The sequence below is a fragment of the Stegostoma tigrinum genome, chromosome 38 (genome assembly GCF_030684315.1).
Source record: "Stegostoma tigrinum isolate sSteTig4 chromosome 38, sSteTig4.hap1, whole genome shotgun sequence".
Classification (NCBI taxonomy): Eukaryota; Metazoa; Chordata; class Chondrichthyes; order Orectolobiformes; family Stegostomatidae; genus Stegostoma; species Stegostoma tigrinum.
The window spans coordinates 20286199-20353168 of NC_081391.1; the positions used below are offsets into that span (position 1 = coordinate 20286199).

At 44.9% G+C, this 66970-nt stretch overlaps 7 protein-coding genes across 7 annotated transcripts; all 7 read right to left on the reverse strand.

Moving 5' to 3' along the window:
- Nucleotides 1-2729: 2729 nt before the first annotated feature.
- LOC132206580 (ferritin, heavy subunit-like) lies at nt 2730-5053 on the reverse strand. Its single transcript, XM_059640818.1, has 4 exons — nt 4949-5053; nt 3922-4068; nt 3298-3423; nt 2730-2876 (listed from the first exon to the last, which is right to left on the reverse strand). The coding sequence occupies exons 1-4, from the start codon at nt 5048-5050 to the stop codon at nt 2730-2732; spliced, it is 522 nt and encodes a 173-aa protein (XP_059496801.1). The 5' UTR covers nt 5051-5053.
- Nucleotides 5054-14224: 9171 nt separating this feature from the next.
- LOC132206573 (ferritin, middle subunit-like) lies at nt 14225-16458 on the reverse strand. The gene is made up of 4 exons (XM_059640806.1): nt 16357-16458; nt 15397-15543; nt 14789-14914; nt 14225-14371 (listed from the first exon to the last, which is right to left on the reverse strand). Exons 1-4 carry the CDS (start codon nt 16456-16458, stop codon nt 14225-14227), a joined length of 522 nt encoding a protein of 173 aa, XP_059496789.1.
- Nucleotides 16459-19202: 2744 nt separating this feature from the next.
- Nucleotides 19203-21330, reverse strand: LOC132206451 (ferritin, heavy subunit-like). Its single transcript, XM_059640629.1, has 4 exons — nt 21229-21330; nt 20184-20330; nt 19596-19721; nt 19203-19349 (listed from the first exon to the last, which is right to left on the reverse strand). Exons 1-4 carry the CDS (start codon nt 21328-21330, stop codon nt 19203-19205), a joined length of 522 nt encoding a protein of 173 aa, XP_059496612.1.
- A 2685-nt stretch (nt 21331-24015) lies between these two features.
- LOC132206527 (ferritin, heavy subunit-like) lies at nt 24016-28777 on the reverse strand. Its single transcript, XM_059640717.1, has 3 exons — nt 28624-28777; nt 27479-27642; nt 24016-24084 (listed from the first exon to the last, which is right to left on the reverse strand). The coding sequence occupies exons 1-3, from the start codon at nt 28775-28777 to the stop codon at nt 24016-24018; spliced, it is 387 nt and encodes a 128-aa protein (XP_059496700.1).
- Nucleotides 28778-33359: 4582 nt separating this feature from the next.
- On the reverse strand, nt 33360-36472 carry LOC132206450 (ferritin, heavy subunit-like). Its single transcript, XM_059640628.1, has 4 exons — nt 36371-36472; nt 34873-35019; nt 34576-34701; nt 33360-33506 (listed from the first exon to the last, which is right to left on the reverse strand). The coding sequence occupies exons 1-4, from the start codon at nt 36470-36472 to the stop codon at nt 33360-33362; spliced, it is 522 nt and encodes a 173-aa protein (XP_059496611.1).
- Nucleotides 36473-40511: 4039 nt separating this feature from the next.
- Nucleotides 40512-47909, reverse strand: LOC132206000 (ferritin, middle subunit-like). Its single transcript, XM_059640719.1, has 6 exons — nt 47878-47909; nt 45872-45954; nt 42564-42673; nt 41708-41854; nt 40800-40925; nt 40512-40658 (listed from the first exon to the last, which is right to left on the reverse strand). The coding sequence occupies exons 1-6, from the start codon at nt 47907-47909 to the stop codon at nt 40512-40514; spliced, it is 645 nt and encodes a 214-aa protein (XP_059496702.1).
- Nucleotides 47910-58013: 10104 nt separating this feature from the next.
- Nucleotides 58014-60257, reverse strand: LOC132206528 (ferritin, middle subunit-like). The gene is made up of 4 exons (XM_059640720.1): nt 60156-60257; nt 59197-59343; nt 58580-58705; nt 58014-58160 (listed from the first exon to the last, which is right to left on the reverse strand). Exons 1-4 carry the CDS (start codon nt 60255-60257, stop codon nt 58014-58016), a joined length of 522 nt encoding a protein of 173 aa, XP_059496703.1.
- Between the last annotated feature and the right edge of the window lie 6713 nt (nt 60258-66970).

Genomic DNA, 66970 nt, shown 5'->3' on the forward strand with positions numbered 1-66970 from the left:
GGAGGGGAACCTGCAGGGGGTGGTGTTCCCACGTATCTACTGCCCTTGTCTGAGCAGATGGAAGTGGATGTGGCTTTGGAAGGAGCTGTCAAAATACCTGAATTTCATCTTCAATGCAAATTGCCTTCATTGTTTAACCCTTTCGACCTGTTGTCATCCTGTGCTGCATTCCCTCACAGACTCATAGATCGAGACCTGAATACAGTATCATAGATATGCACTCACTGGCATTTAATAAATGGTAGCAGAACTGTCCGATCAATAACATGGGGGCATCATTTTAAGGTGAAGAGCAGTAGGTTTAGAGGGGATTTGCCAAAAACATTTTTCACCCAGATGGTGTGATGGGAATCTGGAATGCACTGTGTGGGAGGGTAGTAGAGATGGGAAACATCACAACTTTTGAAACGTACATGGATGGGCACTTGAAGTGTCATTACACTCAAGGCTATAGGTGAAGTGCTAGAAAGTGAGATGAGTGTAGACAGGTCAGCACAGACCTGATGTCTATGGCCCGAATGTCGATCTCTTTGTAATCCAGACAATTCTGTGCCTGTCCACCAGCTCTTGCAATTTCTGCAGATGGATCCCATAACCTTATGGTCACCACCAATTCTGTTCCCCGAATGTCACAGTTTAGCTAATTTCTCTTTCTTGTTCCGAAGTGCATGGCCTCACTCTTCCTCACATTGAGGCCTGCCTGCTGTTGTTTGCTCATTCATTTCAACAATGGCTTGTTGCAAACTTTCAGGTCCCATCCACACCATCCACTTTGTCGCTTAACTTTGTTTTGTCAGGAAATTTGGACATATATCTCTCGAGTCCTTCATCTACGTCAATCTGTCAATGTGAAACTGAAGCCCAAGTGGAGATCCCTGGGAGTGAGAGTCAAATTTTGTCAATCAAAGTTGGCAGCCATTCTGTCAGCCACCTTCCCCCTTCCCAATTCCCACCCCATGTCCAACAGTAACTTCCTATTGTACGCGCATGCATTTTTCCTAATTATGTCATGGATACTCGTCATTGTTGGAATTGATTTTAGTTGCTTTGACTGTTCTCAAACTGATAGCATCAGTCCTCCAGGTCAGAGCTCCCCAATTCACCTTAGGGTTTGACGAGTTTGTAAATGAATATTTCTCCCTGTACATGATGTCGAATTAAATGACATCTGAAGGTTTGAAGCATCTCTCATCTGGTCCAGAAGAGGTCAGGGACACTGACACTGATCACAGCAGTTGAGGATATTACCCTGCACGAGATAGCCTGCAGCAAATCTGCAAATCAACCAGTCCCACTGGGAAAACAGAGATAATGGGAACTGCAGATGCTGGAGAATCCAGGATAACAAAGTGTGGAGCTGGATGAACACAGCAGGCCCAGCAACATCTCAGGAGCACAACACTGGGGGAAACAGACAGGATGCCTCTATCGGAATCCTATCACTCCCATTGCTGTTAAGTTTCATGTAAAGCTTTATCCGATCAAGCTCAGGAGCTCTATCATCCATTCCTTCTTCTGTAAGGAAGTTGTCTGTTGGATTTCTCTCAGATTTGAGAAAAAAAATATGAAAAGCAGTATTAATCTCAGGACGAGAATCAATTCTTTTGGTATTTCCTGACACCAGAAAATATAGTCCTTTCAATTTAGAGTGCAGGAAATTGTTGAACAAATTGCAGCACGAGAATCTATGTCCAGTACCAGATTTAAGTCCTGCTTGATAATGTCTCACTTCTGCACCCCTGCCCTCCTCAGGACTGACTCTGAGCACTGCAGTATATGGAAAATGACTATTCAGTTAGTTTGCGACATCCAGGGTAAGCACCAGGATTCCTTACTCATTTAATTGCATGCTTGTGACAAAAAAAAATGGGAGCCAGCGTCCACGTGGCGGACTCCCAGTGCAATGGCCACCTACCTCTGTACAACAGAGACTCTATCACTGGTGTGTCTCGCAAGCCAGCCGGCAAGCAGGCTGTTGTTTGGATAATGAGTGCTTTCCTGAAGTTTGGCAGTGGGCACTGTTGTTTGTCATAAACTCAGCTGTGTTAGCTGTTAATTGCCAGTGCCGAGGGCAGAAAGTAAAAGGAAGCATCAGCCCACCCACTATTAAACTTGGGGAAAAAAAAAAAGAAGAGTTTTCTAACCACGTGCCAGCAGAATGTATTTCACATGTGCACCAACTACATTGCTGAGATACTCGAGTCACACGTAGGCCAGATCAGGTAATGGTAGCAGATTTCACTCCTCAAGAAAGATGAGTCAAACAGAAGAATGGTAGATATGCAAAACTGTCAGATAGTAAACTGCCCTGATACACCGGCTGTCTCTTTAGGTCTTTAAGGATTCTGCAAGCTCTCAGCTCACATTTGGAAGAAAGTTGAGCACTGGCTGCCAAACCTCAGTAAAGTAAGGAACTGCAAAAGCATGTTTAAGAGAAGTGTTGTGTAGTGACAGCATCGCTAGACCAGGGTGGTCAGATTTGAGCCCCACCTGAGAGGTGATTAACATCCAAAAATGAATTGATTAGCAGAGGGTTCAACTGTGTCAAAAGGTGACAGAAGCACCTGCCATACAACCTAGATATGATGGATCTGAACAAAAATCAGTTATTCAATTTCACTAAAAGTGTTTCTTCATTATGGAGATTTTATTTTCCAATTCAACAAGGGTAGATAAAGTTTCTAAAAGACTAATCCATTGACAGCACTGATGGGATTCTAAAATCCCACTCAGCTGAGTGTGAGCCTGTCAAACAGGTACTCTCCCATGCCATTGTCAGGGGCTCCCAGTCTCTTCAGGTTGGTGATGTGATCTCCCAGCTTCTTGATCATCTTCACTTGCTCATCCAAGTAGTGCCTCTCCAGGAAGTCACACAGCTGGAACAAACAGCCAGAATGTAAAGTTAGAGCAGACATAAACATCAAGAATCACACCATTGCATTTTTGAAGTGATTATAGGTGTGTACAAGTGCATTTATTAGCGAGCAGCTTGCTCTCCAGAAACAATGAATAGACTGGAATAGCTTTATTGGCAACTATGCTATTTTAGAAGTGGTAATAGAAAGCCCGGTTTGCCCACAGGGGTCAAACTGTCATTTCACTGAATTGGGTGGAAGTTTGTAAATACATGAACCTCACACCAAGTCAGCAGGGCACCTATCAGTGCCTGACATCTATGGTCACGATGGCTGCTGCTCGAGTACTGGAGAACAGCAAGCCTATGCTAATAGAAGAGCAAGAGCAGATTCCCATGTCACCTTCAGCTCCCTCGAAACATTCATCCCATCAGGAACACACATGAGGGTCTGTGTTGCCAGAGGTGAGTTTGTGCAGATCCAGCAGACTCTGGTTCACATCCTTCTCCATCTGCAGAGCTGTCTGCATTGCCTCCAGACCACTGCCCCACTCATCCTGCTCTGGCTTCTGGAGGGAGAAAGCTAGTCATTTGTGTGGTTTGAAGGTCCAAGACTCATATGAGAGCAAGGAAATGGAGACATATGGAAATCTGTGCTAAATCCAAACAAAGCATGAAAATCAATTCAAAATTCAGATAAGGTCATGGAGACCATTATCAGACATTTGATCCATCATGAAGAACTGCTGACAGATCAGGATTTAAAAACTGGCTGAAACAGTTGGACAACATTACCTGTATTCAGGCAAGTCTACAGTAATGTGTCATAGTCTAAACTGACATTTGGGCCAGGTCAGTGCTAAAACCCTTTCATTCTGAGCATTCAGATTTGTTGCTTTTTAAGAAAGGCGAGAATTAGCAAAACCAACTCATAACAAGCTGAGACTTTCTATCAAGACGCTTCACTCATCTCAACAAGAGATGTACAGGGGAGTCTAGAACAGCAAGGCCATTGTACAAGCAGGAAACTACACAATTTGCATTTACTCTACAAGACAGAATCCAACCTTGATGTCCTGCAGGAGGACACGGCCTCCACGTTTATTCTGGAATGCCAGAAGTTTCTCAGCATGTTCCCATTCCTCATGGGACTGCTCCTTGAAGAAATCAGCAAAGTGACGCAGGGCAACATCATCCTGGTCAAAGTGAGAGAACTGTGTAAAAAGAAACAAAGTGGGAAAGTTGCTCAGTCACCGAAGTGACCATCCATCAGAAAGTAACCCAGTCACCATCATGAATCATCAGAGTTAGGTGAGGGAATGGAGGAATGTTGGCAGGACAAAAGCAGAGAAATCATCCCCGTGGATTAATGCCCAAATAGCAGGCATTAGGTTTAGTTTTCCATGAGGGAAGTAAAAGCCAACTGCAACCACTGGCCTGACAGTGCCCTATGAAGTCAGTTAGTCACAGCCATGAGGCATCCCTATTGCTCAGCACTGGAAGCTGGTCCGGACATGACCAACTGAGGCAGGATGTTGGCTTGTCGACTAACAGAGCCAGAAGTCTGTCAGCTCCCTCATCAACAAATCTAGTTTCGAGTCTATTCGGCATGGATGCCCAAGTAGAAAATCATACTTGGCATGCAGATTTTCAATCAAAATCAAATAGCAACACTTCATCCTCATATTCAGTAGCTAGTAGTCTTTTGCTCCTCAAAAGACCAGGGGCCAGGTTAATTTGGCAACTTAAAAGGTAGAAGTTGATTGGAGAAAGTTTCAACAAGCAGAGTGATTTTTATAAGTTCTTCAGCCAATAAAATAGGGTTAAAGTTAGCAGCAAAGCCAGCTTACCCCTCTGTAGCACCAGCCATACACTGTCCAGAAGAACAATAAGGGCAGGGGACCCTCAAGGGTGAGTTTCAATTTAAGAAACACCTACATTTAAGTGTTCAGTATTAAGTGTGTTAGCTGGATTCAGTCAGGGAAGCAGGAGACTCCAGATACATTCTGCAGGTAGTTCATTGAACCAGAAAACACCAAAAGCCTCATCACAAATATAATCACAGCCTTAAGTCTTGAAGCAATCAAGCCTCACCATGGAGAGGTAAACATAGGAGGAATAGAGCTCCAGGTTGATCTGCTTGTTAACAGCATCCTCACAGTCCTTGTGGTAGTTCTGACACACTTGGGAGGCCATTGTCACTATTCCTGCTCACTATCACCGAGACAGCTCTCATATCAAGTCTTTGTACCACAAGCTCCAGTATTTATACTCCTGGGACATCCTATGTTCAACGAGGGAATGACATCACCAATGATGACTGACATTCCCTGAAAGCCAATTAGGAATCTCCCATGAATTTAGCCCCGCCTCTGCCCTCCCACCAATTAGAGAGAGGGTGTGGGTGTATGAGGCAGAGCTGATCAGAGGTGCAGATTGTTGTCAAGTCTGGATGGTTATTCTGTGATTGGATCAGCAGTCGGTCATTTAGAATCTCCAATCTGCTGGAACTCTCTATCGGGTCATGGTTAGTTTGAACAGAAAACTAGATTTGGATTTGGAAAGCTTTTCTTTTTAAACTAAGCTTGTTGTGACCAACTGCAGGAGGTGCTCAATGAAGGAGAATCAGTTTCTGCTGGGATCTTGGAGAGAAAGGTCGGAGATTGGTGGTAGTTCCTAGAAATTTGTAACAGAAACAAACAGGACAAAGACAGGAAGGATGTTTCTGGTGACCAATGCGCCCAGAACCAAGGGTCACTGTCTCAGGATACAGAGTAGTCTGTTTGGGATTGAGATGAGGAGAAATGTCTTCAGCCATACAGTGGGGAGTCTGTTGTATTGTCTGGGACAGGAAACAGTTGAGGCCAAAAGACTGAAGGTTTTGAAGAGTTAGATGTAGCTGATCGGGCTATGGGGATCAAAGGGTATGGAGAGAGAGTGTGAAGATGGTACGGAGTTAAGGGATTACCCATCATCATATGGAATGTCAGAGCAGGCTGGAAGGGCTGTATCAAAATGGTTCATAATTTTGAACATTTCAATCAGGTCATCTTTTAATCGTCTCTGCTCCAAGGAGATAAGGCCAATTTTTAAAATCTTTCCTGGTATCATTCCAGCAAATCTCCTTTGCACCATGTCCAGGGCTTTAATGCCCTCCCTTTGAAACAGTGCCCAGAATTGAACACAATACTCTAATGCGGTCTGACCAATGGTGTGTAGTGGTGTAGCGTTACTACCTTGGTTTTATACTCCATGGCTCTCCTTAAAAACACAAGATTCCTATAAGCCTTCTTCATGACTGTTTCATCTTGCCTGGCCACCTTCAGGGAATTGTAGTTTTAAATCCTGAGGGCTCCCTGCTCCTGTACTCACCTTGACGTTGTTCCATTGTACCTGTATTATCTCTTCATGTCTCCATGTTTCTTCGACCAAAATGCATTTCTTGCATTTTTTTGTGTTGAAATTATAAAGTGATTGCCAACATCAAATCTTACCCAATAAAAATCAAGAGATGCTAATTTTGAAGTCTTCAACTGACACCGGACATGTGTGTGTGTCCACTACCCACTATCCTTTCTGTGAAGAGGCTGTTTCTGACATTATCCTGGGCAGTTTAGCACTAATTTGAAGATTCTATATCCGTTCCATACCTTAAGTCCTAGAAGACCCATTGAGAAGAAACAATTCCTCTGAATCTACCCTGTCAAGTCCATTAATGGTCTTAAAACTTTCAAGTACTGCCATCTCTTAACCTTCCATACTGAGGGACTCGGGCAAGCTGCCATCATCATTTAACCAGCTCTTTATCTCTGAGTTGATTCTGGAAATTCTCTGCTGCACCATCTTCAGGCCCAACCTGCCGAAAATGAGATCTCCAGGGATGGTTGAACCAGAACTTGACAATTTCATAAAAAACTCCACCCAGAGGTGTGCAAATCCCTTAGAGATCAGGACTGACATTGAATTAATTTCTTTGTTCAGTGTTTTTATATCTCGTCTCTAGTTTCAATACATTTCTGTCCACTTGTCTCAGTTTCATTTTGATCATTAGTTTTGACAACCCAGCAGAAGATGTCCCCATTTCTAAAACACTCTGGCTCACCTTTCTTGGTCAGGAGTGGATAACTTCGCACTTCCCCTTATTGAACTGTATCAGCCAGTCTTCCCCACTCCATGGAAGTTTGAAACATTCCACTGTCATGATAAAGTGCCACTTGATGTAATGCCATCAGCAAATATTTGAATTGTGGCTGTCCATTTCTTCATCTCGAACACTTATAATCCAAGGAAAATTTAAGGCCCCAGTTTCTCTCCTTGGGGAAAGTAATCACATCTTGCTTTTTCTTTTATTACCTCATGGGATGAAGGTGTTGTTGGCTGGCCCAGCATTTATTGTACTTCCCTAATTATTATTGTCTTCTTGAATTGCTGTTGTCCATTTGGTGCAGGGAGATCCATAATGCCATTTTGGACAGAATTCCAGGATTCAGATGGTATGACTGTAGATTGAGTTTTGCCTCATGAGCTTCATTGAGTATTTTGAAGATTTGATGTAGAGCAATGATGAGGGCAGAGTGGTGGGCGTGATCTACATGGACTGCAATGAAGCGTTTGACAATGTTGCTCATAGTAAGCTGTTTAGCAAAGTGAGATCACATGGAATCCAGGGAGAATTATCCATTTGGATACAGAAATGGCTCAAAAGTGGAAGGCACAGGGTGCCGGTAGAGGCAACAAAGTGTGGAGCCGGAGGAACACAGCAGGCCAGGCAGCATCAGAGGAGCAGAAAAGCTGATGTTTCGGGTCGAGACCCTTGAGAAATTGGGAGGGGGAGGGGAAGCTCAGAAATAAGGAGGAGGGGTGGGACTGGGGATGGTAGGTGGGATGGTGATGGGTGAGTGCAGATAGGGAGTGGTCAGTGAGGTGGGAGAGAAGGCCAAGGAGGTGGGGATTGGTCATGGGATGAGGACACTTTGAAGTTAATAAGGTTAATAAGGTCCACATTTAGTGTCTTGGGCTATAAGCTCCCAAGGCAGAATATGAGGTGCTACTCCTCTAGTTTGAGGATGACATTGGTGTGATACTGGAGGATGCCCAAGATGGACAGGTCAGCCATGGAGTGGGAGGGGGGGGTGGAAGTTAAAACATTTTGTGATTGGAAAGTGTTGTTGTTTGTTGCTCATTGAGCGCAGATGCTCCAGAGAAACTGTCTCCCTCATGGTGGCTACATTGGGTGCAGCCGATACAATAGACCAACTTGAAACAGGTGCAGGTGATCTGTGTCTGATGCCGAAGGTTTGTTAGTTTTTATTTTGAATGGAGACACGGGGTGGATGTGGTGGTGGGGCGAGGGGGTCAGGGAATGGTGTAGCTGTTCCTGCAGTTGCAGGGAACAGGGCTGGGGTTAATGGGGAGTACAGAGTGGATGAGTGAGTGGCAGGGACACCAGCGTAGAGGTACTGTGGTGTCCACAGTAAGAGGGGCTATGCCTGCTTCTGTCGGATATGTGGAACAGTCCCTCTTCTGCTGCTCCACTGGCACTATCCCCTACCTTTTCCTTACTCAAAGATTGAAAGTAAATAGCCAGCTACATTGCTGTGTGGGTGGTGAGTCAGCTGTCGGCCAACTGCTTTCCTTCCCTGAAAGGGTTAGAAAAGTTTAGAACTGCTGAGAGTTGGTCTTTCTGCAAATTAAGTGAAGTGTCTCTTCTACTCTGACCCGCCCCAACCGAAGCCGAGATGCTATGAAGGGAACTCTGCAGATAAAGAAGGTGAACCAGAGTCTCCCGGATCCCCTTGTCTACAAATGTAGCTTTAATTGCACCAGCTGTCCTCAGCAGTTGATTGCTGGAGCAAGAACAGGGACTATGCCACGTTTGTCCCACACGCGACAAGGTGGGCATTGAGGATAGGAGACACTGTTACAGGAGAGAGCAGATTCCTCACTCAGTCTCCTACAGTGGAGACTTGTTAGAAAATCCAATTCCTTAGCTTGGGAAACGAGAACAGTGGTGTATTGCTTGCCCAAAGAAGCATGGAGAAAAAGCAACTTGCATGCCAGATGCTATTGCTGTTACAGTCTTATTAAGGAATATTTTGAATGCTTAGATTCTACCAGTAAAGTTAACAGAATATTACTGGCAAAACTGAGGCCTGGCAGCACCTGGAGACAGACTTCAGTTGTGGAGTCACCAGGCTCAACCATTAACTGGTTTAATCAACACACATCCAGAGTTTCACCTGCACCTACCCCGCCACCCCGCAAACCCCAGCAATTTCTATTTTGTTTGATCCCAGCTTTTAGGAAAGTTGGAGCATTGCTCGGGACAGGGCACCAGTTAAGTGGCTAACAGTTAGATAGAGTGGAGCAATTTTGGTGAAGCTATTCACGAGAGACTACTCTTACAGAATTGTCACAGTGAGGACAAGACAGATAGTGAGCATTGCGAACAAGCCAAAAGCTTAACAGTTGTGATTTCCGCAACAATTACTCACTTCAAAAATTCTCCTGGCTCTGGATTCAGAAACTGAACAAAAATTGCCAGGGCAAGCATCGATTCAATGCAGAGAGCAAAAAGCCGAAGGGACTGAATAATCAGATAATAAACAGCCAAATAAATGAAGCAGTCACTCAAAGTCGTCAGATACATGGGCAATGTTTTCATTGACTTTTTTGTGCACTCTGCACTTGCACTAGAACACCAGTGTGCAACAGATGGAGTTGTTGAATCCCCATTCAGCTCAGGCTGAGCCTCTCAAACAGATACTCTCCTTTGCCCTTCTGAGGGGCTCCCAGTCTCTTCAGGTTGGTGATGTGATCTCCCAGCTTCTTGATCATCTTCACTTGCTCATCCAAGTAGTGCCTCTCCAGGAAGTCACAGCTGGAAGACAAGACAAGTTAGTTGAGTCCATTGAAGACATTTGGAAGTGACCCTCAATTCAGATCTAACAAATCACTGCCAAGTTGAGGGAGAGGGGCACTCTGGTGATTCATTTGGACTGTTGTAGATTTAACAGTCTGCAGGAGGCAGTTATGAGACAATTGTATTCCCCCTCCCCCCAGGATTAGACAAACAGATCACTTTCAGGTTAGAAACATTCATCTTTCCTGTAATTTGAAAGTCATCCTGGTAGTTTGTTGCTCTGAAGGCCATCAGCCCTACATGCTGAATTTAGCAGTGGATGGCAAGGAAGCAAACAACCAGCCCAGCTCTTCCCCTCCCCCCACTGCACCACACAACCAGTCCAACCTGTCTCTGCCTCCCTAACCTGTTCTTCCTCTCACCCATCCCTTCCTCCCACCCCAAGCCACACCTCCATCTCCTACCTACCAACCTCATCCCACCTCCTTGACCTGTCCATCTACCCTGGACTGACCTATCCCCTTCCCCACATCCCCACCTGTACTCTCCTCTCCACCTATCACCTTTTCTCTCCATCTTCGGTCCGCCTCCCCCTCTCTCCCTATTTATTCCAGAACCCTCCCCCCATCCCCCTCTCTGATGAAGGGTCCAGGCCCGAAACGTCAGCTTTTGTGCTCCTGAGATGCTGCTGGGCCTGCTGTGTTCATCCAGCCTCACATTTTATTATCTTGGATTCTGCAGCATCTGCAGTTCCCATTATCACTGTTTTGTTGTCCAGCCGGCTTGGGGGGAAACTGAGCACGTTCTGGCCTTTTTAATTCGGCTTTCATATCTGCCCACTGCCACACGGTTATTACGGTGCTGATGGTGACCATTCGGCCCATCGTATCCACCACCAACTCGCTGAGCGTTTCACCTCTTGCCATTCTCCTGCACTGTCCCTGTAATCTCCATGTTATTCCCTTTCAGATATCAGTCCTATTCCCTTTTGAATGCGTGAATTGAACCTGCCTCCAACACACTCTCGGACTATACATTTCACACCCTATCCACTCGCTGTGTTGGAAGGTTTTTATTTTCGCAGATCACTTCAGCTTCTTTTGCCAATTTTAAACCTGTGCCTTCTTGCTCCTGACCCTTTCACAAATGGGAACATCGTGCCACTGTTTGTTCTTTCTGGATCCGTATTTGAGCCATTTGCTTTCCAGAGAGAAGAGTTCCAGCTTCTCCAATATATCCTCACACCTGAAATTCCTCATTCCTGGAGCCATTCCAGGAAGCCTCCTCTGCACTGTCTCCAGTACGTCCACACTTTCCTTCAGTGTGATGTGCAGAATGAGACACAGTGTTCCTGTTGGAGTCAAACTTAAGCAGGTTCAGCATAATCACCTTGCTCTTGTACACTTGCCCCTACTAATAAAGCTCAGGGCACTGCGAGCTTTGTAAACGATTCTCTTAAACAGTCCTCAGAGATAATGGGAACTGCAGGTGCTGGAGAATCTGAGATAACAAAGTGTAGAGCTGGATGAACACAGCAGGTCATGCAGCATTTGGGCCTAGACCCTTCATCAGAAAAGGGAGATGGGGAGAGAATTCTGAAATAAATAGGGAGAGGGGTAGGCGGACTGAAGAAGAATAGAGGAGAAGGTAGGTGGAGAGGAAAGTATGGGTGGGGAGGTAGGGAGGGGATAGGTCAGTCCGGGGAGGATGGACAGGTCAAAGGGGCCAGGTGAGGTTAGTAGGTAGGAAATGGAGGTGTGGCTTGAGGTAGGAGGAGGGGCTAGGTGAGAGGAAGAACAGGTTATGGAGGCTGGGACGAGCTGGGCTGGTTTTGGGATGCAGTGGGAGGAGGGGAGATTTTGAAGCTGGTCAAATCCACATTGATACCATTGGGCTGCAGAGTTCCCAAGCGGAATATGAGTTGCTGTTCCTGCAACCTATGGGTGGCATCATTATGGCACTGCAGGAGGACCAGGATGGACATGTTGTCTCAGGAATGGGAGGGGGGAGTTGAAATGGTGCACGACTGGGAGGTGCAGTTGTTTACTGCGATCTGAGCGTAGGTGTTCTGCAAAGTGGTCCCAAGCCTCTGCTGCATTTCCCAAATGTAGCGGAAGCTACACCGTGTACAGCAGATGCAGTATACCACATTGGCGGATGTGCAGGTGAACATCTCTTTGGTGTGGAAAGTCATCTTGGGGCCTGGGATCGGGGTAAGGGAGGAGGTGTGGGGGCAGGTGCAGCACTTCCTGCGGTTGTAGCAGAAAGTGCTGGGTGTGGTGGGTTTGGACGGGAGTGTGGAGCAGACAAGGACGTCGCAGAGAGAATGGTCTCTCCGAAAGCAGACAATGGTGGGGATAGAAAAATGTCTTTGGTAGTGGAGTTAGATTGTAGATGGCAGAAGTTTCGGAGGACGATGCGTTATATCCAGAGGTTAGTGGTGTGGTATGTGAGGACTAGGGGATCCTCTCGGGGAAGTTATTGCGAGGGAGGTGTGTGAGGGATGAGTTGTGGGAAATGCGGGAGACACGATTGTGGACATTCTCGCCCACTGCAAGGGGGAAGTGGCGGTCCTGTAAGAACGAGGACATCTGGGATGTGCAGGAGTGGTATGCCTCTCCTTGGAGGAGATGGGGCAGAGGCAAAGGAATTGGGAATAGGGGATGGAGTTTTTGCAGGAAGGTGGGTCGGTTGAGGCGTATTACAGGTAGCTGTGGGAGTCGGTGGGCTCGAAATGGACATCGGTTTGTAGGTGGTTGCCTGCGATGGAGACAGAAAGTCCAGGAAGGTGAGGGATGTGTTGGAGATGGTCCTTCCACCTTCAATGATGTAATGCAAATACACCATACAGTTCACTCACTCCTGCACCCTCTTTAGAAATGCACCTTTTATTTTGTATTGTCTCTACATGCTTTTCCCACTTTGAACTTCATCTGCCACTCGCTTGCCGATTCCACCAATATGTCTGTGCCCTTTTGAGGTTCGACACCATGGTCCTCACTTGAAGTTTCTTATCATGTACAAACTCTGAAATTGCATCCTTTATACCAGGCTATATGTCATTAGCTAAGTTTAGAAAAGCCTGGCTCCTCCCCATAACCCATGGAACTCCACTACAAACCACCCTCTCGTCCAAAGAGCATCCATTGGCATCACTTATGTTTCCAGTAATGCAGCCAACTCCATATCCCTGTCACTGCGCTGCCGTTCATTACAGGGGCTTGAACATTGTGTGGCACTGTATTATATGTCTTTCGGAAGCCCACGTAGACCACACGAACAACAGCCCTCTCGCCTATCTCCTCAAAATACTTGTGCTAGATAGTTGAAAGTGATTTTCCTTTTGAGGAGATCTCGCATGGATCTCAAAAAAGATTCATATTCATCCATGTATCTATTACGCAATTTTCAACTCATCTCCATTACTTCCTATCTTCCACTCCCCAGCATCACTCATGGAAATGCCAGGCATCTACTCCATCACTTATCCCATTTGGAAACTGAATGAAAAGCTGATGCAAAAGGACATTGCATCTAGAAGTTCTTGCCTCTTCTCAGTGTTCATAATTTATTGCAGCTACTAATTTCCAATTTCAAAACAATTTCTCACACAGATTTAAAAGATCCACTCCCCACCCAAGTCCCCTAACCTGCCATTTCCACATACATGCTGTATAGGTTGCTTGCCTTCTATTGATGGAGAGCTTAACAATGTTGGAGCTGAAAGAGTTTGCAAATAAGACCTCTCCTCCTCAGCAATTTCTGTACCCTATTCCCCTGCTGAGAGCTTCACTTCAGACAAACAAGAGGAAAAGAAGTGACCCAACCAATGATTGGCTGCTGCATACATGAAGCTATTGGGAGGTATGGAAGGGTAGGAGGAAATAAGAAGTAATGAGAAATCAGGGGGAAAGAGGGGGGTGGTGTTGAAGAAGAAAGAAGGAAGACAAAAAAATGCTTTGAATCCTACTCTGCTTCCTTTAAATCATTCATCTGCTAACCCTCAGTCCCCAAAAGAAACAAAACAAGTCCACAAGCTGCAGATGGGGGCAGCCTTTGCAGTCGGCAAACTTCGAAAGAGTTCACTTGACCCTTGCTGCTGTTGGAAGAAGGGCAGAGGAGGACAGAGGAAGCACCTAGTGTCTAATGTCGTCCGGAGAATAAAGTCATGTCACTAAGTGGTACACACCTGGAAGGCTAATGTAACGCTAAAAGGAAAGGGGAAATGCCTCATTTACAAATTTGCCATGAATAAAATGTACGTTCCATATGTGCATGAAATTTATGCTACCTTTAGAGGAAGATATAGAAGTGTGTGAAATTTCTATTGTGGATTTTTTCTGTCAAGTTACCTGGTTAGCTGTTGGTAATTTAGGTCGTTTAAAAAACAAAGATCCAAAATCCAGTTCCACAAAGACTTGTATTTCCATTTGGAATGGCAGACAGAAAAAGGTAAAGTGGGCATCGGAATTAAGTCACAAATGGACCAATTTCTTCTATGACCCCACTCAGCTCAGTGAGAGGCTGTCAAACAGGTACTCTCCCATGCCATTGTCAGGGTCTCCCAGTCTCTTCAGGTTGGTGATGTGATCTCCCAGCTTCTTGATCATCTTCACTTGCTCATCCAGGTAGTGCCTCTCCAGGAAGTCACACAGCTGGAACAAGGAGCCAGAATGTAATGTTAGAGCAGACACATCAACAATCACACCATTGCGCTTTTGCAGTGATAAGTGTGAACAAGTGCTGGTATTTGAGAGCAGCTTGCTCTCCAGAAACAATGAACAGACTGGAATAGCTTTATTTGCAACTTTGCAAATGCAGAAATGGTGACAGAAACCTGAGTTTACCCACCAGGGATCAAACTGCCATTTCACAGAATTGGGTGGAAGTTCTAAACACTTACGCCTCTCACCAAGTCAGCAAAGCACATATCAGTGACTGACATCTATGTTCAGGATGGCTGCTGCTCTCAAACACTGGGACAATAGCAAGCCTATGCTTGTAGAACAGGAATAGCAGATTCCCATGTCACCTTGAGCTCCCTCGAGACATGCATCCCATCAGGAACTCACATGAGGGTCCGTGTGGCCAGAGGCGAGTTTGTGCAGATCCAGCAGACTCTGGTTCACATCCTTCTCCATCCGCAGAGCTCTCTGCATTGCCTCCAGACCATTGCCCCACTCATCCTGCTCTGGCTTCTGGAGGGAGAAAACACAGTCATTAATGAGGTTAGAAGGTCCAAGACTCGTACAAAGGCAAGAAAAAGACGACATATGGTAATCTGTGCCAAATCCAAACCAAGGATTAATAACAATTCACAATTCACAGGTGGTCATGGAGACCATTATCAGACATTTGATCCATCATTAAGAACTGCTGACAGATCAGGGCTAAAGACTGAAACATTGGGATGAAGTTACCTGTATTCAGGCTAGTCTACAGTAATGTATCAGTCTAAACTGTCATTGGGGCAAGTTCAGTGCTAAAACCCTTTCATTCTGATTTGTTGATCTTTCAGAAAAGGAAAGAATTAGCAAAACCAACTCACATCAAGCAGAGACTTTCTATCAAGACACCTCACTCATCTCAACACAAGATGTACAGGGGAGTCTGGAACACCAAGGCCATTGCACAAGCAAGAAACAACAATTTGCATTTACTACAAGAGATAGACCCCAACCTTGATGTCCTGCAGGAGAACACGGCCACCACGTTTATTCTGGAATGCCATCAGTTTCTCAGCATGTTCCTGTTCCTCATGGGACTGCTCCTTGAAGAACTCTGCAAAGTGACGGAGGGCAACATCATCCCGGTCAAAGTAAGAGAACTGTAAGCAGAAGGGAACAGAAGGCAAGACTAAAATTTCATCACCAGCTAAAAGGTAAAATAGTAAGCTACTTAACAACTGACTGTATCACAAGTCACTTAACAAATAAACAGGTGACAATTGATCACAGCATTGATGTTACACATCATCTCCAGACAAACATTCCTCTCCTCCTTCCCCCACCACCCTACTCAAGTCAGCAACACTAGCTCCTCCCCAAAAGGAACCCAATAATTAGAGACTATAATCTAATCTAATACTGTAATTGCTTCATGGAAACATCCAGTATTAAACATGGACATGAACATGAGACTTTTCCTGACACCATACACTTCAGAACATAAAAGACAGAGGAGGATGCTAACCAATTGTGCAGTAAGGCTCAGCAGTTAGCACTACTGCCACACAGTGCCAGGGACCAGGGTCTGATTAAAACTGTGCATGTGAAGTTCACACATGCTCTCCAAAGATGTGGGTTTCCTTTCACTGCCCATATATGGGCAGATGATGTTGACCAGCTATGCTAAATTGCCCATAGTGGCCAGGGCAGGGGGGTTAGCCATGGGAAGTGCAGGGTCACAAGGGGACAGTAGGTGGGAGTGCTCTTGAGATGGACTCAATTGGACAAGTGACCTATATCTACATTATGCAGATGCTAATGATGATTATGATACCCAGCCAAAGAGAACCACTCTCAGAAGGAGTAATTTAGATTTCAACACTCTGCTTATTAAAGAGGAGAACTTCTAGGTATTATCAGATTTACATTTAAATGCATTGTCTCATTTTACAATGCAGACAATCAAGCCTCACCATGGAGAGGTAAACATAAGAGGAATAGAGCTCCAGGTTGATCTGCTTGTTAACAGCATCCTCACAGTCCTTGTGATAGTTCTGACACACTTGGGAAGCCATCTTCACTACTCCTGCTCACTATCACCTCAACACCTCCAGAACTGAACTCCTTTCCTACGAACTCTTTTCTTTATACTCCTGGGTCATCCTGCAATCAACCAGGGAATGACACCACCAATGATGACAGCCAATGAGGAATTGGCATGCATCCAGGCACCAATGAGGGGAATGGGGTGGAGTGAGATACTCAGAGCCAATCAGTTTTGAAATGGCAGCAAATCTGTGATTGGTCCCAGGAGCTGAAGGAAGCCTGAAGGTGACTGGGGGCCAAAAGCAATGTGTTGACTTTTATCTTGCTTCTGGAATGGGGTCAGGCCACTCGGCCTAACAGCAATTATGAATGGATATCAGTGGTTGGCATCATTAGCAACAGCCATATTCTATGAAATGACTGAAACAAAACTCACTCCAGGGCCAAAATCAGAGTAATATACTCCACATATAGTATATTCTGTACTGCATACAATATTGACATAGCCTGTACATTCTAGTCCTCTCCCTCCATCGAGATGATGACTAAACTGCTGTGAGCCTTTTCAGTTCAATTTTGCTGCAGACTGTGAGTTTTTAAGTCATTTCTACACATGGTTTCCTAACTCTGTGCTTTTCTTCAGTTCCTAGCTCTGTTGCTTTGAAAAAACTCTCATTTATCTTGGTGCAAGTTTGCTTTTCCTCACATGTTATTGATGTTGTTGATAATATTCTGCCTGTTTATGGTACTATCGTGCCAACTAATAGAATGCCATCAGGAAGCGTGAGAGAGATCTCTATTCTTTTGTCAATGTCACATGGAAATATATGGACGTCAGAGGACCCTGTGGGGAAGAGACAGAAACATCGAAACCTAGAACACAAGGGCAGGCGGAGGCCATTCAGCCGTTTGAGCCTGCTCCACCATTCTATATGATCATGGCTGATCCCAGCAAACCCAACAGTGTGTTCCTGCTTTCCCTCCATATCGTTCGATCCCTTTAGCCCCAAGCACTAGATCCAACAATTTGAAATCAATGCTTTGGTCTCAACTGTGTACCGTGGTTGCAGATTCCACAGGCTCTCCCACTGTCTTGGTGAAGAAATGTAATAGCCCATCCATGACACCAGGTTACACACAAATTGCCGATCGACAGTCAGATACCGACCTGTTTCGGAGAGTCCACAGTCAGTGTGTATCAGTTTGCTGTTTGGGATGATAAGTATTTTGACTAAGTAACACATGCATTTCTGCATTGACTGGAGATTAATGAAGCTTAGGGCTTGACGAGTAAAGTTGCCAGCAGCAAGGAATCAGATGTCGCCCTGGCCAAAGATGTTTCACAGTTAGTGTCTGCGAAATGATTAGAACTTTTGGCAATCCTGGTGGGTTGATGCCAATCTTATATGTAAACACCTGACTTACACACTGTCCCCCACGCCCTTGCAGAGTGAGCCTGAAGCAGATTTGTCCCAGACCCTGAATGCGGTAACAAGGTCCTTCCTGATCTGTTACTACTTAACATTGCAGCTGACAGAGACAGATGGGGATCAAGAGCAGAGGAAACATTCAACTGTGTTCTGAAGCGTCACCGTACTTGAAATGCTTACTCGGTGTCTCTCTCTCTCTCATTGGATGCTAGCGGACTAGCTGAGTTTCTCCTATAATCTGTTTTGTCTCCAGGTTGTCAACATCCACAAATCTTCAGTCCCACTTGCAACGCTTGGAAATGCCCGACAGATCCGAACAAAGACTGTAGTCACAAGCGAATGACATTATCATTAAATGGTGAATGCAGAAAGTCACCTATGAATTATACTGCAACTTTGCATTCATTTCAGCTACTTTGGAACTAGTCTAACGATGACCACAAAGCTGTTGTCGGAGAAAGCCCACCTTATCGACTCATGTCCTTGACCGATAGAGTGAGGATATGGAGTTAGGCCAGTAAAAGGAAGCAGCTTGTATTCTACAAGAGAAACCCAGTACAAGAGAAACCTGGGTCCCCTCAGGCATGAATTGAGCAAAGCTCCGATTGAGATATTAAGCATTTCCCTTTGCTTTTATTACCAAAGGATCAGAGTGTGGAGGCTGATACAGCGGCAAGAGTATCGCACACTGTGCCCCTAAGAATAACGTAATCCAAACTCTCCTGAGAGTAAGCTGGAATTTTTTTAAAATGAAAAATAAAGGCACTCTTTCATCTCCCTCATTTAAACTCTTACTTGCTAAGGTTTCAGAAGGATGTGCGTAGCTCTGATTGTTGAGCAAGACATGCAAGCAGATTGTCCAGTTAGAGCCTTGTGGCTCAAGTTAAGGGATACCCTAGCCAGTTTATGGCAAAGGAGAGGTTTAACCTCCGGCACAGGTCATGCACTAGCATTCGTTAGGCTGGAATGCAGTGGCTACTGAATGAAAAGAAAGCTGAACCAATTAAAGGAAGAGACAGATGTGCAGTCAGGTTTTCAGGAGCTGAGAAAAAGGCAGATGCACTAGTGGTGTGGAAGGAAGACCTGCAGGATTGTATTAAATGGCAGACAGGAGTCAAGGAAGCTGATGGCCTACATTCAGACCCCTGCCTTGTACTTCACTGTAGCCACATCACGGGGCGGGGGGGGGGGGGGGAAGGTAAATGTTTGATGATCAGTCTAGGAATTAGTTACACAGGAGAACGTAGTTGAGTGAATATTTTATTTCCACATGCAGCAATAGAGAAACCGATACAAATAATTCTGCTTTCATGTACAATAGTGAAGCAATTCCAAACTGCCACTCAGCTGAGTGTGAGCCTGTCAAACAGGTACTCTCCCATGCCATTGGCAGGGGCTCCCAGTCTCTTCAGGTTGGTGATGTGATCTCCCAGCTTCTTGATCATCTTCACTTGCTCATCCAAGTAGTGCCTCTCCAGGAAGTCACACAGCTGGAAGAAAAAAATGTTAAGCATTTTCCTTCGCATTTCAAAGCTCAGCCATCCTCTAGTCCAGAGGAGACAGATGCAAATTCACTAAATCACAGGAAGTGTACAACAGCATCATAGATACACTGTTTATGGCACCATGGAATGGAGACATGAACAGGGCTATTCAAAGTGGACACCATTCGATTCGGCTCAGATAATCCTTCCAATTTAACCCAAAACAGAAGTGCTTCAGCCTGAAAAACTCACATGAGGGTCCGTGTGGCCAGAGGCGAGTTTGTGCAGATCCAGCAGACTCTGGTTCACATCCTTCTCCATCTGCAGAGCTCTCTGCATTGCCTCCAGGCCACTGCCCCACTCATCCTGCTCTGGCTTCTGGAGGGAGAAGACAGTCATTAGTGAGGTTAGAAGGTCCAAGACTCATACAAAGGCAAGAAAATGAAGACATGTGGTAATCTGTGCCAAATCCAAACCAAGGATTAAAAATAATTCACAGAAGATCATGGAGACCATTATCAGACATTTGATCCATCATTGTAGACTGAAGGATCAGACCTTGAATTGTAGTATGAAGTCATTTTATTCAGATGGCTCTACAACAGCGTATCATAATTCCAACTGACATTTCAGTTTGAAAGCCCTTTCATTCTGAGCATTCAGATTTGATGATCTTTAGAAGGAAGGGTTTTCACAAAACCAACTCACTCCAAGCTGAGATTTTCTATCAAGACACTTCACTCATCTCAACATATACTGGAGAGTTGAGAACAGCAAGGTCATTGTACAATTAGGAAGCTGCAGAAAATGTCATTTACTTCACAATAAATAGAATCCAACCTTGATGTCCTGCAGGAGGACTCGGCCTCCACGTTTATTCTGGAATACCATCAGTTTCTCAGCATGTTCCCGCTCCTCATGGGACTGCTCCTTGAAGAACTCAGCAAAGTGATGCAGAGCAACATCATCCTGGTCAAAGGACAAGAACTGTGGAAAGAAAAGCAAAGTGGAAATGTTTCTCAGTCACCCAAGAGACCTTCAGATCAGAAAGTAACCCAGTCACCATCATGAATCATCTAAGTTAGGTAGGAGAAATAGAGGAATGTTTGCAGGACAAAAGCAGAAAATCATCCCCATGGATTATGGCCCAGATAGCAGGCATTAGGTTTCCCCCTCCATAAGGGAAGTAAAGCCAACTGCAACCACTGGCCTGACAGTGCCCTATGAAGTCAGTTAGTCACAGCCAGGCATCCCTATTGCTCAGCGCTGGGAGCTGGTCAAGATTTGACCAACTGAGGCAGGATGTTGCCTTGCTGACTAACAGAGCCAGAAGTCTGTCAGCTACCTCATTACCTACATCACCCAACTGAACAATTCCAATTTAGAGTCTCTTCTGCATGGATGCCCAAGTAGAATGTCACACTTGGCATGCAGATTAAGAAAATCTAATTGCAACACTTAGCAATCCTCACATTCAATAGCTAATAGTCTTTCACTCCTCAAAGAGAGAGTGAGCACCTGATTAATTGGGCTACTTTTTACAATGCAGAAGTAGATAGGAGAAAGTTTCCACATGGAGAGTGATTTTTATACATTCTTCAGCCAACAAAATAAAGTTAAAGTTAGCAGCAAAGCCAGCTTACCCCTCTGTAGCTAAGACCATAAACTGTCCAGAAGGACAATGAGGGGAGGGCACTCAACAGGGAGATTCAATTTAAGCAACACCTACATTTAAGTGTTCCAGTATTAAGTGTGTTAGCTAGATTCAGTCAGGGAAGCAGGAGACTCCAGATACATTCTGCAGGTAGTTCATTGAACCAGAAAACACCAAAGCCTCAGTACAATTATAATCACAGCCTTAAAATTTCAAGTAATCAAGCCTCACCATGGAGAGGTAAACATAGGAGGAATAGAGCTCCAGGTTGATCTGCTTGTTAACAGCATCCTCACAGTCCTTGTGGTAGTTCTGACACACTTGGGAAGCCATCTTCACTATTCCTGCTCACTATCACCTAGACAACTCTAGCACTAAGCCTTTGTACCACAATCTCTGGTATTTATACTCCTGGGACATTCTACGCTCAACGAGGGAATGACATCACCAATGATGACTGACATTCCCTGAAAGCCAATTCGGAATCTCCCATGAATTTCGCCCCGCCTCTGCCCTCCCACCAATTAGAGAGAGGGTGTGGGTGTATGAGGCAGAGCTGATCAGAGGTGCAGATTGTTGTCAAGTCTGGATGGTTATTCTGTGATTGGATCAGCAGTCGGTCATTTGGAATCTCCAATCTGCTGGAACTCTCTATCGGGTCATGGTTAGTTTGAACAAAAAACTAGATTTGGATTTGGAAAGCTTTTCTTTTTAAACTAAGCTTGTTGTGACGAACTGCGAGAGGTGCTCAATGAAGGAGAATCAGTTTCTGCTGGGATATTGGAGAGAAAGGTCGGAGATTGGTGGTAGTTCCTAGAAATTTGTAACAGAAACAAACAGGACAAAGACAGAAAAGATGTTTCTGATGACCAATGCGCCCAGAACCAAGGGTCACTGTCTAAGGATATAGAGTAGACTGTTTGGGATTGAGATGAGGAGAAATATCTTCAGCCAGACAGTGGGGAGTCTGTTGTATTGTCTGGGACAGGAAACATTTGAGGCCAAAAGACTGAAGGTTTTGAAGAGTTAGATGTAGCTGATAGGGCTATGGGGATCAAAGGGTATGGAGAGAGAGTGTGAAGATGGTACTGAGTTAAGGGATTACCCATGATCATGTGGGATGCCAGAGCAGGCTGGAAAGGCTGTATCAAAATGGTTCATAATTTTGAACATTTCAATCAGGTCATCTTTTAATCTTCTCTGCTCCAAGGAGATAAGGCCAATTTTTAAAATCTTTCCTGGTATCATTCCAGCAAATCTCCTTTGCACAGTGTCCAGGGCTTTAATGCCCTCCCTTACAAACAGTGCCCAGAATTGAACACAATACTCTAATGTGGTCTGACCAATGGTGTGTAGTGGTGAAGCATTACTTCTTTGCTTTTATACTCTCGGGCTCTCCTTAAAAACACAAGGTTCCTATAAGCCTTCTTCATGACTGTTTCATCTTGCCTGGCCACCTTCAGGGAATTGTAGTTTTAAATCCTGAGGGCTCTCTGTTCCTGTACTCACCTTGACGTTGTTCCATTGAACCTGTATTATCTCTTCATGTCTCCATGTTTCTTCGACCAAAATGCATTTCTTGCATTTTTTTGTGTTGAAATTATAAAGTGATTGCCAACATCAAATCTTACCCAATAAAAATCAAATGATCCTAATTCTGAAGTCTTCAACTGACCCCCCCCGCCCCCCCGCCCCGCCTGTGTTTGTGTGTCCACTATATGATGCAAAGAGTAGTGATAAACGGGTCCCCTTCGGAATGGCAGGCAGTGACCAGTGGGGTACCACAAGGTTCGGTGCTGGGACCGCAGCTGTTTACGATATATATGAATGATATAGACGAAGACATTAAAAGTAGTATTAGCAAATTTGCTGATGACACAAAGTTGGGTGGCAGTGTGTAATGTGAGGAGGATGTTATGAGAACACAGGGTGACTTGAACAGACGAGGTGAGTGGACGGATGCATAGCAGACGCAGTTTAATGTGGATAAATGTGTGGTTATACACTTTGGTGGCAGGAACAGGAAGGCAGATTACTATCTCAATGGAGTCAAGTTAGGTAAAGGGCAAGTACAACGAGATCTAGGTGTTCTTGTACATCAGTCAATGAAAGCAAGCATGCAGGTACAGCAGGCAGTGAAGAAAGCTAATGGCATGCTTGCCTTCATAACAAGAGGAATTGAGTATAGGAGCAAAGAGGTCTTTTTGCAGCTGTACAGGGCCCTGGTGAGACCGCACCTGGAGTATTGTGTGCAGTTTTGGTCTCCAAATTTGAGGAAGGATGTTCTTGCTATTGAGGGAGTGCAGCGTAGGTTCACAAGGGCAATTCCCAGAATGGCGGGACTATCATATGTTAAAAGATTGGAGCGACTGGGCTTGTATACACTTGAGTTTAGAAGGATGAGAAGGAATCTGATTGAGGCGTATAAGATTATTAAGGGATTGGACACTCTGGAGGCAGGAAGCATGTTTCTGCTGATGGGTGAGTCCAGAACTAGAGGACACAGTTTAAACATCAGGGGAAGGCCATTTAGAGCAGAGTTGAGGAAAAACGTCTTCACCCAGAGAGTGGTGGATATATGGAATGCTCTTCCCCAGAAGGCAGTGGAGGCCAAGTCTCTGGATACTTACTAGAAAGAGATAGATAGAACTCTTAAAGGTAGTGGGATCAAGGGTTATGGGGATAAGGCTGGAACAGGATACTGATTGTGGATGATCAGCCATGATCATAATGAATGGTGGTGCTGGCTCGAAGGGCCGAATGGCCTACTCCAGCACCTATTGTCTATTGTCTACTGTCTGTCCCTTCTGTGAAGAGGCTGTTTCTGACATTATCCTGGACAGTTTAGCTTTAATTTGAAGATTCTATTTCCAATCCATACGCTCAGCCCTAGATGACCCATTGAGACGAAACAATTCCTCTCAATCTACCCTGTCAAATCCACTAATGCTCTTAAAACTTCCAAATACCGCCGGCTCTTAACCTTCCATACTGAGGGACTCGGGCAAGCTGCCATCATCATTTAACCAGCTCTTTATCTCTGAGTTGATTCTGGAAATTCTCTGCTGCACCATCTTTAGGCCCAACCTGCCAAAAATGATATCCCAGAGATGGTTGAACCAGAACTTGACAATTTCATAAAAAACCTCCACCCAGAGGTGTGCAAATCCCTTAGAGATCAGGACTGACATTGAATTAATTTCTTTGTTCAGTGTTTTTATATCTCGTCTCTAGTTTCAATACATTTCTGTCCACTTGTCTCAGTTTCATTTTGATCATTAGTTTTGACAACCCAGCAGAAGATGTCCCCATTTCTAAAACACTCTGACTCATCTTTCTTGGTCAGGAGTGGATAACTTCACACTTCCCCTTATTGAACTGTATCAGCCATTCTTCCCCACTCCATGGAAGTTTGAAACATTCTACTGTCATGATAAAGTGCCACTTGATGTAATGCCATCAGCAAATATTTGAATTGTGGCTGTCCATTTCTTCATCTGTAACATTTATAATCCAAGGAAAAGCTAAGGCCCCAGTTTCTCTCCTTGGGGAAAGTAATGACATCTTGCTTTCTCTTTTATTACCTCATGGGGTGAACGTTTTGTTGGCTGGCCCAGCATTTATTGCATTTCCCTAATTATTATTGTCTTCTTGAATTGCTGTTGTCCATTTGGTGTAGGGAGATCCATAATGCCATTTTGGACAGAATTCCAGGATTCAGATGGTATGACTGTAGATTGAGTTTTGCCTCATGAGCTTCATTGAGTATTTTGAAGAAGTGATGAAGAGCAATGATGAGGGCAGAGTGGTGGGCGTGATCTGCATGGACTGCAACGAAGCGTTTTACAATGTTGCTCATAGTAAGCTGTTTAGCAAAGTGAGATCACATGGAATCCATGGAGAATTATCCATTTGGATACAGAAATGGCTCAAAGGTGGAGGGCAAAGGGTTCCGGTAGAGGCAACAAAGTGCGGAGCTGGAGGAACATAGCAGGCCAGGCAGCATCAGAGGAGCAGGAAAGCTGTTGTTTCGGGTTGAGACCCTTCTACCGAAATTGGGAGGGGGGGGGAAGCTCAGAAATAAAGAGGAGGGGTGGGACTGGGAAGGTAGATGGGATGGTGATGGGTGAGTGCAGATAGGGGGTAGTCAGGAATGGCCAGTGAGGTGGGGGGGATGCAGATAGGTGGGAGAGAAGATGGACAGGTCAAAGAGGTGGGGATGAGAGGGAGAGAGGGGATTGGTCATGGGGTGAGGAGATTTTGAAGTTAATAAGGTCCACATTTAGTGTCGTGGGCTGTAAGCTCCCAAGGCAGAATATGAGGTGCTTCTCTTCCAGTTTGAGGATGACATTGGTGTGATACTGGAGGATGCCCAAAATGGACAGGTCATCCAGGAATGGGAGCGGGAGGGAAGTTAAAACATTTTGCGATTGGAAAACGTTGTTTTTTGTTGCACATTGAACACAGATGCTCTAGAAAAACTGTCTCCCTCATGTAGCGGAGGCCACATTGGGTGCAGCCGATACAACAGACCAACTTGAAACATGTGCAGGTTATCCCTGTCTGATGTCGAAGGTTTGTTTGTTTTTCTTTTGTTTTGAATGGAGACACGTGGGAGGCGGTTAGGTGTAGCTGTTCCTACAGTTGTAGGGAACCGGGCTGGGGTTAATGGCGAGTACAGAGTGGATGAGGGAGTGGCAGGGATACCAGCGGAGAGGTACTCGGGTGTCCATAGTAAGAGGGGCTATGCCTGCTTCTGTCAGTTATGTGGAACAGTCCCTCTTCTGCTGCTACACTGGCATTATCCCGTACCTCTTCCTTACTCATAGATTGACAGTAAATAGCCAGCTACATTGCTGTGTGGGTGGTGAGTCAGCTGTCAGCCAACTGCTTTCCTTCCCTGAAAGGGTTAGAAAAACGTAGGACTGCTGAGAGTTGGCCTTTCAGCAAATTAAGTGGTGTCTCTTTTCTCTTCCACTCTTTCCCCGTCCTTTCGATCTCCTCTCTTCCCCCCTCCCTCCACCCCCTGCCCGAAGCCTGGATGCAATGCAGGGAACTCTGCAGAGAGAGAAGAAGGTGAACCAGAGTCTATTGGATCTCCATGTCTGCAAATGTAGCTTTAATTGCACCAGCTGTCCCCAGCAGTTGATTGCTGGAGCCAGAACAGGAACTATGCCACATTTGTCCCACAAGCTACAAGGTGGGCATTGAGGATAGGAGACACTGTTACAGGAGAGAGCAGATTCCTCACTCAGTCTCCTACAGTGGAGACTTGTTAGAAAATCCAATTCCTTAGCTTGGGAAACTAGAACAGTGGTGTCTTGCTTGTTCAAAGAAGCATGCCAAAAAAATGCAATGCACGTGCCAGATGCTATTGCTGTTCCTTTTTTATTAACAAAGTATTTTTTTAATGCTTGGATTCTGCTAACCAAGTTAAATGAAGGTTACTAGCAAAACTGAGGTCTGGCAGCACCTGTGGATAGACTTCAGTTGAGGAGTCACCAGACTCAACCATTAATTGGTGTATCAACACGTGCAGAGTGCCACCTACCCCCCTGACTCTAGCCGTTTGTATTGTGTTTGATCCCAGCTTTTAGGAAAGTTGGAGCATTGCTAGGGACAGGGCACCAGTTAAGTGGCTAACAGTTAGAATGGAGCAATTTTGGTGAAGCTATTGACTGGAGACTGCTCTTACAGAACTGTCACCGTGAGCACTGCTTAAAAGCCAAAAGCTTAACAGTTTGATTTCCACACCAATTACTCATTTAAAAAAATCTTTTGACTTTGGATTCAGAAACTGAACAAAAATTGCCAGGGCAAGCATTGATTCAATGCAGAGAGCAAAAAGCCAAAGCGATTTAATAATCAGGTAATAAGCAGCCAAATAAGTGTAGTCAGATACATGGGCAATGTTTTCATTTTGTGCAGAGTGTGCAAAAAAAAAGTCATTCACTAGAACACCAGTGTACAACAAATGGAGTTGTTGAATCCTCATTCAGCTCAGGCTGAGCCTGTCAAACAGATACTCTCCTTTGCCCTTCTGAGGGGCTCCCAGTCTCTTCAGGTTGGTGATGTTATCTCCCAGCTTCTTGATCATCTTCACTTGCTCATCCAAGTAGTGCCTCTCCAGGAAGTCACAGCTGGAAGACAAGACAAGTTAGTGGAATCCATTGAAGACATTTGGAAGTGACCCTCAATTCAGATTTAACAAATCAATACCATGTTGAGGGAGAGGGGCACTCTGGTGATGCGTTTGGACTGTTGTAGATTTAACAGTCTGCAGGAGGCAGTTATGAGACAATTGTATTCCCCCTCCCCACAAGAGTACACAAACAGATCACTTTCAGGTTGGAAACATTCATCTTTCCTGGAATTTGATCGTCATCCTGGTAGTTTGTTGTTCGAAAGGCCATCAGCCCTACATGCTGAATTTAGCAGTGAAAGGCAAGGAAGCTTATTGGAGAGAAAGTGAGGAACTCACATGAGGGTCTGTGTGGCCAGAGGAGAGATTGTGCAGATCCAGCAAACTCTGGTTCACATCCTTCTCCTTCTGCAGAGCTCCCTGCCTTGCCTCCAGATCATTGACCATGGTCAGTCTTCTGAAGCGGCAGCGTGGGGGTGGATGGTAAGAGACAAGACACATCACTTAAAATGCAAGAAACCAGTGAAAAAAGCAACAAGACCTCCATCTCATTAGGAGAGTGTACAACAGCTAAGAGATTATATCCAAAGCATTAAAATGCTATAATATTCAGGGCTTAAAAAGCCTTCTTCAGGACAAAATGACATTTCATTAAACCCAATCTTGATGTCCTACAAGAGGAGCATGCACCCACATTCTGGAATGCCATCAGTTTCTCAGCTGTTCCCATTCCTTCGAGGAACAGTGCCATGAGAACTCAAAGTGACACAGGACAACATCTTCCCAGTCAAAAGTGAAAGGATTGTAAACAGGGAAACCCATTGGGGTTTGTTGTTAAAGATTCTTCTCTACTTGAAATGCTTCTTCAGTCAGGCCTGCAGGTTCTGGAAGGGAAAGCCTCCCTTGTAAATCACAACAAAAACAACACCAGAATAGATTGAGGTGTAGTTTCTTGCCTTGTGAAGCAGGAGGGAAGGGAGGGATCATCTTCCTACAAGTTGGGTCTTGAATATTTCATACTTGACACAAAATATTAAGTATTAAAATAAAACCTCAACATTCCAAAAGGCCATATGGGTAGGGAAAATGGCTCAGCTTCAGCAAGGAAACCTTCCAACACAGAACAGGATTCTCAGCTCTGGAGTGAACTAGCAAAGTTGATTAGTGAAGTATTGACAGCAAATAGAACTCAGGATTGTGATAGTGTTCCTCCCTCTGGGATGGAGGTCCAGGGTCGCATACGCTCTAGAGGTCAGACATATTATCTCTCAACAGATTAACACTATTCAATAGAATAAGTCCAATTACATTGTACAGAAAACACACACACACACACACACACACACACACAGAGACAGACATCCCAGGTCATACATCAGGATCAAACCATTAAAAGATTATTCACTTCTCAAGGTCAGGGAAAGGCCACAGAAGATTCTAAAATATGAATTGAATGATGCAGAGAGACCCTACACCCACAATACATTGAGGCCACAGCTTGAAATCTGAAATAAATCCAGAGAACACCACTGTCACCATGGAGAGGTAAACATGGGGGAAAGAAAGCACCAGGGTGATCTGCTTGTTAACAACATCCTCACAGGCCTTGTGATGGTTCTGCCACACTTGGGACGGCATCTTCACTATTGCTGCTCACAATCACTTGGACAACTCTAGAACTGAGTCTCCCTCCCACAAGCTCTTGTATTTATACTCCAGAGACCATCCTGCACCAACCAGGGAATGACATCACTAACAATGATTGACAATCTCTGACAGCCAATCAGGAATCTGCAAGAACCCAGTCACCAATGAACAGAGGAGGAGGAGAGTGGGGCAATGTGCTGAGACCCAGAGTCAATCAGAGATTTGGGTAACAGTCAGGTTGAGATTATTATTCTGTGATAACGAGAGCACTTAGCCTCTCAAACCTGTCCCCTAATTCAACTGGATCGGTGCGAGTCTGAGTCTTCATTTAATACCTTTGCCTGGGTTCTGCATCGCATCATATTGCGAACTAGCACAGCTCAACAAATCAGTTTCGAAATGTCCAAGGGGCTTGCAGAATTTTGGGAGTGATACTGTAATGTTTGAGATTAAGCATCATCACTGATTACCATAGCTTTGATCTGAAGATTATTCCCCCTTTTCCAGGATTACTTCGCCACAGGAAACAGTACATTGTCTAACGGCACGATTAGATCCATTAATAATCCAAAGTACCTGGATAATATTCATTCTCGAGTCTTCCACACTCTTGCAAGGACAAGGCTAGTTGATGTAAACTGTATTCATAACGTAACCAGCTTGGGGCTGAGAAAATGCTGGTGAATCTGTGCTAAGGTCCCTCAAATAACCCTGTCAGAGCTCAGCACAGCGCTCCAAATGTGCTCTGATGCCACTTCTATGCTGTTGTATTACAACCCATGCTGTTTTGTTGTCCAGCCGGCTTGGGGGGAAACTGAGCACGTTCTGGCCTTTTTAATTCGGCTTTCATATCTGCCCACTGCCACACGGTTATTACGGTGCTGATGGTGACCATTCAGCCCATCGTATCCACCACCAACTCGCTGAGCGTTTCACCTCTTGCCATTCTCCTGCACTGTCCCTGTAATCTCCATGTTATTCCCTTTCAGATATCAGTCCTATTCCCTTTTGAATGCGTGAATTGAACCTGCCTCCAACACACTCTCGGACTATACATTTCACACCCTATCCACGCGCTGTGTTGGAAGGTTTTTATTTTCGCAGATCACTTCAGCTTCTTTTGCCAATTTTAAACCTGTGCCTTCTTGCACCTGACCCTTTCACAAATGGGAACATCGTGCCCCTGTTTGTTCTTTCTGGATCCGAATTTGAGCCGTTTGCTTTCCAGAGAGAAAAGTCCCAGCCTATCCAATATATCCTCACACCTGAAATTCCTCATTCCTGGAGCCATTCCAGTCAGCCTCTTCTGCACTCTCTCCTATACCTACACTCTTTCCTTCAGTGTGATGTGCAGAATGAGACACAGTATTCCTGTTGGAGTCAAACTTAAGCAGGTTCAGCATAATCACCTTGCTCTTGTACACTTGCCCCTACTAATAAAGCTCAGGGCACTGCGAGCTTTATTAACCATTCGCTTGAACAGTCCTCAGAGATAATGGGAACTGCAGATGCTGGAGAATCCGAGAAAACAAAGTGTGGAGCTGGATGAACACAGCAGGTCAAGCAGCATCTCAGGAGCACAAAAGCTGACGTTTTGGGCCTAGACCCTTCATCAGCAAAGGGGGATGGGGAAAGAATTCTGAAATAAATAGGGAGAGGGGTAGGCGGACCGAAGATGGATGGAGGAGAAGGTAGGTGGAGAGGAGAGTATGGGTGGGGAGGTAGGGAGGGGATAGGTCAGTCCGGGGAGGATGGACAGGTCAAAGGGGCCAGGTGAGGTTAGTAGGTAGGAAATGGAGGTGTGGCTTGAGGTGGGAGGAGGGTCGAGGTGAGAGGAAGAACAGGTTAAGGAGGCTGGGATGAGCTGGGCTGGTTTTGGGATGCAGTGGGAGGAGCGGAGATTTTGAAGCTGGTGAAAGCCACATTGATACCATTGGGCTGCAGAGTTCCCAAGTGGAATATGAGTTGCTGGTCCTGCAACCTATGGGTGGCATCATTATGGCACTGCAGGAGGACCAGGATGGACATGTTGTCACAGGAACGGCGGGGAGAGTTGAAATGGTGCACGACTGGGAGGTGCAGTTGTTTACTGCAAACTGAGCGTCGGTGTTCTGCAAAGCGGTCCCCAAGCCTCCGCTGTGTTTCCCCAATGTAGAGGAAGCCACGCCGTGTACAGCAGATGTAGTGTACCACATTGGCGGATGTGCAGGTGAACATCTGTTTGATGTGGAAAGTCATCTTGGGGCCTGGGATGGGGGTGAGGGAGGAGGTGTGGGGGCAGGTGTAGCACTTCCTGCGGTTGGAGCAGAAAGTGCTGGGTGTAGTGGGTTTGGATGGGAGTGTGGAGCGAACAAGGACATCGCGGAGAGAATGGTCTCTCCGAAAGCAGACAATGGTGGGATAGAAAAATGTCTTTGGTGGTGGAGATGGATTGTAGATGGCAGAAGTGTCGGAGGACGATGCATTATATCCAGAGGCTAGTGGGGTGGTATGTGAGGACTAGGGGGATCCTCTTAGGGAAGTTATTGCGAGGGTAGTGTGTGAGGGATGAGTTGTGGGAAATGCGGGAGACACGATTGAGGACATTCTCGCCCACTGCAAAGGGGGAAGTGGCGGTCCTGTAAGAACGAGGACATCTGGGATGTGCAGGAGTGGAATGCCTCTTCTTGGAGCAGATGGGGGAGAGGCAAAGGAATTGGGAATAGGGCATGGAGTTTTTGCAGGAAGGTGGGTTGGAGGAGGCGTATCACAGGTAGCTGTGGGAGTTGGTGGGCTCGAAATGGACATCGGTTTGTAGGTGGTTGCCTGCGATGGAGACAGAAAGTCCAGGAAGGTGAGGGATGTGTTGGAGATGGTCCTTCCACCTTAAATGCTGTAATGCAAATACACCATGCAGTTCACTCACTCCTGCATCCTCTTTAGAAATGCACCTTTTATTTTGTATTGTCTCTACATGCTTTTCCCACCATTTTTTCTGTTTTGAACTTCATCTGCCACTTGCTTGCCGATTCCACCAATATGTCTGTGCCCTTTTGAGGTTCTACACCATTGTCCTCACTCGAAGTTTCTTATCATGTACAAACTCTGAACTTGCAACCTTTATACCAGGATATAAGTCATTACTTTACTTTTGTAAAGCCTGGCTCCTCCCCATAACCCGTGGAACTCCACGACAAACCATCCCCCTCGTCCAAAGAGCATCCATTAGCATCACTTATGTTTCCAGTAACGCAGCCAACTCCGTATCCCTGTCACTGCGCTGCCATTGATTACAGGGGCTTGAACATAGTTCACAAATCTAACGTGTGGCACTGTATTATATATGTCTTTAGGAAGCCCACGTAGACCACACGAACAACAGCCCTCTCGCCTAACTCGTCAAAATACTTGTGCTAGATAGCTAAAAGTGATTTTCCTTTTGAGGAGATCTGGCATGGATCTCAAAAAAGATTCATATTCATCCATATAACTATTATGCAATTTTCTACTCATCTCCATTACTTCCTGTCTTCCACTCCCCAACATCACTCATGGAAATGACAGGCATCTACTCCATCACTTATCCCATTTGGAAACTGAATGAAAAGCTGATGCAAAAGGACAATGCATCTAGAAGTTCTTGCCTCTTCTCAGTGTTCATAATTTATTGCAGCTACTAATTTCCAATTTCAAAACAATTTCTCACACAGATTTAAAAGATCCACTCCCCATACAAGTCCCCTAACCGGCCATTTCCACATACATGCTGTATGTGTTGCTGGGCTTCTATTCAAGCAGAGCTTCACAATGTTGGAGCTGTAAGAGTTTGCAATAGGACCTCTCCTCAGCAATTTCTGTACCCTATTCCCCTACTGAGAGCTTCACTTCAGACAAACAAGAGGTAAAGAAGTGACCCAAACAATGATTGGCTGCTGTGTATATAAAGCTATTGGGAGGCATGGAAGGGTAGGAGGAAGTAAGTAGTAGTTGCAGGGGGAGAGGTGGTGGGGTACAGAGTTGAAGAAGAAAGGCAGAAAAGCTTGGAATCCAACTCTGCCTCCTTTTATTATTCATCTGCTAAACCTCAGTCCCCAAAAAAGCAGAACAAATCCACAAGCTGCAGCTGGGAGGTTGGGGCAGCCCTTGCCGTCTGCAAACTTAGAAAGAGTTCACTTGACCCTTGCTGCTGTTGGAAGAAGGGCAAATGAGGACAGAGGAAGCACCTAGTGTCTAAAGTCATCCAGAGAGGAAAGTCATGTCACTAAGTGGTACACACCTGGAAGGCTAATGTAACACTAAAAAGGAAAGGGGAAACACCTCATTTACAAATTTGCCATGAAAAATGTATGTTCCATAGGTACATAAAATTTATGCTACCTTTGGAGGAAGATATCGAAGTGAGTGAAATTTCTATTGTGGATTTTTTCAGTCAAGTTTCCTGGTTAGCTGTTGGTAATTTAGTTAGCTTAAAAAACAAAGATCCAAAATCCAGTTCCACAAAGACTTGTATTTCCATTTGGAATGGCAGACAGAAAAAGGCAAAGTGGTCATCAGAATTAGGTCAGGAATGGATAAATTTCTTCCATAACCCCATTCAGCTGAGTGTGAGCTTGTCAAACAGGTACTCTCCCATGCCATTGTCAGGAGCTCCCAGTCTCTTCAGGTTGGTGATGTGATCTCCCAGCTTCTTGATCATCTTCACTTGCTCATCCAGGTAGTGCCTCTCCAGGAAGTCACACAGCTAGAACAGTCAGGTGCAGAGCTGGTTAGTGTGGAGGGGAACCGACAATTTGAATTGAAAGTGCCTTCCCCTCCCCCAACACTCCCAATTGATTCAGGCAAGTCGTGATACAAACACTTCTAGCTGAAGAGAAGTGAAATTTACTAAGTGGCAAGTCACTATTTTTAAATTGCACAAATTAAGCTTCAGATCCATGGAATAACCACTTGCTCTTGGAGGGGGTGGGGTGAGGAAGAATTGATTGAAGCCAATTTTTCATTCATTCATGTCCTAAAGCCACAGCCCCAAGCCCAGTGATTTTCAAAAATGCAGGAGGAGCACACATTCTCCATTTCTGTCTGAACAGCTCGACATATGGGGCTTCCAATTGGTTTTGTTCAGGGTCAGCATGAAAAGAACCAAGCTAAAAGCAAAGCAAACATTCCCTTGACAGTTCAGCAAGCCAGATTTTTCCTTATCAGCAAGAAAACTCACTTTAACACAGGGTCTAGTGTCTGGAGAGACTGTACACTCGGACATGATGAGACCCCATGGTGTTAGGGTAGGACATGAAAGAGAAGACCGTCACCTATCATTTAGCCGCCGTCCAGATAAAGGGAACGTTCAGGATGTCAACTTAGCTGTCATGTGACCCTCGGGACAGATGGTTTGTTTTAAGGGAAACAGTGAAGCCTGCACTCAGCACAGAATGGAAAGGAGACCTCTCTAAAAGACAGGTTTCTATGGAGTGAGAGCTGAAGGCTCGAGGGAACCCATGGAATTCCTGGCTGCAGAGGGTTGTTGGGGGTCAGGTAATTCAAGCATAAAGGCTGAGAACGTTAAATTCAGAAATCCTTCACTTTCCAGCCTTATCCCCTTGAATGAGGAGGATTCAGATCAACCATGATCGGAATGGCTAAAGAAACTTGATGGGCCGAGTGGCCTACTTAGAGTGAAGGGTAGGTGAAGCAGCATTCTCAGGTAAAAGAGATTGATGTAAAGGCTGAACAGCCAAGTAGGGGAGATAGAAGTACACAGTCATTTTAACAAAACTTCCATCACTTGGGTGAAACAGGAATAAAGAACTCACATGAGGGTCCGTGTGGCCAGAGGCTAGTTTGTGCAGATCCAGCAGACTGTGGTTCACATCCTTCTCCATCTGCAGAGCTCTCTGCATTGCCTCCAGACCATTGCCCCACTCATCCTGCTCTGGCTTCTGGAGGGAAGCAAAAAAGGAGATGCTTCACCCATGTGAATAATGAAGTGCAATGCAGTGAGATGAGACTGCAACTAGGAACTAGTATGCCATATAGGATTACACCAGCTGAATTCAAGCATCAAATCCATGTCTAGTTCAGGTAGCTGTAACGTAGGCGGCTTCACCAACCTTGATGTCCTGCAGGAGAACTCGACCTCCACGTTTATTCTGGAATGCCATCAGTCTCTCAGCGTGTTCCCGTTCTTCATGGGACTGCTCCTTGAAGAACTCAGCAAAGTGATGCAGGGCAACGTCATCCCGGTCAAAGTAAGAGAACTGTGGGGAGAAGAGGAGAATGCAACAGAATCAGGCAACCTCCAGATCTCATGCGGTGAGAAATGCCACAGAGCCTGTATGGCTTATTTTCAGCTTCAATAAAGGTGGTGTACAAATGGCCTAGACAAGGGAAGAACAGGTTGAGGCAGTAGAGTTCAGAACTAGAGATCATAATTTATCAAGGTGAAGGTCATTTTTTTGATGACCTTTGGTGAGAAGCTTGGATTTTGATCCTGCATTGTCTTCTCCAACTGTGACTGCCATTTGAGTGTAGGGGAAAGGAGACAACCCCTCAGAAGGGAGGGAATTGACATGGGAGCTAGCATTGCAACTTGCACCAAACACCTCAGTAGCCATTACTTCCCAGATCTCATGAGAAGGAACACAACCCCAACCCCCATGCTAGAAACAGGAATTTTATCCTCAACCCAAGTGAGGTCAGAGACCCTGTCACCAAAAGCCCTTCGTCACTGAATGCCAGTTGAGACAAAAATCCATTGACTTCAGTAACATAATACAGTAACATAAGCATCATGGATGATGAAGTGCAAAGCTGGATGAACACAGCAGGCCAAGCAGAATCTCAGGAGCACAAAAGCTGATCTTTCAGGCCTAGACCCTTCATCAGGGCCCAAGATGTCAGCTGTGGAGCACCCAAGATGCTGCTTGGCCTGCTGTGTTCGTCCAGCTTCACACTTCATCACCTTGGATTCTCCAGCATCTGCAGTTCCCATTATCTCTGACTATCATGGATGAACCTAGCATGAAGGCCAACACAATAGGAATATGCTCATTTAGATACAGGTAGAAAAGGGCTCAGTTGGTTTCACTAATGAAACACCCAATTAGCTTTAAAAATCAATTCTAAGAAAGTTTGATGAAGGGTCTAGGCCCGAAACATCAGCTTTTGTGCTCCTGAGATGCTGCTTGGCCTGCTGTGTTCATCCAGCCTCACATTTTATTATCTTGGAATCTCCAGCATCTCATTATCTCTAAGAAAGTTTGTTCAGGTTTATGCATTATGAAAGTCATCCACAGGAAAACATAAGGAATCTTGGATTTAGTTCCAACATAAACCACTTCAGAATAAAACCAATGTTACAGAATATAAAGCAAATCAGTTAACAAGGCAACCAAGAATCCTTAAATCACTCAAGTGGATGAGTTTGAAAGAAAGAGGCAAAACATTCAAAAGCTAATTTGTTGACTTAACATATAGTTTTAAAAAGTTAACTGAAACACATGGGGCATCAACATGACTGACATATTGCCCAGCCCAGACAACCTCAGTGGGGCAGAGTGGAATGACAGGCAGGAAAAAAAAAATGACCTTCAAAATCACTAGGCTCACCATGGAGAGGTAAACATAGGAGGAATAGAGCTCCAGGTTGATCTGTTTATTAACAGCAGCCTCACAGTCCTTGTGGTAGTTCTGACACACTTGGGAAGCCATCTTCACTATTCCTGCTCACTTTCACCAGGGCAACTCCAGAACTCAGCCTCTCAGCCACAAGCTCTTGTATTTAACCTCCTGGAACATCCTGCACTCAACCAGGGAATGACATCACCAATGATGATTGACAATCCCTGATAGCCAATCAGGCATCTCCATGAATGCAGGAGCCAATGAAGGGCATGGGGTGGAATGAGATCCCCAGAGCCAATCAGAGCTTTGGAACTGAGGCATATTTGGAACATTCAGTGATTGTCGCTGATGAACAGGAGGTGGATGTTCTGCCCTGTCCTGCCACCTAATTGTATCAAGCCTGGTCTGTTGCTTCCTTACACTCTTCCTACATTGGTCCTGTGTTCCTGTCACACCATGAACGAACGAACATCCAACTGTCTCACATCTGAGCAGTTTATTTGTTCCCAATATTTCTGGGAAAAAGATTGCAGAGTTCTGAATCCTTTTCCTGAGGAAATGATTCCTGGCACCTGCCCTGGATGGCCACAGCATAATGATGGCATTGTACTCCTTGGTCACGCTAAAATAATTTCTCTCCCTCTGGCTCCTCAAACCCGATTGTTATTTTCCAAACTCCAATTGTAGTCAGCCCTAAATCTTCATTACCCAAGTGAATGCAAGTACACTCTTTGCAAATTGTCCTCACAATTTAAGCCTGTTAGTCCTGGGATCGTTCTGGTGAATGCGCACTGTAGCGCGACGATGGTGTTGTTGCTGAGCTAGTCACAGAGAGGCTCGGATTAACACCACGAGGGCAATAAGTGCTGACCTTAGCCAGCAATGCCCTCGTCCCATGAATGAACTGAAGAAAACTATCATCGATTGCCTTAGAAATCAATCTGGTTCACTGATATCTTTCAGGGAAGGAAATGGACTCCACGGCCTGTATATGACTACAGACCCACAGCAATATCACTGACTCCTAACTTGCCTCTGAGATGGTCAGAAACCTTTTAATTCAAGGGCAGTGAGAGAGGAGCGACAGGGCTTGGTCTTGCCAGTGACATTCTCCTCCCTGAAATCATTTCAAAAACACTTGCTCCAAGGCCGATATATCAGAACTGAATACTATTCTCCAGGTGGGGTTCACCCTACACTTTCCACCAGAGTAGCACAACCTTTCTGGTGGCTCGGTGATTAGTACTACTGCCCCGGAGCGCCGCAGACCTGGGTTCAATCCCATCTTCGAGTGGCCGTTTGTGCATTCTCCCTGGGGCTGTGTGGGTCCCCTTCAGAAGCTCTGGGTTCTTCCCACAGTCTAAAGATGTGCACATCAGGTGGACTGGCCGTGCTATGTTGCCTTTAGCAAGCAGGCTAGGTGGGTTAGCCATGGGGAAATGGTGGGGTTACAAGGATGGGGTGGGCCTGGGTGCAATGCTCTTCAGAGGATCAGTGTGGGCTGAATGGCCTAGTTCCACACTGTAGGGATTCACTGATTTATATTCCAGTTCCACTGCCTTGCAATGAACATTAAAATGCAATTAGCATTTTAAAAACATCTCATTTACTCTCTACAAGTTGTTAATAATTTCTGCACGCAGATCCCCAAACACACTCTGCGCCTATTTATCTCCTCGCACTACACTATTTCAGAACACACTGATGTGTGTGTCTTGGTCTGAAGTACTCTTCCTCAGATTAAATTCTACTGGTCAATATTGTCTATTTGCTTTATTAGTGCCATCTGGTTCTGTGTGGCAGAGGCAGGTTTATTATTGGCAGTGTTCAAGAGGCACTGGGTAATTAAACAGGAACAACTTGCCAGTTTATAGGGAAAGGCAGAAGATTCACAGAAAGGGTAAAGTGCTCAGAGACCGAGTGCAAATGAGACAGTCTGATGGGCCGTCTTCTACAGTATGATAATGCTGTTGCGCTTCCATCAGGATGAGCTGGCTCACCTCCTCGGGAAACATGAAGACAACCAATGTGAATGAATTAACTACCACTAGATCAAGGGCAGACTTTGAGACAAACCAAGACATCAGTTGTTGGTAAAGTGTTGGAAAATGTTCCAAGAGATAGGATTTATAATCATCTAGAAAAGAATAATTTGATCAGGGATAGTCAGCACGGTTTTGTGAAGGGTAGGTCGTGCCTCACAATCCTTATTGCGTTCTTTGAGAAGGTGAGCAAACAGGTAGATGAGAGTAAACCGGTTGATGTGGTGTATATGGTTTTCAGCAAGGCTTTCGATAAGGTTCCCCACAATAGGCTATTTACAAAATGTGGAGGAATGGGATTGTGGGAGATATAGCAGTTTGGATCAGAAGTTGGCTTGCTGAAAGAAGACAGGGTGGTGGTTGATGGGAAATGTTCATCCTGGAGACCAGTTACGAGCGGTGTACCGCAAGGGTCGGTGTTGGGTCCACTGCTGTTTGTCATTTTTATAAACAGCCTGGATGAGGGCGTAGAAGGATGGGTTAGTAAATTTGCAGACGACACTAAGGTCGTTGGAGCTGTGGATAGTGACAAAGGATGTTGTAGGTTATAGAGAGGCATAGATAGGTAAGCTGCAGAGCTGGGCTGAGAGGTGGCAAATGGAGTTTAATGCGGACAAGTGTGAGGTGATGCACTTTGGTAGGAGTAACCAGAATGCAAAGTACTGGGCTAATGGTAACATTCTTGGTAGTGTAGATGAGCAGAGAGATCTCGGTGTCCATGTACACAGATCCTTGAAAGTTGCCACCCAGGTTGACAGCGTTGTTAAGAAGGCATACAGTGTTTTAGCTTTTATTAATAGAGGGATCGAGTTCCGGAACCAAGAGGTTATGCTGCAGCTGTACAAAACTCTGGTGCGGCCACACTTGGAGTATTGTGTACAGTTCTGGTCACTGCATTATAAGAAAGATGTGGAAGCTTTGGAAAGGGTGCAGAGGAGATTTACTAGGATGTTGCCTGGTATGGAGGGAAGGTCTTACGAGGAAAGGCTGAGGGACTTGAGGCTGTTTTCGTTAGAGAGAAGCAGGTTGAAAGGTGACTTAATTGAGACATAAGATAATCAGAGGGTTAGATAGCGAGAGCCTTTTTCCTAGGATGGTGACAGCGAGCATGAGGGGGCATAGCTTTAAATTGAGGGGTGAAAGATATAGGACAGATGTCAGAGGTAGTTTCTTTACTCAGAGAGTAGTAAGGGAATGGAACACTTTGCCTGCAACAGAAGTAGATTCGCCAACTTTAAGTACATTTAAGTCGTCATTTGACAAGCATATGGACGTACATGGAATAGTGAAGGTTAGATGGGCTTCAGATTGGTATGACATGTCGGCACAACAGAGGGCCAAAGGGCCTGTACTGTGCTGTAATTTTCTATGTTCTATAAACATCTATCCCACGAGCTCCAGATTTAACCAGGAGCTGGAAAAAAAAAACCAAACCCCATTCTCTTCAAGTCTGCTATTAGAAGGTCAGAGTAGAAGCTGATATCTTTTTATATCAGCTCACTAAAGCCTTAATTTAGGGAGGGTGGGGGTCTTAGCCTTTCTAAAAGAGAAATGACTTGCTGCCTGCCAGATGTAGTGTAAGGGAAGTCAGGTGCTGAGCAAAAAAAACCCTAAATAGATGCTTCAAATGTGGGAAGCCTCTGAACATCTGAGGGATGAGTCAAGCTTTCCTCAAAAAGTAAATAGACACCACAAGAGTGCTAATGACCTCTGGCTTTGAGAGATGATTTCAATATTTTATCAGTACTGCTGCAACATTTTGCTGAAGATAAACTTGGTTGCTCGTACTGCTGCAAACAAGGGGCAATTGCCCCATATATAGCCAAATGCTTGTCCACTCACTGACTCCAAGTATCTTTGGACAGTCATCCCTGTTGACATTATCCAGCTGGTCCAAGGAGTTGGACCAAAGTCAGCAAACCATATCCATGTTGTTGGGAATGGACAAAATCCTTGGAAGATATTGGATAGGCTTTGGGCTGCAGAATTACAGAAAGCTAGACAGCTTTGGTTCAATGATTTTTATTTCATATTCCAGTACAAGCAAAAGAGAATGCAAGGACCAAGTGATTGTAAAATCCCATTCAGCTGAGTGTGAGCCTGTCAAACAGGTACTCTCCCATGCCATTGTCAGGGGCTCCCAGTCTCTTCAGGTTGGTGATGTGATCTCCCAGCTTCTTGATCATCTTCACTTGCTCATCCAAGTAGTGCCTCTTCAGGAAGTCACACAGCTGGAGAAAGAAAAGAAATGTGTAGCTCACTGAGCAGAAAGCATCTTTGTACTTCAAATGCTCAGTGCTATGTGAATAGGTACATTTAACCTAAAGGACCAATGCCTTATCACCTTTAGACCAAAAAAGTGAAGTGCTCACATGAGGGTCCATGTGGCCAGAGGCGGGTTTGTGCAGATCCAGCAGACTCTGGTTCACATCCTTCTCCATCTGCAGAGCTCTCTGCATTGCCTCCAGACCATTGCCCCACTCATCTTGCTCTGGCTTCTGGAAGAAGGGTTTTGTTAGTCAGAAGCTGCTGATGGGAGTTTGTACTAGAACTGAAGGCTGTGCCTTTTATGGCTAAAAACACTTGTTCGGGTTCTCGTAGAGATTGTTCTATTCAAAAGTTGATGGTGGCAGAGAGGGGGATAACCTGCCACATTCAGAATCAAAGCACACAAGGCACATGTGATGTTAGTGCTGGGAGCTTAAGAGGCTGATGTGGCGTTTGAAGTCAGTCACTCCCCCATCCAGATGGGAATTGCTGGTGTCAGTGTGTGAATTACTAGACTATTGTACTTCCTAGTCAGTCCCAGCTGCAAATAAGGGAATGCCACACAACATGTTGCATTCCCCTAAGTGACTCCAGCCCGGATGTTTCCAATGGTCAATCGTTTAAGACCACCAGGATGACAGTGAAAAATCACTCGTCACTACAGCCCAATGAAGGGTCAAATTCCTTTGCTATTTGAGCATTTTAGAATTCAATTAAATTCTTAAACACCACCCTAACCATGTGGATGGAAACCTTGGTTAAAAACCCAGCAGGGGTCCTAAAACCATGAATTCAAGTCAAGTACATGTCATACAGAGGAGTGCTCATCTCAATCAATTGTTTCTGATCACTCCACAAGCTCCATTGGATGAAAAATCTATCAAAAACATTTCAGCCCATGCACTTGAATAAGTGCAGAATCAAAGATGCAGGATATCTAAAACACAGGCTTCTGTCAAAGTAAACCCTCAAGCTTTCCCCTTTTAAGTTAAAAGGGGGTTAAAAGTCCAACCTTGATGTCCTGCAGGAGGACTTGGCCTCCACGTTTATTCTGGAATGCAATCAGTCTCGCAGCATGTTCCCGTTCCTCATGGGACTGCTCCTTGAAGAACTGAGCAAAGTGATGCAGGGCAACATCATCCCGGTCAAAGAGAGAGAACTGTGGGGGGAAGGATTGGACAGAATTCAATTAAAGCAGACCCAGACATTCTAAGAGCCAAGGGCTTGGTTACTCATTCTCTACCTGGCTTCAAGTTAGAGACTTGGAATTCTAGTCAAATATATTGGCCTCAGCTAGTTTGAAATCTAGTCACATCTGACCACATGCAAACCCCATCCTTGTTTGGGGGATCATGTTAAGAAACAGTAGATGTTAACAGTCCAGAGACAGCAGTAATTTTTTGCTTAGCATTCCACTGACTCTACTTAATGCCACAAAGACTTGCTTCCCTCACTAGTCAGGGAGGGGGTGCAGAAGAACCATCTGAACAGCCTAACATTACTAATCCACATGAAGAGTCAATGTCAGTTCAGGTAAGGAAGATCTAGTCAGTTTTGGGGGCAGTGAAAACAAGATTGATCAGCTAGTTTCTCACCTCAACATTCAGTTTTACCATTAAAGTAAGGAATTAGATTGCCTCTATGTAGAGAAAAATTCTTGTTGTCCAACCCACAGATTTGGCCATTTTAAAGAACATGACAGTCACAAATGAGACAACACAGACTTGTATCTCAAAATTTAATTGGCAGGGGAGGCAAAGGTTAGAATTAAATCTTAACTGACTGGTCACTAACACCAGAACTATTTGCACAGCATACAGTGAATTAGTAATAACTTGGAAAAAGTACCCAAAAGATACAGCACTCACCATGGAGAGGTAAACATAGGAGGAATAGAGCTCCAGGTTGATCTGCTTGTTGACAGCATCCTCACAGTCCTTGTGGTAGTTCTGAGACACCTGGGAAACCATCTTCACACCTACTTACAAAAAGCAAACTCAAACAACAGCCTAACCACACCTCCCACCATCTCTAGTATTTATGTAAATTGAAATCTGCATTCCAACAGGAAGTTATCACCAATAGTGCTTGGCTATTAGGGATTTCCAATCAGCAGGCTCCCATGAATACAGGCATTAATTAGGGAGAGGTGCTGGGGGGAGCTATGTACAAAGCAGAGCCAATCGGAGCAGTGGGAAACCAGCAGGTTTCAACAGTTTGGGCCATGGGAACAGGAGGAGACCATTCAGCCCCTCAAACCTATTTCAGTATATAATTGGATCTTGGCTGGTCTGCTTTTCAGTTCCATATGAACAACCTTCTTCCATAAAGCGGAATCATAGAATCCCATCACAAATTCACCAAAGATCCTCAGATTGCACCTTTCAAGCAGATGACCATTTCCATCCAGACAGACAAGGGCAGCAGACACGTGAGAACACCACCAACTTCAAGCTCCCCTCCGAGCCACTCACCATCCCGACTTGGAAATATGTTGGCGTGCCTTCAGTGTCTCTGGGTGGAAATCCTGGAATTCTCTCTGTACGGCCATCGGGGTCGACATGGGCTTCATGAAGGCAGTTGAACCCCACCTTCTCAAGGGGAATCTAGCAATGTACAATAAATGCTGGCCCAACCCATGACTGCCCTTGTCCCGCAAGTGAATACTCAAAAAAATTACAGTGCCGTAGGAGGCCATTTGGCCAATTGTGCTGCACCAGATCCATTGTGCTCATCTCTTGCCATGTCCCTGCACATCACCACGATCACAAAAGAAAACCCAATGCTCTCTTCAAAGCTCTTCAAAGCTTCAATTGTATGTGCCCTCCCCACGTCTCCAGGCAGCACATTGCACATACTCTCCACATTCTGTGTAAAAATGTTTTTTTTCTCACTTTACCCTTGCTTTGTTTGCACATCACTTTAACTTTTTCTCTCGTTGACTCTATCAAATCAATTAATCAGCTTCAAATCTTAATAATAATTATTCCTTGTTCTTCTACACTCACAGGAACTTGAGGTTTTAAAAAATGTTGTTTTGGGATGTTGGCATCACTGGCGGGACGTGTATTTATTGCCCATCCCTGGTTTCCTCTTGAGAAGGTGGTGGTGAGTTGCCTTTGTGAACAGTTGCAATGTCCATCTGGTGCAGATAGACTCAGATTGCCCCTAAGGAGAGAATTCCAGAAATCTGACTGATTTAACACTGCAGTAATGCTGAAGGGACGGTAATATATTTCCAAGCCAGGATGGTGGATGGCTTGGAGGGGAACCTGCAGGGGGTGGTGTTCCCATGTATCTACTGCCCTTGTCTGAGCAGATGGAAGTGGATGTGGCTTTGGAAGGAGCTGTCAAAATACCTGAATTTCATCTTCAATGCAAATTGCCTTCATTGTTTAACCCTTTCGACCTGTTGTCATCCTGTGCTGCATTCCCTCACAGACTCATAGATCAAGACCTGAATACAGTATCATAGATATGCACTCGCTGGCATTTAATAAATGGTAGCAGAACTGTCCGATCAATAACATGGGGGCATCATTTTAAGGTGAAGAGCAGTAGGTTTAGAGGGGATTTGCCAAAAACATTTTTCACCCAGATGGTGTGATGGGAATCTGGAATGCACTGTGTGGGAGAGTAGTAGAGATGGGAAACATCACAACTTTTGAAACGTACATGGATGGGCACTTGAAGTGTCATTACACTCAAGGCTATAGGTGAAGTGCTAGAAAGTGAGATGAGTGTAGATAGGTCAGCACAGACCTGATGTCTATGGCCCGAATGTCGATCTCTTTGTAATCCAGACAATTCTGTGCCTGTCCACCAGCTCTTGCAATTTCTGCAGATGGATCCCGTAACGTTATGGTCACCACCAATTCTGTTCCCCGAATGTCACAGTTTAGCTAATTTCTCTTTCTTGTTCCGAAGTGCATGGCCTCACTCTTCCTCACATTGAGGCCTGCCTGCTGCTGTTTGCTCATTCATTTCAACAATGGCTTGTTGCAAACTTTCAGATCCCATCCACACCATCCAATTTGTCGCTTAACTTTGTTTTGTCAGGAAATTTGGACATATATCTCTCGAGTCCTTCATCTACGTCAATCTGTCAATGTGAAACTGAAGCCCATGTGGAGATACCTGGGAGTGAGAGTCAAATTTTGTCAATCAAAGTTGGCAGCCATTCTGTCAGCCACCTTCCCCCTTCCCAATTCCCAACCCATGTCCAACAGTATCTTCCTATTGTACGTGCATGCATTTTTCCTAATTATGTCATGGATACTCGTCATTGGTGGAATTGATATTAGTTGCTTTGACTGTTCTCAAACTGATAGCATCAGTCCTCCAGGTCAGAGCTCCCCAATTCACCTTAGGGTTTGACGAGTTTGTAAATGAATATTTCTCCCTGTACATGATGTCGAATTAAATGACATCTGAAGGTTTGAAGCATCTCTCATCTGGTCCAGAAGAGGTCAGGGACACTGACACTGATCACAGCAGTTGAGGATATTACCCTGCACGAGATAGCCTGCAGCAAATCTGCAAATCAACCAGTCACACTGGGAAAACAGAGATAATGGGAACTGCAGATGCTGGAGAATCCAGGACAACAAAGTGTGGAGCTGGATGAACACAGCAGGCCCAGCAACATGTCAGGAGCACAACACTGGGGGAAACAGACAGGATGCCTCTATCGGAATCCTATCACTCCCATTGCTGTTAAGTTTCATGTAGAGCTTTATCCGATCAAGCTCAGGAGCTCTATCATCCATTCCTTCTTCTGTAAGGAAGTTGTCTGTTGGATTTCTCTTAGATTTTAGAAAAAAAATATGAAAAGCAGTATCATCTCAGGATGAGAATCAATTCTTTTGGTATTTCCTGACACCAGCAAAATATAGTCCTTTCAATTTAGAGTGCAGGAAATTGTTGAAAAAATTGCAGCACGAGAATCTATGTCCAGTACCAGATTTAAGTCCTGCTTGATAATGTCTCACTTCTGCACCCCTGCCCTCCTCAGGACTGACTCTGAGCACTGCAGTATATGGAAAATGACTATTCAGTTAGTTTGCGACATCCAGGGTAAGCACCAGGATTCCTTACTCATTTAATTGCATGCTTGTGACAAAAAAAATGGGAGCCAGCGTTCACGTGGCGGACTCCCAGTGCAATGGCCACCTACCTCTGTACAACAGAGACTCTATCACTGGTGTGTCTCGCAAGCCCGCCGGCAAGCAGGCTGTTGTTTGGATAATGAGTGCTTTCCTGAAGTTTGGCAGTGGGCACAGTTGTTTGTCATAAACTCAGCTGTGTTAGCTGTTAATTGCCAGTGCCGAGGGCAGAAAGTAAAAGGAAGCATCAGCCCACCCACTATTAAACTTGGGGAAAAAAAAAGAGTTTTCTAACCACGTGCCAGCTGAAGCTATTTCACATGTGCACCAACTACATTGCTGAGATGCTCGCTCGAGTCACATGTAGGCCAGATCAGGTAATGGTAGCAGATTTCACTCCTCAAGAAAGATTAGTCAAACAGAAGAATGGTAGATATGCAAAACTGTCAGATAGTAAACTGCCCTGATACACCGGCTGCCTCTTTAGGTCTTTTAGGATTCTGCAAACTCTCAGCTCACATTTGGAAGAAAGTTGAGCACTGGCTGCCAAACTTCAGTAAAGTAAGGAACTGCAAAAGCATGTTTAAGAGAAGTGTGGTGTAGTGACAGCATCCCTAGACCAGGGTGGTCAGATTTGAGCCCCACCTGAGAGGTGAATAACATCCAAAAATGAATTGATTAGCAGAGGGTTCAACTGTGTCAAAAGGTGACAGAAGCACCTGCCATACAACCTAGATATGATGGATCTGAACAAAAATCAGTTGTTCAATTTCACTAAAAGTGTTTCTTCATTATGGAGATTTTATTTTCCAATTCAACAAGGGTAGATAAAGTTTCTAAAAGACTAAATCCATTTACAGCACTGATGGGATTCTAAAATCGCACTCAGCTGAGTGTGAGCCTGTCAAACAGGTACTCTCCCATGCCATTGTCAGGGGCTCCCAGTCTCTTCAGGTTGGTGATGTGATCTCCCAGCTTCTTGATCATCTTCACTTGCTCACCCAAGTAGTGCCTCTCCAGGAAGTCACACAGCTGGAACAAACAGCCAGAATGTAAAGTTAGAGCAGACATAAACATCAAGAATCACACCATTGCATTTTTGAAGTGATTATAGGTGTGTACAAGTGCATTTATTTGCAAGCAGCTTGCTCTCCAGAAACAATGAATAGACTGGAATAGCTTTATTGGCAACTATGCTATTTTAGAAGTGGTTATAGAAAGCCCGGTTTGCCCACAGGGGTCAAACTGTCATTTCACTGAATTGGGTGGAAGTTTGTAAATACATGAACCTCACACCAAGTCAGCAGGGCACCTATCAGTGCCTGACATCTATGGTCACGATGGCTGCTGCTCTAGGACTGGAGAACAGCAAGCCTATGCTAATAGAAGAGCAAGGGCAGATTCCCATGTCACCTTCAGCTCCCTCGAAACATTCATCCCATCAGGAACACACATGACGGTCAGTGTTGCCAGAGGCGAGTTTGTGCAGATCCAGCAGACTCTGGTTCACATCCTTCTCCATCTGCAGAGCTGTCTGCATTGCATCCAGACCACTGCCCAACTCATCATGCTCTGGCTTCTGGAGGGAGAAAGATAGTCATTTGTGTGGTTAGAAGGTCCAAGACTCTCATGAGAGCAAGGAAATGGAGACATATGGTAATCTGTGCTAAATCCAAACAAAGCATGAAAATCAATTCAAAATTCAGATAAGGTCATGGAGACCATTATCAGACATTTGATCCATCATGAAGAACTGCTGACAGATCAGGATTTAAAAACTGGCTGAAACAGTTGGACAACATTACCTGTATTCAAGCAAGTCTACAGTAATGTGTCATAGTCTAAACTGACATTTGGGCCAGGTCAGTGCTAAAACCCTTTCATTCTGAGCATTCAGATTTGTTGCTTTTTAAGAAAGGTGAGAATTAGCAAAACCAACTCATAACAAGCTGAGACTTTCTATCAAGACGCTTCACTCATCTCCACACAAGATGTACAGGGGAGTCTAGAACAGCAAGGCCATTGTACAAGCAGGAAACTACACAATTTGCATTTACTCTACAAGACAGAATCCAACCTTGATGTCCTGCAGGAGGACACGGCCACCATGTTTATTCTGGAATGCCAGAAGTTTCTCAGCATGTTCCCATTCCTCATGGGACTGCTCCTTGAAGAAATCAGCAAAGTGACGCAGGACAACATCATCCAGGTCAAAGTGAGAGAACTGTGTAAAAAGAAACAAAGTGGGAAAGTTGCTCAGTCACCGAAGTGACCGTCCATCAGAAAGTAACCCAGTCACCATCATGAATCATCAGAGTTAGGTGAGGGAATGGAGGAACGTTGGCGGGACAAAAGCAGAGAAATCATCCCCATGGATTATGGCCCAAATAGCAGGCATTAGGTTTAGTTTTCCATGAGGGAAGTAAAAGCCAACTGCAACCACTGGCCTGACAGTGCCCTATGAAGTCAGTCACAGCCATGAGACATCCCTATTGCTCAGCACTGGAAGCTGGTCCGGACATGACCAACTGAAGCAGGATGTTGGCTTGTCGACTAACAGAGCCAGAAGTCTGTCAGCTCCGTCATCAACAAATCTAGTTTCGAGTCTATTCAGCATGGATGCCCAAGTAGAAAAATCACACTTGGCATGCAGAGTTTCAATCAAATCAAATAGCAACACTTAATCCTCATATTCAGCAGCTAGTAGTCTTTTGATCCTCAAAAGAGCAGGAGCCAGGTTAATTTGGCAACTTAAAAGGTAGAAGTTGATTGGAGAAAGTTTCAACAAGCAGAGTGATTTTTATAAGTTCTTCAGCCAATAAAATAGGGTTAAAGTTAGCAGCAAAGCCAGCTTACCCCTCTGTAGCACCAGCCATACACTGTCCAGAAGAACAATAAGGGCAGGGGACCCTCAAGGGTGAGTTTCAATTTAAGAAACACCTACATTTAAGTGTTCAGTATTAAGTGTGTTAGCTGGATTCAGTCAGGGAAGCAGGAGACTCCAGATACATTCTGCAGGTAGTTCATTATTACCTAGACAGCTCTCATATCAAGTCTTTGTACCACAAGCTCCAGTATTTATACACCTGGGACATCCTATGTTCAACGAGGGAATGACATCACCAATGATGACTGACATTCCCTGAAAGCCAATTAGGAATCTCCCATGAATTTAGCCCCGCCTCTGCCCTCCCACCAATTAGAGAGAGGGTGTGGGTGGATTAGGCAGAGCTGATCAGAGGTGCAGATTGTTGTCATGTGGATGGTTATTCTGTGATTGGATCAGCAGTTGGTCATTTAGAATCTCAAATCTGCCGGAACTCTCTGTCGGGTCATGGTTAGTTTGAAAAAAAAAACTAGATTTGGATTTGGAAAGCTTTTCTTTTTAAACTGAGCTTGTTGTGACCAACTGCGAGAGGTGCTCAATGAAGGAGAATCAGTGTCTGAGCATGTTCTGCTGGGATATTGGAGAGAAAGGTAGGAGATTGATGGTATTTCCTAGAAATTTGTAACAGAAACAAACAGGACAAAGACAGGAAGGATGTTTCTGTTGACCAATGCGCCCAGAACCAAGGGTCACTGTCTAAGGATATAGAGTAGACTGTTTGGGATTGAGATGAGGAGAAATGTCTTCAGTCAGACCTTGGGGAGTCTGTTGTATTCTCTGGGACAAAAAACAGTTGAGGCTAACATACTGAAGGTTTTGAAGAGTTAGATGTAGCTGATAGGGCTATGGGGATCAAAGGGTATGGAGAGAGAGTGTGAAGATGGTACGGAGCTAAGGGATTACCCATCATCATATGGAATGTCAGAGCAGGCTGGAAGGGCTGTATCAAAATGGTTCATAATTTTGAACATTTCAATCAGGTCATCTTTTAATCGTCTCTGCTCCAAGGAGATAAGGCCAATTTTTAAAATCTTTCCTGGTATCATTCCAGCAAATCTCCTTTGCACCGTGGCCAGGGCTTTAATGCCCTCCCTTAGAAACAGTGCCCAGAATTGAACACAATACTCTAATGTGGTCTGACCAATGGTGTGCAGTGGTGTAGCATTACTTCTTTGCTTTTATACTCTCGGGCTCTCCTTAAAAACACAAGATTCCTATAAGCCTTCTTCATGACTGTTTCATCTTGCCTGGCCACCTTCAGGGAATTGTAGTTTTAAATCCTGAGGGCTCCCTGCTCCTGTACTCACCTTGACGTTGTTCCATTGAACCTGTATTATCTCTTCATGTCTCCATGTTTCTTCGACCAAAATGCATTTCTTGCATTTTTTTGTGTTGAAATTAAAAAGTGATTGCCAACATCAAATCTTACCCAATAAAAATCAAGAGATGCTAATTTTGAAGTCTTCAACTGACACCGGACATGTGTGTGTGTGTGTGTGTGTGTGTGTGTGTCCACTATCCACTATCCTTTCTGTGAAGAGGCTGTTTCTGACATTATCCTGGGCAGTTTAGCACTAATTTGAAGATTCTATATCCGTTCCATACCTTAAGTCCTAGAAGACCCATTGAGAAGAAACAATTCCTCTGAATCTACCCTGTCAAGTCCATTAATGGTCTTAAAACTTTCAAGTACTGCCATCTCTTAACCTTCCATACTGAGGGACTCGGGCAAGCTGCCATCATCATTTAACCAGCTCTTTATCTCTGAGTTGATTCTGGAAATTCTCTGCTGCACCATCTTCAGGCCCAACCTGCCGAAAATGAGATCTCCAGGGATGGTTGAACCAGAACTTAACAATTTCATAAAAAACTCCACCCAGAGGTGTGCAAATCCCTTTGAGATCAGGACTGACATTGAATTAATTTCTTTGTTCAGTGTTTTTATATCTCGTCTCTAGTTTCAATACATTTCTGTCCACTTGTCTCAGTTTCATTTTGATCATTAGCTTTGACAACCCAGCAGAAGATGTCCCCATTTCTAAAACACTCTGGCTCACCTTTCTTAGTCAGGAGTGGATAACTTCGCACTTCCCCTTATTGAACTGTATCAGCCAGTCTTCCCCACTCCATGGAAGTTTGAAACATTCCACTGTCATGATAAAGTGCCACTTGATGTAATGCCATCAGCAAATATTTGAATTGTGGCTGTCCATTTCTTCATCTCGAACATTTATAATCCAAGGAAAATTTAAGGCCCCAGTTTCTCTCCTTGGGGAAAGTAATCACATCTTGCTTTTTCTTTTATTACCTCATGGGATGAAGGTGTTGTTGGCTGGCCCAGCATTTATTGTACTTCCCTAATTATTATTGTCTTCTTGAATTGCTGTTGTCCATTTGGTGTAGGGAGATCCATAATGCCATTTTGGACAGAATTCCAGGATTCAGATGGTATGACTGTAGATTGAGTTTTGCCTCATGAGCTTCATTGAGTATTTTGAAGAAGTGATGAAGAGCAATGATGAGGGCAGAGTGGTGGGCGTGATCTACATGGACTGCAATGAAGCGTTTGACAATGTTGCTCATAGTAAGCTGTTTAGCAAAGTGAGATCACATGGAATCCATGGAGAATTATCCATTTGGATACAGAAATGGCTCAAAAGTGGAAGGCACAGGGTGCCGGCAGAGGCAACAAAGTGTGGAGCTGGAGGAACACAGCAGGCCAGGCAGCATCAGAGGAGCAGGAAAGCTGATGTTTCGGGCTGAGACCCTTCAGAAATTGGGAGGGGGAAGGGGAAGCTCAGAAATAAGGAGGAGGGGTGGGACTGGGGATGGTAGGTGGGATGGTGATGGGTGAGTGTAGGTAGGGAGTGGTCAGTGAGGTGGGAAAAGAAGATGAACATGAACAGGTCAAGGAGGTGGGGATTGGTCATGGGATGAGGACACTTTGAAGTTAATAAGGTCCACATTTAGTGTCTTGGGCTGTAAGCTCCCAAGGCAGAATATGAGGTGCTACTCCTCTAGTTTGAGGATGACATTGGTGAGATACTGGAGGATGCCCAAGATGGACAGGTCAGCCATGGAGTGGGAGGTGGGGTGGAAGTTAAAACATTTTGTGATTGGAAAGTGTTGTTGTTTGTTGCTCATTGAGCGCAGATGCTCTAGAGAAACTGTTTCCCTCATGGTGGCTACATTGGGTGCAGCCGATACAAGAGACCAACTTGAAACAGGTGCAGGTGATCTGTGTCTGATGCCGAAGGTTTGTTAGTTTTTATTTTGAATGGAGACACGGGGTGGATGTGGTGGTGGGGCGAGGGGGTCAGGGAATGGTGTAGCTGTTCCTGCAGTTGCAGGGAACAGGGCTGGGGTTAATGGGGAGTACAGAGTGGATGAGAGAGTGGCAGGGATACCAGCATAGAGGTACTGGCGTGTCCACAGTAAGAGGGGCTATGCCTGCTTCTGTCGGATATGTGGAACAGTCCCTCTTCTGCTGCTCCACTGGCACTATCCCCTACCTTTTCCTTACTCAAAGATTAACAGTAAATAGCCAGCTACATTGCTGTGTGGGTGGTGAGTCAGCTGTCGGCCAACTGCTTTCCTTCCCTGAAAGGGTTAGAAAAGTTTAGAACTGCTGAGAGTTGGCCTTTCTGCAAATTAAGTGAAGTGTCTCTTCTACTCTGACCCGCCCCAACCGAAGCCGAGATGCTATGAAGGGAACTCTGCAGATAAAGAAGGTGAACCAGAGTCTCCCGGATCCCCTTGTCTACAAATGTAGCTTTAATTGCACCAGCTGTCCTCAGCAGTTGATTGCTGGAGCAAGAACAGGGACTATGCCACGTTTGTCCCACACGCGACAAGGTGGGCATTGAGGATAGGAGACACTGTTACAGGAGAGAGCAGATTCCTCACTCAGACTCCGACAGTGGAGACTTGTTAGAAAATCCAATTCCTTAGCTTTGGAAACTAGAACAGTGGTGTATTGCTTGCTCAAAGAAGCATGGAGAAAAAGCAACTTGCATGCCAGATGCTATTGCTGTTACAGTCTTATTAAGGAATATTTTGAATGCTTAGATTCTACCAGTAAAGTTAACAGAATATTACTGGCAAAACTGAGGCCTGGCAGCACCTGGGGACAGACTTCAGTTGTGGAGTCACCAGACTCAAACATTAACTGGTTTAATCAACACACATCCAGAGTTCCACCTGCACCTCCCCCGCCACCCGGCAAACCCCAGCAATTTCTATTTTGTTTGATCCCAGCTTTTAGGAAAGTTGGAGCATTGCTCGGGACAGGGCACCAGTTAAGTGGCTAACAGTTAGATAGAGTGGAGCAATTTTGGTGAAGCTATTCACGAGAGACTACTCTTACAGAATTTTCACAGTGAAGACAAGACAGATAGTGAGCATTGCGAACAAGCCAAAAGCTTAACAGTTGTGATTTCCTCAACAATTACTCACTTCAAAAATTCTTCTGACTCTGGATTCAGAAGCTGAACAAAAATAGCCAGGGCAAGCATTGATTCAATGCAGAGAGCAAAAAGCCGAAGGGACTGAATAATCAGATAATAAACAGCCAAATAAATGAAGCAGTTACTCAAAGTCGTCAGATACATGGGAAATGTTTTCATTGACTTTTTTGTGCACTCTGCACTTGCACTAGAACACCAGTGTGCAACAGATGGAGTTGTTGAATCCCCGTTCAGCTCAGGCTGAGCCTGTCAAACAGATACTCTCCTTTGCCCTTCTGAGGGGCTCCCAGTCTCTTCAGGTTGGTGATGTGATCTCCCAGCTTCTTGATCATCTTCACTTGCTCATCCAAGTAGTGCCTCTCCAGGAAGTCACAGCTGGAAGACAAGACAAGTTAGTTGAGTCCATTGAAGACATTTGGAAGTGACCCTCAATTCAGATCTAACAAATCACTGCCATGTTGAGGGAGAGGGGCACTCTGGTGATTCATTTGGACTGTTGTAGATTTAACAGTCTGCAGGAGGCAGTTATGAGACAATTGTATTCCCCCTCCCCCCAGGAGTAGACAAACAGATCACTTTCAGGTTAGAAACATTCATCTTTCGTGTAATTTGAAAGTCATCCTGGTAGTTTGTTGCTCTGAAGGCCATCAGCCCTACTTGCTGAATTTAGCAGTGGATGGCAAGGAAGCACACAACCAGCCCAGCTCTTCCCCTCCACCCACTGCATCCCAAAACCAGTCCAACCTGTCTCTGCCTCCCTAACCTGTTCTTCCTCTCACCCATCCCTTCCTCCCACCCCAAGCCACACCTCCATCTCCTACCTACCAACCTCATCCCACCTCCTTGACCTGTCCATCTACCCTGGACTGACCTATCCCCTCCCCACATCCCCACCTATACTCTCCTCTCCACCTATCTTCTTTTCTCTCCATCTTCGGTCCGCCTCCCCATCTCTCCCTATTTATTCCAGTTCCCTCCCCCCATCCCCCTCTCTGATGAAGGCTCCAGGCCCGAAACGACAGCTTTTGTGCTCTTGAGATGCTGCTGGGCCTGTTGTGTTCATCCAGCCTCACATTTTATTATCTTGGATTCCCCAGCATCTGCAGTTCCCATTATCACTGTTTTGTTGTCCAGCCGGCTTGGGGGGAAACTGAGCACGTTCTGGCCTTTTTAATTCGGCTTTCATATCTGCCCACTGCCACACGGTTATTACGGTGCTGATGGTGACCATTCAGCCCATCGTATCCACCACCAACTCGCTGAGCGTTTCACCTCTTGCCATTCTCCTGCACTGTCCCTGTAATCTCCATGTTATTCCCTTTCAGATATCAGTCCTATTCCCTATTGAATGCGTGAATTGAACCTGCCTCCAACACACTCTCGGACTATACATTTCACACCCTATCCACTCGCTGTGTTGGAAGGTTTTTATTTTCGCAGATCACTTCAGCTTCTTTTGCCAATTTTAAACCTGTGCCATCTTGCACCTGACCCTTTCACAAATGGGAATATCATGCCACTGTTTGTTCTTTCTGGATCCGAATTTGAGCCGTTTGCTTTCCAGAGAGAAGAGTTCCAGCTTCTCCAATATATCCTCACACCTGAAATTCCTCATTCCTGGAGCCATTCCAGGAAGCCTCCTCTGCACTGTCTCCAGTACGTCCACTCTTTCCTTCAGTGTGATGTGCAGAATGAGACACAGTCTTCCTGTTGGGGTCAAACTTAAGCAGGTTCAGCATAATCACCTTGCTCTTGTACACTTGCCCCTACTAATAAAGCTCAGGGCACTGCGAGCTTTGTAAACGATTCTCTTAAACAGTCCTCAGAGATAATGGGAACTGCAGGTGCTGGAGAATCTGAGATAACAAAGTGTAGAGCTGGATGAACACAGCAGGTCATGCAGCATTTGGGCCTAGACCCTTCATCAGAAAAGGGAGATGGGGAGAGAATTCTGAAATAAATAGGGAGAGGGGTAGGCGGACTGAAGAAGAATAGAGGAGAAGGTAGGTGGAGAGGAAAGTATGGGTGGGGAGGTAGGGAGGGGATAGGTCAGTCCGGGGAGGACGGACAGGTCAAAGGGGCCAGGTGAGGTTAGTAGGTAGGAAATGGAGGTGTGGCTTGAGGTAGGAGGAGGGGCTAGGTGAGAGGAAGAACAGGTTATGGAGGCTGGGACGAGCTGGGCTGGTTTTGGGATGCAGTGGGAGGAGGGGAGATTTTGAAGCTGGTCAAATCCACATTGATACCATTGGGCTGCAGAGTTCCCAAGCGGAATATGAGTTGCTGTTCCTGCAACCTATGGGTGGCATCATTATGGCACTGCAGGAGGACCAGGATGGACATGTTGTCTCAGGAATGGGAGGGGGGAGTTGAAATGGTGCACGACTGGGAGGTGCAGTTGTTTACTGCGATCTGAGCGTAGGTGTTCTGCAAAGTGGTCCCAAGCCTCTGCTGCATTTCCCCAATGTAGCGGAAGCTACACCGTGTACAGCAGATGCAGTATACCACATTGGCGGATGTGCAGGTGAACATCTCTTTGATGTGGAAAGTCATCTTGGGGCCTGGGATCGGGGAAAGGGAGGAGGTGTGGGGGCAGGTGCAGCACTTCCTGCGGTTGTAGCAGAAAGTGCTGGGTGTGGTGGGTTTGGACGGGAGTGTGGAGCAGACAAGGACGTCGCAGAGAGAATGGTCTCTCCGAAAGCAGACAATGGTGGGGATAGAAAAATGTCTTTGGTGGTGGAGTTAGATTGTAGATGGCAGAAGTTTCGGAGGACGATGCGTTATATCCAGAGTTTAGTGGGGTGGTATGTGAGGACTAGGGGGATCCTCTCGGGGAAGTTATTGCGAGGGTGGTGTGTGAGGGATGAGTTGTGGGAAATGCGGGAGACACGATTGAGGACATTCTCGCCCACTGCAAGGGGGAAGTGGCGGTCCTGTAAGAACGAGGACATCTGGGATGTGCAGGAGTGGTATGCCTCTCCTTGGAGGAGATGGGGCAGAGGCAAAGGAATTGGGAATAGGGGATGGAGATTTTGCAGGAAGGTGGGTTGGTTGAGGCGTATTACAGGTAGCTGTGGGAGTCGGTGGGCTCGAAATGGACATCGGTTTGTAGGTGGTTGCCTGCGATGGAGACAGAAAGTCCAGGAAGGTGAGGGATGTGTTGGAGATGGTCCTTCCACCTTCAATGATGTAATGCAAATACACCATACAGTTCACTCACTCCTGCACCCTCTTTAGAAATGCACCTTTTATTTTGTATTGTCTCTACATGCTTTTCCCACTTTGAACTTCATCTGCCACTCGCTTGCCGATTCCACCAATATGTCTGTGCCCTTTTGAGGTTCGACACCATGGTCCTCACTAAGTTTCTTATCATGTACAAACTCTGAAATTGCATCCTTTATACCAGGATATAAGTCATTACTTGACTTTTGTAAAGCCTGGCTCCTCCCCCTAACCCGTGGAACTCCACTACAAACCACCCCCTTGTCCAAAGAGCATCCATTAGCATCACTTATGTTTCCAGTAATGCAGCCAACTCCATATCCCTGTCACTGCGCTGCCGTTCATTACAGGGGCTTGAACATTGTGTGGCACTGTATTATATGTCTTTAGGAAGCCCACGTAGACCACACGAACAACAGCCCTCTCGCCTATCTCCTCAAAATTCTTGTGCTAGATAGTTGAAAGTGATTTTCCTTTTGAGGAGATCTGGCATGGATCTCAAAAAAGATTCATATTCATCCATGTATCTATTACGCAATTTTCAACTCATCTCCATTACTTCCTATCTTCCACTCCCCAGCGTCACTCATGGAAATGCCAGGCGTCTACTCCATCACTTATCCCATTTGGAAACTGAACGAAAAGCTGATGCAAAAGGACAATGCATCTAGAAGTTGTTGCCTCTTCTCAGTGTTCATAATTTATTGCAGCTACTAATTTCCAATTTCAAAACAATTTCTCACACAGATTTAAAAGATCCACTCCCCACCCAAGTCCCCTAACCTGCCATTTCCACATACATGCTGTATATGTTGCTTGCCTTCTATTGAAGGAGAGCTTAATGTTGGAGCTGAAAGAGTTTGCAAATAAGACCTCTCCTCCTCAGCAATTTCTGTACCCTATTCCCCTGCTGAGAGCTTCACTTCAGACAAACAAGAGGAAAAGAAGTGACCCAGCCAATGATTGGCTGCTGCATACATGAAGCTATTGGGAGGTATGGAAGGGTAGGAGGAAATAAGAAGTAATGAGAAATCAGGGGGAAAGAGGGGGGTGGTGTTGAAGAAGAAAGAAGGAAGACAAAAAAATGCTTTGAATCCAACTCTGCTTCCTTTAAATCATTCATCTGCTAACCCTCAGTCCCCAAAAGAAACAAATCAAGTCCACAAGCTGCAGATGGGAGCAGCCTTTGCAGTCGGCAAACTTCGAAAGAGTTCACTTGACCCTTGCTGCTGTTGGAAGAAGGGCAGAGGAGGACAGGGGAAGCACCTAGTGTCTAATGTCGTCCGGAGAATAAAGTCATGTCACTCAGTGGTACACACCTGGAAGGCTAATGTAACACTAAAAGGAAAGGGGAAACGCCTCATTTACAAATTTGCCATGAATAAAATGTACGTTCCATATGTGCATGAAATTTATGCTACCTTTAGAGGAAGATATAGAAGTGTGTGAAATTTCTATTGTGGATTTTTTCAGTCAAGTTACCTGGTTAGCTGTTGGTAATTTAGGTCGTTTAAAACACAAAGATCCAAAATCCAGTTCCACAAAGACTTGTATTTCCATTTGGAATGGCAGACAGAAAAAGGTAAAGTGGGCATCAGAATTAAGTCACAAATGGACCAATTTCTTCTATAACTCCACTCAGCTCAGTGAGAGCCTGTCAAACAGGTACTCTCCCATGCCATTGTCAGGGGCTCCCAGTCTCTTCAGGTTGGTGATGTGATCTCCCAGCTTCTTGATCATCTTCACTTGCTCATCCAAGTAGTGCCTCTCCAGGAAGTCACACAGCTGGAACAAGGAGCCAGAATGTAATGTTAGAGCAGACACATCAACAATCACACCATTGCGCTTTTGCAGTGATATAAGTGTGAACAAGTGCTGGTATTTGAGCACAGCTTGCTCTCCAGAAACAATGAACAGACTGGAATAGCTTTATTTGCAACTTTGCAAATGCAGAAATGGTGACAGAAACCTGAGTTTACCCACCAGGGATCAAACTGCCATTTCACAGAATTGGGTGGAAGTTCTAAACACTTACGCCTCTCACCAAGTCAGCAAAGCACATATCAGTGACTGACATCTATGGTCAGGATGGCTGCTGCTCTCAAACACTGGGACAATAGCAAGCCTATGCTTGTAGAACAGGAATAGCAGATTCCCATGTCACCTTGAGCTCCCTCGAGACATTCATCCCATCAGGAACTCACATGAGGGTCCGTGTGGCCAGAGGCTAGTTTGTGCAGATCCAGCAGACTCTGGTTCACATCCTTCTCCATCCGCAGAGCTCTCTGCATTGCCTCCAGACCATTGCCCCACTCATCCTGCTCTGGCTTCTGGAGGGAGAAGACAGTCATTAGTGAGGTTAGAAGGTCCAAGATTCGTACAAAGGCAAGAAAATGAAGACATGTGGTAATCTGTGCCAAATCCAAACCAAGGATTAAAAATAATTCACAATTCACAGAAGATCATGGAGACCATGATCAGACATTTGATCCATCATTAAGAACTGCTGACCGATCAGGGCTAAAGACTGAAACATTGGGATGAAGTTACCTGTATTCAGGCTAGTCTACAGTAATGTATCAGTCTAAACTGTCATTGGGGCACGTTCAGTGCTGAAACCCTTTCATTCTGAGCATTCTGATTTGTTGATCTTTCAGAAAAGGAAAGAATTAGCAAAACCAACTCATATCAAGCAGAGACTTTCTATCAAGACACCTCACTCATCTCAACACAAGATGTACAGGGGAGTCTAGAACAGCAAGGCCATTGCACAAGCAAGAAACAACACAATTTGCATTTACTACAAGAGATAGACCCCAACCTTGATGTCCTGCAGGAGAACACAGCCACCACGTTTATTCTGGAATGCCATCAGTTTCTCAGCATGTTCCTGTTCCTCATGGGACTGCTCCTTGAAAAACTCTGCAAAGTGACAGAGGGCAACATCATCCCGGTCAAAGTAAGAGAACTGTAAAGCAGAAGGGAACAGAAGGCAAGACTAAAATTTCATCACCAGCTAAAAGAGTAAAATAGTAAGCTATTTAACAACTGACTGTATCACAAGTCACTTAAAAAATAAACAGGTGACAATTGATCACAGCATTGATGTTACACATCATCTCCAGACAAACATTCCTCTCCTCCTTCCCCCACCACCCTACTCAAGTCAGCAACACTAGCTCCTCCCCAAAAGGAACCCAATAATTAGAGACTATAATCTAATCTAATACTGTAATTGCTTCATGGAAACATCCAGTATTAAACATGGACATGAACATGAGACTTTTCCTGACACCATACACTTCAGAACATAAAAGACAGAGGAGGATGCTAACCAATTGTGCAGTAAGGCTCAGCAGTTAGCACTACTGCCACACAGTGCCAGGGACCAGGGTTTGATTAAAACTGTGCATGTGAAGTTCACACATTCTCTCCAAAGATGTGGGTTTCCTTTCACTGCCCATATATGGGCAGATGATGTTGACCAGCTATGCTAAATTGCCCATAGTGGCCAGGGCAGGTGGGTTAGCCATGGGAAGTGCAGGGTCACAAGGGGACAGTAGGTGGGAGTGCTCTTGAGATGGACTCAATTGGACAAGTGACCTATATCTACATTATGCAGATGCTAATGATTATGATACCCAGCCAAATAGAACCACTCTCAGAAGGAGTAATTTAGATTTCAACACTCTGCTTATTAAAGAGGAGAACTTCTAGGTATTATCAGAATTACATTTAAATGCATTGTCTAATTTTACAATGCAGACAATCAAGCCTCACCATGGAGAGGTAAACATAAGAGGAATAGAGCTCCAGGTTGATCTGCTTGTTAACAGCATCCTCACAGTCCTTGTGATAGTTCTGACACACTTGGGAAGCCATCTTCACTACTCCTGCTCACTATCACCTCAACACCTCCAGAACTGAACTCCTTTCCTACGAACTCTTTTCTTTATACTCCTGGGTCATCCTGCAATCAACCAGGGAATGACACCACCAATGATGACAGCCAATGAGGAATTGGCATGCATCCAGGCACCAATGAGGGGAATGGGGTGGAGTGAGATACTCAGAGCCAATCACAGTTTTGAAATGGCAGCAAATCTGTGATTGCTCCCAGGAGCTGAAGGAAGCCTGAAGGTGACTGGGGGCCAAAAGCAATGTGTTGACTTTTATCTTGCTTCTGGAATGGGGTCAGGCCACTCGGCCTAACAGCAATTATGAATGGATATCAGTGGTTGGCATCATTAGCAACAGCCATATTCTGTGAAATGACTGAAACAAAACTCACTCCAGGGCCAAAATCAGAGTAATATACTCCACATATAGTGTATTCTGTACTGTGTACAATATTGACATAGCCTGTACATTCTAGTCCTCTCCCTCCATCGAGATGATGACTAAACTGCTGTGAGCCTTTTCAGTTCAATTTTGCTGCAGACTGTGAGTTTTTAAGTCATTTCTACACATGGTTTCCTAACTCTGTGCTTTTCTTCAGTTCCTAGCTCTGTTGCTTTGAAAAAACTCTCATTTATCTTGGTGCAAGTTTGCTTTTCCTCACATGTTATTGATGTTGTTGATAATATTCTGCCTGTTTATGGTACTATCGTGCCAACTAATAGAATGCCATCAGGAAGCGTGAGAGAGATCTCTATTCTTTTGTCAATGTCACATGGAAATATATGGACGTCAGAGGACCCTGTGGGGAAGAGACAGAAACATCGAAACCTAGAACACAAGGCAGGCGGAGGCCATTCAGCCGTTTGAGCCTGCTCCACCATTCTATATGATCATGGCTGATCCCAGTGTTCCTGCTTTCCCTCCATATCGTTCGATCCCTTTAGCCCGAAGCCCTAGATCCAACAATTTGAAATCAATGCTTTGGTCTCAACTGTGTTCTGTGGTTGCAGATTCCAGAGGCTCTCCCACTGTCTTGGTGAAGAAATGTAATAGCCCATCCATGACACCAGGTTACACACAAATTGCCGATCGACAGTCAGATACCGACCTGTTTTGGAGAGTCCACAGTCAGTGTGTATCAGTTTGCTGTTTGGGATGATAAGTATTTTGACTAAGTAACACATGCATTTCTGCATTGACTGGAGATTAATGAAGCTTAGGGCTTGACGAGTAAAGTTGCCAGCAGCAAGGAATCAGATGTCGCCCTGGTCAAAGATGTTTCACAGTTAGTGTCTGCGAAATGATTAGAACTTTTGGCAATCCTGGTGGGTTGATGCCAATCTTATATGTAAACACCTGACTTACACACTGTCCCCCACGCCCTTGCAGAGTGAGCCTGAAGCAGATTTGTCCCAGACCCTGAATGCGGTAACAAGGTCCTTCCTGATCTGTTACTACTTAACATTGCAGCTGACAGAGACAGATGGGGATCAAGAGCAGAGGAAACATTCAACTGTGTTCTGAAGCGTCACCGTACTTGAAATGCTTACTCGGTGTCTCTCTCTCTCTCTCTATGGATGCTAGCGGACTAGCTGAGTTTCTCCTATAATCTGTTTTGTCTCCAGGTTGTCAACATCCACAAATCTTCAGTCCCACTTGCAACGCTTGGAAATGCCCGACAGATCCGAACAAAGACTGTAGTCACAAGCTAATGACATTATCATTAAATGGTGAATGCAGAAAGTCACCTATGAATTATACTGCAACTTTGCATTCATTTCAGCTACTTTGGAACTAGTTTAACGATGACCACAAAGCTGTTGTTGGAGAAAGCCCACCTTATCGACTCATGTCCTTGACCGATAGAGTGAGGATATGGAGTTAGGCCAGTAAAAGGAAGCAGCTTGTATTCTACAAGAGAAACCCAGTACAAGAGAAACCTGGGTCCCCTCAGGCATGAATTGAGCAAAGCTCCGATTGAGATATTAAGCATTTCCCTTTGCTTTTATGACCAAAGGATCAGAGTGTGGAGGCTGATACAGCGGCAAGAGTATCGCACACTGTGCCCCTAAGAATAACGTAATCCAAACTCTCCTGAGAGTAAGCTGGAATTTTTTAAAATGAAAAAAAGGCACTCTTTCATCTCCCTCATTTAAACTCTTACTTGCTAAGGTTTCAGAAGGATGCGCGCAGCTCTGATTGTGGACAAGACATGCAAGCAGATTGTCCAGTTAGAGCCTTGTGGCTCAAGTTAAGGGAGACACTAGCCAGTTTATGGCAAAGGAGAGGTTTAACCTCCGGCACAGGTCATGCACTAGCATTCGTTAGACTGGAATGCAGTGGCTACTGAATGAAAAGAAAGCTGAACCAATTAAAGGAAGAGACAGATGTGCAGTCAGGTTTTCAGGAGCTGAGAAAAAGGCAGATGCACTAGTGGTGTGGAAGGAAAACCTGCAGGATTGTATTAAATGGCAGACAGGAGTCAAGGAAGCTGATGGCCTACATTCAGACCCCTGCCTTGTTCTTCACTGTAGCCACATCACAGGGGAGGAGGGGGGGGGAAAAAGGTAAATGTTTGATGATCAGTCTAGGAATTAGTTGCACAGGAGAACGTAGTTGAGTGAATATTTTATTTCCACATGCAGCAATAGAGAAACCGATACAAATAATTCTGCTTTCATGTACAATAGTGAAGCAATTCCAAACTGCCACTCAACTGAGTGTGAGCCTGTCAAACAGGTACTCTCCCATGCCATTGGCAGGGGCTCCCAGTCTCTTCAGGTTGGTGATGTGATCTCCCAGCTTCTTGATCATCTTCACTTGCTCATCCAAGTAGTGCCTCTCCAGGAAGTCACACAGCTGGAAGAAAAAAAAATGTTAAGCATTTTCCTTCACATTTCAAAGCTCAGCCATCCTCTAGTCCAGAGGAGACAGATGCAACTTCACTAAATCACAGGAAGTGTACAACAGCATCATAGATACACTGTTTATGGCACCATGGAATGGAGACATGAACAGGGCTATTCAAAGTGGACACCATTCGATTCAGCTCAGATAATCCTTCCAATTTAACCCAAAACAGAAGTGCTTCAGCCTGAAAAAACTCACATGAGGGTCCATGTGGCCAGAGGCGAGTTTGTGCAGATCCAGCAGACTCTGGTTCACATCCTTCTCCATCTGCAGAGCTCTCTGCATTGCCTCCAGGCCACTGCCCCACTCATCCTGCTCTGGCTTCTGGAGGGAGAAGACAGTCATTAGTGAGGTTAGAAGGTCCAAGACTCGTACAAAGGCAAGAAAATGAAGACATGTGGTAATCTGTGCCAAATCCAAACCAAGGATTAAAAATAATTCACAATTCACAGAAGATCATGGAGACCATTATCAGACATTTGATCCATCATTGTAGACTGAAGGATCAGACCTTGAATTGTAGTATGAAGTCATTTTATTCAGATGGCTCTACAACAGCGTATCATAATTCCAACTGACATTTCAGTTTGAAAGCCCTTTCGTTCTGAGCATTCAGATTTGATGATCTTTGGAAGGGGATTCACAAAACCAACTCACTCCAAGCTGAGATTTTCTATCAAGACACTTCACTCATCTCAACATAAACTGGAGAGTTGAGAACAGCAAGGTCATTGTACAATTAGGAAGCTGCAGAAAATGTCATTTACTTCACAATAAATAGAATCCAACCTTGATGTCCTGCAGGAGGACTCGGCCTCCACGTTTATTCTGGAATACCATCAGTTTCTCAGCATGTTCCCGCTCCTCATGGGACTGCTCCTTGAAGAACTCAGCAAAGTGATGCAGAGCAACATCATCCTGGTCAAAGGACAAGAACTGTGGAAAGAAAAGCAAAGTGGAAATGTTTCTCAGTCACCCAAGAGACCTTCAGATCAGAAAGTAACCCAGTCACCATCATGAATCATCTAAGTTAGGTAGGAGAAATAGAGGAATGTTTGCAGGACAAAAGCAGAAAATCATCCCCATGGATTATGGCCCAGGTAGCAGGCATTAGGTTTCCCTTTCCATAAGGGAAGTAAAGCCAACTGCAACCACTAGCCTGACAGTGCCCTATGAAGTCAGTTAGTCACAGCCAGGCATCCCTATTGCTCAGCGCTGGGAGCTGGTCAAGATTTGACCAACTGAGGCAGGATGTTGCCTTGCTGACTAACAGAGCCAGAAGTCTGTCAGCTACCTCATTACCTACATCACCCAACTGAACAATTCCAATTTTGAGTCTCTTCTGCATGGATGCCCAAGTAGAATGTCACACTTGGCATGCAGATTAAGAAAATCTAATTGCAACACTTAGCAATCCTCACATTCAATAGCTAATAGTCTTTTGCTCCTCAAAGAGAGAGTGAGCACCTGATTAATTGGGCTACTTCTTACAATGCAGAAGTAGATAGGAGAAAGTTTCCACAAGGAGAGTGATTTTTATACATTCTTCAGCCAACAAAATAAAGTTAAAGTTAGCAGCAAAGCCAGCTTACCCCTCTGTAGCTAAGACCATAAACTGTCCAGAAGGACAATGAGGGGAGGGTACTCAACAGGGAGAATCAATTTAAGAAACACCTACATTTAAGTGTTCCAGTATTAAGTGTGTTAGCTAGATTCAGTCAGGGAAGCAGGAGACTCCAGATACATTCTGCAGGTAGTTCATTGAACCAGAAAGCACCAAGGCCTCAGTACAATTATAATCACAGCCTTAAAATTTCAAGTAATCAAGCCTCACCATGGAGAGGTAAACATAGGAGGAACAGAGCTCCAGGTTGATCTGCTTGTTAACAGCATCCTCACAGTCCTTGTGGTAGTTCTGACACACTTGGGAAACCATCTTCACTATTCCTGCTCACTATCACCAAGAAAACTCTAGCACTAAGCCTTTGTACCACAATCTCTGGTATTTATACTCCTGGGACATTCTACGCTCAACGAGGGAATGACATCACCAATGATGACTGACATTCCCTGAAAGCCAATTAGGAATCTCCCATGAATTTCGTCCCCCTCTGCCCTCCCACCAATTAGAGAGAGGGTGTGGGTGTATGAGGCAGAGCTGATCAGAGGTGCAGATTGTTGTCAAGTCTGGATGGTTATTCTGTGATTGGATCAGCAGTCGGTCATTTAGAATCTCCAATCTGCTGGAACTCTCTATCGGGTCATGGTTAGTTTGAACAAAAAACTAGATTTGGATTTGGAAAGCTTTTCTTTTTAAACTGAGCTTGTTGTGACCAACTGCGAGAGGTGCTCAATGAAGGAGAATCAGTTTCTGCTGGGATATTGGAGAGAAAGGTAGGAGATTGGTGGTAGTTCCTAGAAATTTGTAACAGAAACAAACAGGACAAAGACAGGAAGGATGTTTCTGATGACCAATGCGCCCAGAACCAAGGGTCACTGTCTAAGGATATAGAGTAGACTGTTTGGGATTGAGTTGAGGAGAAATGTCTTCAGCCAGACAGTGGGGAGTCTGTTGTATTCTGTGGGAAGGAAACAGTTGAGGCCAAAAGACTGAAGGTTTTGAAGAGTTAGATGTAGCTGATAGGGCTATGGGGATCAAAGGGTATGGAGAGAGAGTGTGAAGATGGTACTGAGTTAAGGGATTACCCATGATCATATGGGATGCCAGAGCAGGCTGGAAAGGCTGTATCAAAATGGTTCATAATTTTGAACATTTCAATCAGGTCATCTTTTAATCTTCTCTGCTCCAAGGAGATAAGGCCAATTTTTAAAATCTTTCCTGGTATCATTCCAGCAAATCTCCTTTGCACCGTGGCCAGGGCTTTAATGCCCTCCCTTAGAAACAGTGCCCAGAATTGAACACAATACTCTAATGTGGTCTGACCAATGGTGTGTAGTGGTGTAGCGTTACTTCTTTGCTTTTATACTCTCGGGCTCTCCTTAAAAACACAAGGTTTCTATAAGCCTTCTTCATGACTGTTTCATCTTGCCTGGCCACCTTCAGGGAATTGTAGTTTTAAATCCTGAGGGCTCTCTGCTCCTGTACTCACCTTGATGTTGTTCCATTGAACCTGTATTATCTCTTCATGTCTCCATGTTTCTTCGACCAAAATGCATTTCTTGCATTTTTTTGTGTTGAAATTATAAAGTGATTGCCAACATCAAATCTTACCCAATAAAAATCAAATGATCCTAATTCTGAAGTCTTCAACTGACCTCCCCCCGCCCCCCCCGCCCCGCCTGTGTTTGTGTGTCCACTATATGATGCAAAGAGTAGTGATAAACGGGTCCCCTTCGGAATGGCAGGCAGTGACCAGTGGGGTACCACAAGGTTCGGTGCTGGGACCACAGCTGTTTACGATATATATTAATGATATAGACGAAGGCATTGAAAGTAGTATTAGCAAATTTGCTGATGACACAAAGTTGGGTGGCAGTGTGAAATGTGAGGAGGATGTTATGAGAACACAGGGTGACTTGAACAGACGAGGTGAGTGGACGGATGCATAGCAGACGCAGTTTAATGTGGATAAATGTGTGGTTATACACTTTGGTGGCAGGAACAGGAAGGCAGATTACTATCTCAATGGAGTCAAGTTAGGTAAAGGGCAAGTACAACGAGATCTAGGTGTTCTTGTACATCAGTCAATGAAAGCAAGCATGCAGGTACAGCAGGCAGTGAAGAAAGCTAATAGCATGCTGGCCTTCATAACAAGTGGAATTGA

What these genes read in the sequence shown, in the direction of transcription:
- LOC132206451 (XM_059640629.1), bottom strand. Translation starts at nt 21,330, where the DNA reads ATGGCTTCCCAAGTGTGTCAGAACTACCACAAGGACTGTGAGGATGCT. An exon ending in CCTATGTTTACCTCTCCATG is followed by an intron (nt 20,331 to 21,228) that starts GTGAGGCTTGAT and finishes TTCTTTCCACAG; the next exon opens with TTCTTGTCCTTTGACCAGGA. An exon ending in TCCTCCTGCAGGACATCAAG is followed by an intron (nt 19,722 to 20,183) that starts GTTGGATTCTAT and finishes TTCTCCCTCCAG; the next exon opens with AAGCCAGAGCAGGATGAGTG.
- LOC132206580 (XM_059640818.1), bottom strand. Translation starts at nt 5,050, where the DNA reads ATGGCCTCCCAAGTGTGTCAGAACTACCACAAGGACTGTGAGGATGCT. An exon ending in CCTATGTTTACCTCTCCATG is followed by an intron (nt 4,069 to 4,948) that starts GTGAGGCTTGAT and finishes CTTTTTACACAG; the next exon opens with TTCTCTCACTTTGACCAGGA. An exon ending in TCCTCCTGCAGGACATCAAG is followed by an intron (nt 3,424 to 3,921) that starts GTTGGATTCTGT and finishes TTCTCCCTCCAG; the next exon opens with AAGCCAGAGCAGGATGAGTG.
- LOC132206000 (XM_059640719.1), bottom strand. Translation starts at nt 47,909, where the DNA reads ATGGTGGCCGTGTCCTCCTGCAGGACATCAAG. An exon ending in TCCTCCTGCAGGACATCAAG is followed by an intron (nt 45,955 to 47,877) that starts GTTGGATTCTGT and finishes GCCAAACTTCAG; the next exon opens with GAAAGCACTCATTATCCAAA. An exon ending in AGAGTCTCTGTTGTACAGAG is followed by an intron (nt 42,674 to 45,871) that starts GTAGGTGGCCAT and finishes TTTTGTAAGTAG; the next exon opens with GTGTGAAGATGGTTTCCCAG.
- LOC132206573 (XM_059640806.1), bottom strand. Translation starts at nt 16,458, where the DNA reads ATGGCTTCCCAAGTGTGTCAGAACTATCACAAGGACTGTGAGGATGCT. An exon ending in TTCTCCTGCAGGACATCAAG is followed by an intron (nt 14,915 to 15,396) that starts GTTGGGGTCTAT and finishes TTCTCCCTCCAG; the next exon opens with AAGCCAGAGCAGGATGAGTG. An exon ending in CTGGCCACACGGACCCTCAT is followed by an intron (nt 14,372 to 14,788) that starts GTGAGTTCCTGA and finishes TCCTTGTTCCAG; the next exon opens with CTGTGTGACTTCCTGGAGAG.
- LOC132206528 (XM_059640720.1), bottom strand. Translation starts at nt 60,257, where the DNA reads ATGGCTTCCCAAGTGTGTCAGAACTATCACAAGGACTGTGAGGATGCT. An exon ending in TTCTCCTGCAGGACATCAAG is followed by an intron (nt 58,706 to 59,196) that starts GTTGGGGTCTAT and finishes TTCTCCCTCCAG; the next exon opens with AAGCCAGAGCAGGATGAGTG. An exon ending in CTGGCCACACGGACCCTCAT is followed by an intron (nt 58,161 to 58,579) that starts GTGAGTTCCTGA and finishes TCCTTGTTCCAG; the next exon opens with CTGTGTGACTTCCTGGAGAG.
- LOC132206527 (XM_059640717.1), bottom strand. Translation starts at nt 28,777, where the DNA reads ATGCCGTCCCAAGTGTGGCAGAACCATCACAAGGCCTGTGAGGATGTT. An exon ending in TTTCAAGCTGTGGCCTCAAT is followed by an intron (nt 27,643 to 28,623) that starts GTATTGTGGGTG and finishes TTGCATTTTAAG; the next exon opens with TGATGTGTCTTGTCTCTTAC. An exon ending in CTGGCCACACAGACCCTCAT is followed by an intron (nt 24,085 to 27,478) that starts GTGAGTTCCTCA and finishes CATTTTTGGCAG; the next exon opens with GTTGGGCCTAAAGATGGTGC.
- LOC132206450 (XM_059640628.1), bottom strand. Translation starts at nt 36,472, where the DNA reads ATGGCTTCCCAAGTGTGTCAGAACTACCACAAGGACTGTGAGGCTGCT. An exon ending in CCTATGTTTACCTCTCCATG is followed by an intron (nt 35,020 to 36,370) that starts GTGAGCCTAGTG and finishes TTCTCCCCACAG; the next exon opens with TTCTCTTACTTTGACCGGGA. An exon ending in CTGGCCACACGGACCCTCAT is followed by an intron (nt 33,507 to 34,575) that starts GTGAGTTCTTTA and finishes TGACTGTTCTAG; the next exon opens with CTGTGTGACTTCCTGGAGAG.